The sequence below is a fragment of the Halichoerus grypus genome, chromosome 5, assembly GCF_964656455.1.
Source record: "Halichoerus grypus chromosome 5, mHalGry1.hap1.1, whole genome shotgun sequence".
NCBI lineage: Eukaryota > Metazoa > Chordata > Mammalia > Carnivora > Phocidae > Halichoerus > Halichoerus grypus.
In genome coordinates, this window is record NC_135716.1 from 97,055,694 (window position 1) to 97,110,872 (window position 55,179).

Genomic DNA, 55,179 nt, shown 5'->3' on the forward strand with positions numbered 1-55,179 from the left:
AACAAATAAAAAGGAAGAACAAACATCACATAGAAAAATATACAGCCTTGAAAGCAATAAAGAAAAACATATCTAAACAACTTTAAGATACCATTCTGGCACTATTAAACTAGTAAAAACAAATAAAAATGATAAATCTCATGTTAACAAAACTGTGGGGCAGTATGTACTTACATGTTGCTGGCGATGATATGTTTGGGTAATTCCTTAAACAATCAAATGATATGTACCAAAAGCTATAAAAATTTTCATTCAGTCCAGTCATATCTTCCGGACTATTTATTCCATTTTAGGAAACTTACCCACAAGGAAGTAAATAAAACATTGAGACTCTTGTCATTACTATGCCCTCGGAGTGACCTGCCCACACAAGCAAAGTGCCTAGAAGCAAAGCTTGCAGAATCAGGACGGGCTGGATCGTGTCAGAGCATCAGGAATTTAGAGCCAAGAGTCACTAAAGCAAGTGAGATTTTACTCAGACTCATTTTTTGGTTTTTGACTTTAATTCGGAAGGAGGAAGAAGGAAGGCCTAAGGCCTTCAAGACGTTCACGCTGGAGATGCTGGGCTGCCTTGGGCAGGTTGCACGTTCCAGAGCCTTGGGGCCAGACAGGCCTCCAGGCAGCTCGCTCCCCTTACCCCTCGGAGTCAGCCTCTGGGCACTGGCTGGAGAACAGAAGGCTGGTCCCAATTATGGTCCAAATGGGATCACTGGGAATTAGACACAATGCCTCACAGACCCTGTGTGGCAGACAGATCCAGGAACACACCCAGGGATTTAGGAAGTGCATAGTGCTTTTTTTTCCTTCTTCTTCTTCTTCTCCTAGTGAGACCTGCCCATTGGTTAAGAATGGGTAGTGTTAAAATTAAATCCTGATGCTCCTGCATTTTCCCTAGGACAATGACAAATCTGGCTGCTTGGGGCAGTGGATGGGCAGAAAAAGGGAAAGACTGAGTGAAGGAGTCTGGAGGGGAAGGAGAAATGTCTCCAGGGCATTTTTTTAAAGAAGCTTTGCTGTGTACTATGCTGTGTGACCTCCTCCACTATGTCCCCAAGAGAATTTTGCTAAAGACTGACTCATCTTTTAAGGCTTTTTGAAGTCAGATTTAGATTTCTTTGGAATGCTGTACAGTGATGATCCTAGGGCAGAAGCAATCCGCAGATACGGGATTATTTATGCACATAATCACTTACGAAGCCTCTACTGGACGTGAGGCACTGTATGAGGAGCCAAAAACATGGAGGTAGACAAGGTACAGTCCTTGCTCTCAAGTCACTCACAGTGTCCTGGAAAGACAGGCACGTATAAAATTAAAAGGTAAATTGTCAGTATTAACGATAAATGTGGTAATCTGAATAATGCTCCCTAAAAATATGCAAATCCTCCTCCCTGAGAATGTTACCTGATCCAGGTGAACCTAAATGGAATCACAGGTGTCCTTACAAGAAAAAGGCAGGTGGAAATGTGACCCCAAAAGAGAAGACGGTGATGTGAGGGGAGAAGCAGAGGCTGGAGGGATGCGCTTTGAATGCGGAGCCACAGGGCCAGGAATGTGGGTGGCCTCTGGAAGCCGAAAAAGGCCAGGAAAGAGCTTCTCCCTTCCGAGGCTCCAGAAGGAACCAGCCCTGATCAAGACACCTTGATTTTAGCCCGGTGAAACTGGAAACTGATTTCTGACTAATGCTTTCCAAAACGGTATGAAAATTAGTTTGAGCTGTTCTAAGCCGTTAAGTTTGTGGTAATTGGGTACAACAGCAATAGGAAATGAGTACACCAGTGTTCAGTGCAGTAAGGCGCACAGAACGGAACGGATGCCCTATTGCCCTGTTGACACAGTGCATCCAGGCGTCCGAAGGGAATTCAGAGAGGAGAGGAGTTGGTCATTGACTCTTCCAAATGGAGAAGGGCCATTCACCCAGCACTCTGAGGTGTGCAGAGATGAGGCATCGTCCGAAGCCCACACATGTGCATTCTCCAAGCACACATTTATTATCTGCTCTGAGCGAGGTCCTATGTTGAGTTCGATGGGGATCTAAGGATGAATACAGCAGAGTTCTTGTCCTCAAGGAGTTTCAGGTCAAGCAGGGGAAAACCTGGCATGAAAGCCCTGGGGTGTCCTTACATTGGACCAGTTCCTTCAATTCTTTGGGTTCTTTTCTTTCTGGGTAAATAATAAAAAGAGCTGCTTCACCAGATGTTGTGAGGACCAAGTAATAAAATATGTGCAAAGCTGTTTTGTAACCTATGAATCATATTATAGGGCTGAATACCAGTCTCTCCATAAACGCTTCTAAGTCTGCAGATTTCCCTGCTTCCACCACCTTCACCTTAGAGAGGCTCCCGGCTCCTCCGTAAGGCGTTCAGAGTTGAACCCAGGTTGTGGGACTGCAATTAGGGCTCACCTCACGATCCATGCTGTTTCAACAACAACAGAGTTAGGCATTGGGCTTCATTCATCTTTTTTTTTTTTTTAAATACTGCTCAGGTGAGGGGAGCCTGGGTGGCTCAGTCGTTAAGCATCTGCCTTCGGCTCAGGTCATCGAGCCCCGCATCTGGCTCCCTGCTCAGTGGGAAGCCTGCCTCTCCCTCCCCCACTCCCCCTGCTTGTGTTCCCTCTCTCACTGTGTCTCTCTCTGTCAAATAAATAAATAAAATCTTTAAAATAAATAAATAAATAAATACTGCTCAAGTGAAACCATTTTTTTTTAATGAGAAAGTTGCTTATTGTCAAATATGTGGAAGGATGAAGAGAATAGTTTCTGGGAAAGATGATCTGTGACTGTAAGCCAGAAGATCAAATGCTGAGTAAAGTATGCTCCGTTTGGCCCTCTGCTGATATTCCCCTATCAGATGACATTGTGCTGAAAAATTGGTGGTTGAGTGTTTGCAGTAGAACAAAAGTCCCAGCTCAGGGTTTGGCTCCTGGCGAAAACTAAAGAGGAAAATCATCGGTTTCGAAGTTACATGTGTTCTCACTTTCTGTTTTGTTCCTTTCGGCTCCACAGAGGTGAACGGAGTGTCTCCTCCGCCCGCCGTGTGCTACGCGGTGGGCAGGCTCTGGGGATGGAGTTCAAACCTGGTGAGGCGATGTGTCAGACGTGGTTCCTCTATCTCAGTGTTGGAACTTTTAACTCAAAGGGTTATAATTTTTCAGGAAGACTCTAGAGCCCATTTCAAATCTTTCTTCCTCTGTGTATCTTCACTGATCCTTAGCTGGAACAACTCTGTCTCTGTGTCTCTTTCTGCCTCTGTCTCTTTATGTGTCTCTGTCTCTCCCTCCCTTCCCCATCCCCCCTTCCTCGAAGGATGACCTTTACTCTATATCTCCCAGGACACTTCATAGTTCAAATATTTTGCTCCACAATCCCTACATTAGAATGTGCTAGAAACACAAATATTTTGACAACCAAGCAACAGCTTCTGAAATACTTTTGTATCCCCCAAATAATACAAACAGTGAACACTTGCATAGTGCTATTTTTCCAGGGCAGTTTAGAGATAGGCACTATTATCATCCCTACTTTACAGATGAGGAAACTGAGGCACCGGGCTATTCGATGACTTGCCCGGGTCTCGTTGGTCAGAGCTTGTGGACCAATTTCCAGCTCAGAAAATGCGGTCTCCACAGTCACCCATCCTGTGTCTTCCACTCCTCCCTGGCCTTGTCTGAAAGCTTTGCACATCTGTGTCACCATGGACAGAAATGCTGTTATGGTCTCATCCCTTTGAATGCTCCACGGTGCCTATCTTGTACATAGCAGATGTTCAGTAAGTAATTGTGGATTAGATGAATCGGCTCAGGAAAATATAGAGGCTAAAAGAATAAAAGAATATCTGTAAAAGTTATAATGATGTGGGAAACATTTCACGATTATAATATTAAGTATAAAATTGATATAAAACTGAATATACATTATGATATTAACTATATAAAAATATAAACATAGTACTAGTCCTATACTGGAAGGAAATACAAAAGAATGTTGGCAGCAGTTGTCACAGAATGGTGTGGCTAAGAGTGACTTTTTTATTTTCTTATGTGTACTTTTTGTCTTTTCCCATTTATGTATCATCGGCTTATGCGAACTTCATAAACAGAAAAATGAAAGTTTTCAAATATATCATCCACTTAGAGGAAAGCAAGAACAGCATGACTGGAAGTTTGCCCTGGTGATCTGTGGGCTCCCTGGGGGGTTGAGGGGAATTTGGGTTGTGGTGTGGATTTCACAGCCTCTGTGTGTGTGTGTGTGTGTGTTTCACAATCTGATGGTATACACTTGAGAACATGGTGTAAATGGTTACTTATGAATGAGAAAGTGAAAGATCTCTCCCTTTAATATAGTTCAAATGGCTCATAGGCTTTGGAGGAAACTGGTCCCAGAAAAGACGAGAGTGTCAGGGCTGGAAAAGGGCCAATAGAGATCCTAAAATCGAATCTCCTCCTCTTATACATCAATATCCAATGCCTACTTTGTTCAGGGAATTGATCTGGGTTAATTTAGATCGGAAGGAGAAGATTGAAATCATACATGGAATTCTCACTTCTTGCTCTGTCTGGGTCAACCCTGCAGCCTGGTCCTGCTGTCCTGGCCGAGGGCCGCTCAGGCTCACCTCCGGCGGTGGGCTGCTGTACGGGTCCAGCCTTGCTCCATGCGCCTGTGGCTGTCCCCACTTATCTCTGTTGCTGGGGGCATTGTGTCTCTGTGGCTGTGTGTGAAAGGTCTTATAGTGAGTAATTTGGAGGAGGGCCCAGGGCGGTGGGACTGGGCTCTCTGAAAACCCAGGCCCACCGGCCCAGCTGGCTAAGTTGAAGGGTCTGCTCGGTTGGCCTTCCTAATGAGACGTTCTCTACTCTTTCTAGGCCCGTGCACACCAGGCCCGTGCTGTCTGTGACCAAAATGACCATTCAGAGACATCAAACAACCAGTCACCAACCAGCAACTGACCAGTAATTTGTTCAATTGGTCAGACTGCTTTGGTTTGTTTAGATCTCGCCTCAGAAGGTAACATTTTGTGGTCTGGAGGATGGCTTCAGGAAGATCACAACTTCACACACAGAAGTAGAAGTTTTACAAAATATTTTGAATTATTTTTACCGATTATAAAAGCAATATGAACATTTTATTAAAAATTAGAAAATGCAGAAAAAAGAGAGACAAGAAATCCCCCATAATCCTAGCCTTTAGTAATAGCCTCTATTACCATAATTGTTTTTCTTGTTATTAGTGGTTCCTCCTAATCTTTTCCCTCTGTACAGATATATAGCATACTGTATGTATTTTTTATTCCTGCTTCTTTCCCTTAAAATGATCTGATAAGCTTTCCCCATATCACTCAGTATTCTTTGAAAACTATGATTGCTAAGGACTGCATAAAATTCCATGGTTAAGGGGCGCCTGGGTGGCTCAGTCAGTTAAGCGGCTGCCTTCGGCTCAGGTCATGATCCCAGGGTCCTGGGATCGAGCCCCACATCGGGCTCCCTGCTCCGCGGGAAGCCTGCTTCTCCCTCTGCCACTCCCCCTGCTTGTGTTCCCTCTCTCGCTGTGTCTCTCTCTGTCAAATAAATAAAATCTTTAAAAAAAAAAAAAAAATTCCATGGTTAACAACGAACCATCATTATGTAACTATTCTCCTGGTATCAGGCATTGAAGCTGTTTCTATGTTTTAGAAATAAAAATGTCATGAGAAAAAAAAGGAGACAATCAGCCCTGGGTACCTCCTGACCAAAGTACACACCAGCACCTATGAAAGATGTTTGTCAAAAAAAGTGAATGTGAATCTGATAAAGTCTCTAGATCTAACCTCCAATTTATAAGAAACGAGTGACAGAGAAACAAATCAGTGACACGATGACACCACATTCAGGAAAATCTGGATTCTGGGAAACTCTACAGGACCAATGAACCAGAGTTTTCAGGAAGGAAACTGCCGGGGGCGGAGGGGGGGGCGTTGGGGGGGAAGAAATGAGGAAAGGGGAATCTATGACTGAAAGAGGCTTCAGTGTACGAATGATATTTGGGTTCATACGCAAACAAACTCCAAAAAAATATTTATGAGACAGAAAATTGAAACACTTAGATATTTGATAATATTAAGGAATTATTAATTTTTCAGAAGTGTAAGAGTCTTTGTGGTTATGTTTTTTTTTTTTTTTTTTTTAAGATTTTATTTATTTATTTGACAGAGAGAGACACAGGGAGAGAGGGAACACAAGCAGGGGGAGTGGGAGAGGGAGAAGCAGGCTTCCCGCCAAGCAGGGAGCCCGATGTAGGGCTCGATCCCAGGACCCCGAGACCATGACCAAGCCGAAGGCAGGCGCTTAACTACTGAGCCACCCAGGCACCCCTTTGGTTATGTTTTAAAAACAAATCCTTACCTTTTAAAGATGCATGCTAAATATTTTACATTTGAAAGGATATATTTGGGATTTGCTTCAAAATAATGGGAAGGGGGCAGGAGATAGTGAGTGGGGGTATAGGTGGGTCAAGATTGGCCATAGTTGTTGAAGCTGAGTGATGGGTGCGTGAAGGTTCACGTTACTATCTCTTTACTTTGCCGTATGTTTGATATTTTCTAGAATTAAAAGTTAGAAAAGGGAACAAAGGAATAGGAAACCAGCATCTCTGATGGCCAAGTGCTGAGCTGAGCTTTGGAGGAAAGAGCCTCGCACTTGAATATGACAGACCTCATTTTAGTCCCACCTTTCACATGCTGACTGTGTGTCCTTGGACTTTTACTTAACCTCTCTGAGCCCCAGAGCCCTCACTTTTAAAACTGATATTATAGGGGCGCCTGGGTGGCTCAGTTGGTTAAGCGACTGCCTTTGGCTCAGGTCATGATCCTGGAGCCCCGGGATCGAGTCCCGGGATCGAGTCCCGCATCGGGCTCCCTGTTCGGCAGGGAGTCTGCTTCTCCCTCTGACCCTCCCCCTCTCATGCTCTCTCTCTCTCTCATTCTCTCTCTCAAATAAATAAATAAAATCTTAAAAAAAAAAAACTGATATTATAAAGTCTGCCTTATAAGGTTGTTGTGAGGAGGAAACATGATCTTATCTGGGAAAGTGCTTTGAAAACTAAGTAACATTAGTATTTTATCTCAAGGGATGAGTAGAGCATGAGGTCCAGGAGAATCTGCCCCTTTCCCCTCCTCGGGGAGTTAAGGCTCCCCAATTTTTCATTGACAGCTGAGAGTGAGCCTTTCATAAAAAAACACTCAGATACACCATTTTAATTCCCTTGTTGTTTCTTTTATTATATATTCTTGAATTATTTTCCTTTTGTTTTTTGGGGGGGTTTTGAATTTTTTTGTTTTGTTTTTGTTTTGTTTTTGTTGTGTGTGTTTTGAATTATTTTCTTAGTGGCTGTCCTGGGGATTACCATTAGCATTTTAGAACAATCTGGCTTAGATTACACCAATTTAAATTTGTAAATACTGAGAAAAATGCTTAATTTTTCTCAAGCATTGTGATGTGAACAGTGAATTGAGTATACTATTTATATTAAAATATTGTTCTGAAAATTTTCAAAAATCTGCAAAAGCAAAGATTAGAGAAAAACCAACTCCCGTGCATCTGTCATCTTACCTTGAAAATTGTCAACTCATAAATGATTTGGGTTCTATTCCCATAGAATGACTCTGAAGCAGATTCCTGAGAGTGCACAGTGGGTTTTTAAAAAGATTTTATTTATTTATTTATTTATTTATTTATTTATTTATTGAGCAAGTTGGGGGAGGGACCTAGGGAGAGGGAGAGAATTTCAAGCAGACTCTGTGCTGAGCGCAGATACCCATGCCGGGCTGGATCTCATGACCCTGAGATCATGACCTGAACCAAAACCAAGAGTGGGGCGCTTAACCGACTGAGCCACCTGGGCACCCCCTGAGAGTGCATGATATTATCTGTAAACATTTTCATATCTCTTAAAGACCCAACATGGATGTACTACAGAGATTGAAAGAGACTTCACGTACATGGGGCGCCTGGGTGGCTCAGTCGGTTGAGCGTCCCACACTTGATTTCAGCTCAGGTCATGATCGCAGGGTCGTGAAATCGAGCCCCGTGTTGAGAGTCTCTCTCTCCCTCTCCCTTTGCCCCTCCCCCCACTGGTGCTCTCTCACTCTCTCTCTCAAATAATAAATAAATAAAATCTTTAAAAAAAGGGGACTTCACGGGGCATCTGGGTGGCTCAGTCTTAAGCGTTTGCCTTTGGCTCAGGTCATGATCCCAGGGTCCTGGGATCGAGCCCCACATTGGGCTCCCTGCTCAGCGGGGAGCCTGCTTCTCCCTCACCCACTCCCCTTGCTTGGGTTCTGCTCTCGCTGTGTCTCTCTCTGTCAAATAAATAAAACCTTTAAAAAAAAGGGGGGGGGACTTCACATACAGAAGTTGCAAATTACGGATCTTATAAAGATCTTGAATCAAATGAAATGGCAAACCAGGAAACAAACAAATGAGGCAATTAGGGAAATACACTAATTTAATTTTGATAGTACACCAGAACTTTGCTCCTATATTGCTCCATACTCCCCCTCCTTAATGCTGTTATTTTCACAAATGACATCTTTACACATTTTTTTGCCCATTGACATAGACTTATAATTATTGCTTTATGCAGTTTTCTTTTAAATCAGGTAAGAAAAAAATACACTGTCTTTTGTATTTACCTACATATTTACCTTTACACACTCTTTATTTCTTCATGTGGATTCAGGTTACTATGTAGTATATTTTCTTTTTTTTTTTTAAGATTTAATTCTTCATTAGAAAGAGAGAGAGTGTATATGGGTGAGGGGGAGAGGCAGAGGGAGAAGGAGAAGCAGACTGCCCGCTGAGCGGGGACCCTGACGCAGGGCTGTGATCCCAGGACTCCAGGATCATGACCTGAGCTGAAGGCAGACACTTAACCAACTGAGCCACCCAGGCACCCCACTATGTAGTATATTTTCATTTCAGCCCAAGAACTCCCTTGGTATTTCTCATGGGTCACATCTGCTCAGTGACAAACTCTCAGTTCTTATTTATCTGGAAAAGTCTTAATTTCGCCTTCATTTTTGAAGGCTGCATATAGAATTCTTGCTGGATTTAGAATTCTTGGAATTCTTGGTAGAGAGGTATTTTTCCTGTCAGCACACTGTGCACATCATCTCACTGTGCTCTAGCCTCCATGGTTTCTGATGAAAACTCAGCTGTTACCCTTATTGAGGGGTCCTTGTACTGTGTAAGTCATTTCTCTCCTGCTGCTTCCCAAGGTCTCCTTGTCTTCTGAAAGTTTGATTATGATGATTCTAGGTGTGGGTGTCTTTGAGTATTCCTACTTGGAGTTCATTGAGCTTCTTGAATGTGTAGTTTAATGTTTTTTATCAAATTTGGAAAGTGTCGAACTATTTCTTCAAATATTCTTTCTACTGCTTTGTCTTCCCTCTCCCTTTTTAAAAAAGATTTTATTTACTTGTTTGAAAGAGAGAGAGAGAGCATGAGCAGGGTGGGGGTGCAGAGGGAGAGGGAGAACCAGACTCCCTGCTAAGCTGGGAGCCCCACACAGAACTCAATCCCAGGACCCCAAGATCATGACCTGAGTGAAGTCAAATGCTTGACTGACTGAGTCACCCAGGCACCCCATTATGCATGGGACTCCTATTATGCATATGTTGGTGTGGCTTGTTGTTGTTCCCTTGGTCTCTGAGACTTCATTGGTTTTTCTTCATTCTTTCTGTTATTCAGGCAGGATAATCTCAATGGGTTTATCTTCGAATTCACTGATTTTTAAGATTTAATTCTTCATTAGAAAGAGAGAGAGAGTGTATATGGGTGAGGGGGAGAGGCAGAGGGAGAAGGAGAAGCAGACTGCCCACTGAGCGGGGACCCTGACGCAGGGCTGTGATCCCAGGACTCCAAGATCATGACCTGAGCTGAAGGTCTCTGGCTGTTCAAGCCTACTGTTGAGTCTCTCTGGTGAAATTTTCCTTTCAGTTATTGTACTTTTCAACTCCAGACTTTCTATTTGGATCCTTTTTTATAATTTCTATATCTTTGTTGATATTCTCTCTTTGGTAAGATATTAGTCTCATATTTTCCTTTAGCTCTTTATTTTTTTTAGGAATTTATTTTTAAGTAATTTCTATACCCAATGTGGGGTTCAAACTCACAAACCAAGAGTTGCATGCTCCACCAACTGAACCAGCCAGACGCTCCTTCCTTTAATTCTTTAGACCTGGATTCCTGTAGTCTTTGAACACACTTAAAATACTTGATTTAATGTCTTTGCCTAGTAAGTCTAATGTCTGTGCTTCCCCAGGGACAATTTCTATTGATTGCTTTTTTTTCCCCTTCAGGTATGAACCAACTTTCTTGCATCTTTACACACCTTGTAATTTGCTGTTGTTGTTGTTAGAACCAGATTTTCAAAAGAATATAATGCAACAATTCTGGAAATCAGATTTCTACTCCCTCCCCAGGGTTTGTTGTTTTTGCTGCTATAGTAAAATACTCCAGACATAACATAGGCCTTGGGCCAAATTCTCTTCAAGACTAAAGCTGTTCTTTGGGAGAGTAGAGAGAGCTTCTTGCATGTAGGCATGGAGCTCGTTTCAGGAAAACCAACGTGGATTGAGTGTCCACAGAGCACTCTGATAACGATGCCTCTTTGAGGCTCCCCCAAATATCACAGGCAGAGGGAGGGTTATGTCCTTAGCCTTTTCCCTGTATCCCCAGAATGACTAGAGTGTGTCAAACCTGCAGATGTCACACTCAGTGATCCTGATTCAACCTTGCTCATGCAATCCCAGCCTATGACAACCTCCTCTGGAGATCTGGCTGGTTGTATGGTGAGCATATTTCCAGTCTCTTCTCCCAAGAAGGTCATGATCAGGCAAAATAAGAATAATATCAAAGCCTGTTGCCAGCTAAAGTGATCAGTGCCCAGATGTCACCTGGGCCAATAATTAGCCAGGGGCCTGGGAGATGCCCAAGGGCTGGGCAGGGAGAAAACACAAGGGTCACAAAGGATCCAGCCAAAGGAAGTCAGTGGAGAGGTTGCCAATCAAGAAGGGCCTTTCCCCCCCAAAAAAGGGGGGGTGCCTGGGTGGCTCAGTCTTTAAGTGTCTGCCTTCAGCTCAGGTCATGGTCTCAGGGTCCGGGGATCGAGCCCCACATCAGGCTCCTTGCTCAGCGGGAAGCCTGCTTCTCCCTCTCCCACTCCCCCTGCTTGTGTTCCTGCTCTTGCTATCTCTCTCTGTTGAATAAATAAATAAAATCTTAAAAAAAAAAAAAGAAGTTCCTTTCCCAGAGTCCCAGGTGGTGGGCACAGCACCCTGGAAGGCCCCTCCTCCTTTCCTGGTAGATGTAGGGTTAGCAGCAAGGCCAGATACGAATCTGAGTAGGAATCTGTCATAGGTACCCCTGCCCAGCGCCAGACTAAACAATCCTTCTGAGGGGAAGAAGAGGGAGGATGCTAAGGCCCTGGGGATGCTCAAAGCCTGCCAGACTGGCATGAAGTCCCCATTTGTTGTGACAGATGTAACAAGCATCTGTTAAATGCCTACTAGAGCGTGATCTGACAAGACAGACAAGACTTTGAAAATAGCCAGGTTGGGGTTCCAAGCTAGGCTCTGCCACTTACCACCTGCTGTGACCCTGGCCAAGTTTTAAGTGTCACTAAACCTTAGTTTCTACATCTATAAAAGAGCAGATTATCACCCACTCATGGGGCTATTGTAGGATGGAATGACATTGCATTTTTAGAGAGTGCCTCACTCACACCAGGCAATTAATCAATGAAAGTTGTTCATATTGTTGGCGGAGTTGGATAAGGAAGAGGACTAGACCACGCCACATGGCTTGAAATCCTTCTATGGCTTCCTCTGCCTTGATTTTCCTGTAGGCCTGCACGGCCCTGCATCCTTGGTCAGGTCCTCTGTTATAAGCTCTCCCAGAGCCTGTATCTTCCTACCTCTGTTTTGGTCTTATGGTTCGATACTTATCTGTGTGACTGACTAATACCTGTCTCCCTCACAGACTCTTTGGCTCACCATTTTGTGCTCAGTGTCTAGCAATACACAGGGAAAGGAATGAGTGACTGAGGATGAGGCTCTGGCCTCCACAGACCTCACTGGGTGCACACACTCAAAGGGACCAGATAGCAGAGTGGCTGGGAGCAGGCATCCAGGACCTCGGAGCAGTGCTGGGACCCGGGGGCCGGAGCGGCTGGAGCCCAGCGTGGGGCTCTCACCCAGTTCTCCTCCAGGAGTTGTTTGGACAACTCCCTGACCCAGCCTCCTCCACGCCCCCCATCTGTAACATCTCCTGCCCCACTGCCCCCCAGTCCCAGAGCTGCAGCAGTGTAGACTCCAGACAGGATCATGGGGGTCAACTTGTGGGCCTTCCTGTGGTCTCAGACCAGGGACGGCCATGGCAGCCACAGCCCCTGCAGGCTTCGGAGTGGGCCTCTCTGTGGGTCAGTCACTTTGTCATGGGGCTTTCCCAGCCAGCATGGTCCATCTTATTCCCTCAGCAGTCCCAGCATCCAGGCCAGCAGAGCCTGGTCATCCCCCCTTCCCAGAAACTGAAGTGGGAGACCAGGGGGCAAATGGGCTGCTCTGGCAGAGGGGGGCTTTACTGGAGTAGGGGAAAGTGGCCTCTTTCCCCTTGGCTGCCCAGCAACTGACCTGGGCACTGCCCATGCCTTAATCACTTTAGCACCTTGTTCAAGGGGTCATCAGATGCCCAGCCAGACCCCGCCCCCCCCCCCCCCCCAGCCCTTTCCTTACCAGGGCCCGCAGTCTGCACGAGGTTAACCTCAGGCTTCTTCCTGGTCGTCTCTGATTCACTTTCCTGTCTCTGGCCGGATAATGGTTTGGGGTTTGGCCAGGCCCTTCTGCTGGCATACTTGAAGACAGAGTTCCTGACCCTGCCTCCGACGGGCACCCACTGCCTCCCAGGGCTACTTTCCCCTGGGTCTCCTACCTGCCTCCTGCCTCAGCTCAGAAATCCTGAGCTACCAGACATCTGAAGCCTCACCCAGTCAGGAAACACCCAGCTCTGCCACCTTCAGCTGAGATGAATCAGGTGGTGGCAGCCTCCCCGCTCCCTGGTGCCTGCCCAGAAGGGAGCTGTGTTTAGCCTGGGCCCCTGGGACCACTTGGCAAGGGCAGCAGCAGAGCCTGCTTTATTTGGGGGCAGCCCTTTGGAGTCCACATGGTCCTTTCCGGTGTGTCCCCTCAGACCAGGTGGACCTGCCTTGTATCCTGAAACCAGTTCTAAGGATGAGGAGAAACCTGAGGTTCGGGGAGGATACATACTCGCCGAAGTCCACACTGCTGGGCAGTAAGAGATCCAAGCCAACTACCTACGTTCTCTTGCTCTGAATCCAAAGTAACTATTGTTCTGTAGATACGACACTCCTCAAGCAGCCACTTGCAACCTGGGGAACCCAGGAAAGGCCTGCTGAGATTCTCTGGCCTTTCTCTCTGGATGCCTCCTGGGGCTTCTGGAAAGGCAGGTGAGGGGCAGGGGTGTTTTTTCTTGTTTGGTTGGTTTTTTCATCAATCCTTGAAGTATCCGTTCCATCCATAGCCCAGTGATTAATTAGGGTTCTAACCTAACCTCATCTCCATCAGAAGCCAGGGAGAACCTTCCACTGAATGTCCCTCTTCTGCTTGGCTAATGAATGAGTATAGTTATTCAATATACATTCTACGGGTTAATACCGAGTAATACCTAGAAAAGGACACCCACAAACTCTGGTCAAAATTTGCATTGTTATGCCTTCGTTTGCTCATTCAGTATTAACCTCTTGACACGCATTTATTCAACACTTACTGTATGCCAGGTACTCTTAGGCACTGGGATGCAAGGAGGGTTGCAGAACAGTTCCTGCTACAGCTCATGGCCCAGTGGGACAGACAGACAAATTAACAGGCTCTCAGTCTGTGGGAGCACAGAGGAAGAAGGCACTAGGCCTGCGTGGGCCTCAGGGACCTGTGTCAGGCTGGGAAGGCTTCTCAGAGGAGGTGACTTTTAAGGTGGACCTCGAAGGAAAAACTATGAATAAGTTTCTTCAAAAATCTTTTCTGAGGGGCTTTTCATGAAAGATGGGAAATGTTCAAGGGAAATGATGAGGAAATAGGATGGTAGTGGGGGGTTTAAGGGTACAAAGAGGGATGACAGAGGTACCTGGGACTTAATCCCTGGCCAAGTTTGTTTAGGGCCAGTCCTGGCCCTATAACCTTGGTCCCCTAAGTGCAAGGACCCAAACTTTTTAGTCAGCATGGTCCAATAAGATTTCTGCGATGGTGCGAATGTTCTGTTTCTGTGCCCTCCAACATGGTAGCCACATGTGTGGCTAGTGAGCCTTTGAAATGTTGCTAGCGTGACTGAAGAACTGGATGTTTACTTTTATTTCGTTTTAATTCATTTAGACTTAAATAGTCACCACGTCAGACAACACATCTCTACTGCTTCTCGCCCTAGATCACATTTGAATCACTTAAGGTGTCTTTTAAAATTTCTAATGCCTGGTGCCTGAGCCTTCCCCCTGAGATTCTCATTTTGTTGATCTAAGGTGGGGCTTGGGTATCCGTATTTTTTCAAACAACTTAAGTGATTCTCAGGTAAGCCAGGGTTGAGAACCACTGATCTGAAACTTTGTCCACCACACTCTCATGGGTGGGGAAGCCCTTGTTTCACTGGGCTACTTAGGGCAGGTATTTGGGCTGTGCTGGGCCTTCAGTCTCCCTGGCCTTCCCGAACACCCATCTGCCCCTCCAGGCCACAATGCCAAGTGGGAGGATCAGGGCTGAAGACCTGCTGACTCTCCCCCTGTCAGCCTCACCCAGTCCCCAGCAGAGGCAGCACTGATCCACCTGAGCCCTGCTCCCACGCAGCCACCTGCCCCCAGACAGCAGGGGACAGCAGGGGACCGCTGGGGACCACAGGGGTCCGTGTCAAGGAGCCTGGTCCTTGCCAGCCTGGGGCCCTTGGACAGAGCCCAACCAGCCATTTTCCCAGGCTGGGCGAGGCTGGGCTGGAGCAGGGGCCACTGGCCAGGCCTGAGGTTTGGCTGGCTTCTGTCTACTTCCCCATTAAACAGATATGCCAATGAATGTGTTTGGGACAGCAATGATGCAGGTTTTGGTAACCAGCCTGGAGAGAACCTTCCTTCCCCATGTGTCCTGGAAAAAGCTTTCTGAGCTGGGGCTCCCCCAGCAGCTGCTGCCCGCCCACCCCCATTTTTGCCCCCCACACCCCAAAAGCACTTTTCCCATGACTCACACGTGGCAGCTTGTGCACTTCTTTTATTATTAAATATATAAGCAGCTTCCTATTTTTTAAATAGATATTTAAATGACTTTATATAAAATAATTCACCACTTCCAAGTATAAAAACAAAATCTCACAGTGTGTGAGCCAACGTTCCCTCTCAGCTCCCTCAACGAAGGGATTGCTGTGCAGGTAGCCAGGGGAGCCTCCCAGAGGTCTGCGGGCGCTCCCACACCTGTGTCACCAAGCGCCCACAAAGAGCTTCTGCAATGGGTTGGATTTGCTTTCTTGACTTTTAAAATACTGTATGTTTGGGGTGGGGGAGGAATGCCTTCTTTCTGTGGGGTATTTTTTCCCCCTTTCACTTTTAAATACATATTTTCTAGCATCAAATATAGAGTCTGTGACTAGAAGGAGCCCCACAGGACAAGTTCCCCGCTGCCTTTCCTTCAGCTGAGAGCAGCAGGGCAGGGGCGGGGGGGGGGGCGGGAGACCCCCACTTTTGAGGGCAGGAAGAAAAGTTCATGGCCCAGCCCAGCGGCCAGGAAGGGGGGAATCTCTCGGTGGGGGGCCCAGGGCAGCAGGAGAGGAGGGTCATGGCAGCACAAAAGGACCAAGGCGGGGCGATCAACGGCCTGAAGCCTACTGTCAGCTCTCAGAGCAGTGGCAACGGGCTGGCCCAGGAAGTTGAGGCCCTCAAGGCAGACTTGCAGGCAAATGCCTGGTCCCTCTCCCACCCTGGCTGGCCTGGTCAGAGAGATAGTGGAGGGGCAAGCGCTGGGGGGATCGCTGCCTCCCCAGGCGGGGGAAGAGAAAGGGTGGGAAGAGGATGGGAGCTGGGAGGGGTGCTGTGAGGCTAGCACAGGCTTGCTGCTGTGAGGGGGCCGGGGCCTGGTATGGGGAAGGAGACCAGGCTGCGGGGTCGGGGTGCAGACGCCCTCTCCCACCCGCCGCGGCCTACCCATAATTGCGAAGACCCAGTTCCAGTGGGAGCTCGCCCTGCAGCCTCCCTCTGGGTCTGCCTCTACCCTCCCCGCCCTCCCTCCCGCTAGTCACTTCCCTCTTGGGAATGTCAAAGTGCAAGATGCAGAAACCTGCGAACAACGCGATGCAGCCTAAAGACCAGCTCCGGCTGGCGGCCCAGGTGCTTCTCCCACCCCATCCGCCCTGGGGAGTCGAAGCCTGGGTCAGCAGAAGGTCAGGGCTTAGGGGCTCCCTCAGTCGACAGGCAAGGCCAGCTCGGGCCCCCGGCGCAGGGCGCTGGCGAGAGGCTGGAGGGGCGGGACGGTGCACAGACGTTCGCTCACGGGGATGGACGTGGCGGGCTGTTCAGCAGGCAGGTTCAGTATTCACAGTGCAATGGCTTCCTTCAGGAGGGGAGCCTCTGCGCGGTCTCCCGGAGAAGCGCTGGCAGAGCTGGAGGGAAGGTGGGGCAGACGCCAGAGCTGGCTCTCCCGCTTGGCATCGGAGCCAAGCCAGACAGGTCCCGAGGGCAGGGCTGGCCTCCCCTCTCCGCCTGGCCACCAGCAGAGGGCACTTGGGCAAGCGGAGAGGGTGTAGGCCCCCTCCGGGCTGTCAGCAGGGACCTGGCAGGCCCCGGAGACCTTCTCTTCCCGGCTTCTGGGCTGCACACCTTTACGGGAAATCCAGCCGGGACGCTGGCCCGCCCTGCCGATCTCATGTTTCTCTCTCCAGACACAAGTCCCTGCTTGTCGGTGTTGGGATCCCTTGGCACCAGGCGGTCCTCTGGGCACAAGGGCTCTTCCATTCCTCAGTGCCCTTCCTGCTCTCCCACATCCTGCAGGCATCCGGGTCCCTGGCCCAGGTGTGGCTTGGAGGGGAGTGGGAGGAGGACACAGCCCCTGAGGCGCAGAGGGTCCTCAGCCGGGCTTCCCAGCCTTCCTCCAGTGGATGGGAGCCTCCAGGGCCCATGATAAATATCAGCAGCGTGGGATGGGGGTGGGGCATCCTCCAGCCCTCTCCTAGTCAGTCCAGAGTCTGAGGGTCAAGGGCAGGGGGACCCCAGCCTCGCTGCTCTGCTCTAGTCCTGGCAGGCAGGAGCCCTTGTGGTAGGCAGGTCACATTCCCAAGAGAACGGCTGGGGAGGGGTGGTGGTGGACGCTCCCATCACGTCTCCTCCTGTGGAGAGACTGTCCTGTGTGCCCAGCTGTAGGGAAGAGAAAGAAGGACCGGTCAGCTGAGTGGGAGTGGACAGAGGGGTCACTGAGGACATGGGTGGGGGAGGCATAGCGTTCCTGTGGGCTGGTGGTGGTGCTGCACAGGACTTCCTCCCGTCCTGTCCCTCGCCTTCCCAGCCACCCCAGACACCACAAGGAACCAGGCGGCTTTTCCTGGCAGCGGCCCAAGCCTCTGGCCAGACTGGCCTCACCTCCTACCTCCTCCTGGGGAACTAGGGACCACAGGGGGAGGTAAAGGGGCCTGGGAGAGGCCTAAGCAGGCCTGGGAGAGGGGGTCGGCCACTGCTCGAGTGGCGGAGTCTGACAGGGAGGGAAGGGGGCACTTGAGTGTCCTTAGACCCCTCCTCAGGTAAGAACGTCTCACTGGCCTGGGGCCAATGAGCCAAGGGTGATTCCTGCAAACTCTAGCAAAGAAGAATTTCTTATTCCCACCCCTACACCATTCATCACAGAGGGTCATCACACATGATACTCTGGACAGCAGGTCATAGGTAATGAAGAGGAAGAACCAGAGGCAGTTCCGGAACAAGGAAACTTCCATCCTGCCACCTGGCGTGCTAACCGCTAAGCAGCCCAGCCTCCTTCCCGGTGGGCCAAGGGACTTGCCTCCCTGCATCATCCATGGGAGTCAGGGCCCTGCTCTCTCCAACCCCACCCCCATCCTAGTCCTTTGCCCAGCATCCTCGGAACGCTTTGTTCCCAGAGCAGAAATCCCCTGGACTCCATCCAACAGTTTGACTTTGGATCCTGTGTGGAGCTTCCCTCCCTGACCATCCATAGGCCCTACTGGCAAAGTCCATGATGGACGAGGAGGGCAGATGGGACCACAGCTTTGGCTCCCAGCCCATTCCCATGCTCCAGAGAGGGAAGAAGGGAGAACCATAAACTGGACATGAGCCATGCTGGGTACAGCTGGGCCACAGGCCCTGCTGGGGCCAGGAGGGAAGAAGGACCAAGTGGGCGAGTTCCACCGCCCCTATGTCCTCATTCCTTGTAGTGGAGGGCTGGGGTCTGTGTTTTCTTTCTGAGAGTCCCTCCATCAGTCTCTCTGCCTTTGTGTTTTTCCTCTCTCTTGTCAGAGTGGTAGATAGTCTAGGGGCTGGCCCTGAATCTCCTGAGGCTCCTGGGGCCTGGGCTGGACCTACTGATCCAAGCAGGGTCCGGCTGTGACCCCTGCCCTGGGTTCCCTCTCTAAGTGAAATCTTGAGGGGAGGAAGAGGAAAGGTGGTCAGGACCTGAGAACAGGCAGGCAGGGAAAGCAGAGGAGGAGCGGAGAGGAGATGGGGCAGAGGGCCAAGACCAAGGGGGGAAGGTCGGCAACCAGTCAGAGGGTGGTGCAGTCCTGAGCCACGAAGGACCCAGGGACCTCGGTCCCTCCTCTGCTTTACCAGTCCTGAGGGGGTCTGGGTCACCCTCACAGCCCTGCCTGTGTCCCATCTGATCCGCTCACCCATCTTAGCCCACCCCACCAACAATGGGGAACCCAGGGTTCCAGGTGTGTTGCTTCATGCTCTTTTCTAAATAGGCTCCCCTGATTCTGAGTGCTTGTTAGGTCCCCTTTCTGTCAAGGAGTGGCCCAGACCTGTCACTGTACACGTGGGAAGGTCCTAAGGCGCTCACTTGCTTTTGGCACGGGGTGTGACTGGAAGCTCGAATGGGTTACCCCAGCTAGTCGGCCAGCCAGCCAGTCAGCAAGTCAGGCCATTAGATAACTAGCTAGTCAGTTAGCCAGTCAGCTCACCACCAATCAAACAGCCAGTTAAGCAGTTACCAGCTAGTCGGTTGGTCAGTCAGAGTCACCTAGCCAGCTGGTCAGCCAGTCAGTCAGAGTCGATTAGTTAGCTGGCTAATGGGGTCACCCAGAAAGCTGGTCGGTTAGAGACAGCCGGCCAGGCTCAAGTGGTCAGTCAACTCTTAAGCCAATCAGGCCACATTTACTGAGTTTTTGGCAAGTATGGAGAAGCCCTCTCTGTATGAGAACATGGGATAGAAAAAAAATGCCCAAAAAAGTGGAAGACACAGTCCCTGCCCTCAAGGGGCTTACAGCCTTCTTAGGGATGTGGAATGTACATATACACATAGAAGAAGGTTTGAAAATGGATAAAAACAACATCCAAATAAGTGCAAATGATATAGTATTAACCAAATACAAAAGGGCTGAGGGGTAGGAACTGAAGAGCAAGCAGGGGGTGGTGGAATCAATCTGGAAGAACCAGAGGTGGGGGGGGCTGCCTGGAATCGGGGAGCCAGGGCTGAGGAACGATAAGAGTTACATCTTTATCAACAACGTGGGTGAGAACAATAGAAGGCACTCCTCAACGTGCAGGGAACACACTTGGGAGGGCTAGGAAGACAGAATGAGGATTTAAAACAATTTCCACTGGCTCAGGGGATGGACAGAAACCAACAGGGTGGTTTTAACAAGGACACATATAAACTCCTGCACCCAGGTTAAAAAACGAAGTTGTCCACGTATGGGAGAGAAGGCCTGGCTTGACAGAGGTTTATGGGAAATGGAATTCGGGGTTTTAATAGACCACAAGCTCGACGTATGACAGTATGATGCAGCTGTTAAAAAAACAAACAAAGAAACAAAAACCCCACTAATGCAATCTGGATCTGCACAAATAGAAGAATATGGTCCAGATAAAGGAAGGTAACAGTCCCACTGTACTTTGAGCTGGTAGACAACATCTGGAGCACTGTGTCCAAGGCTGCGTGCCCCATTTTCAGAGGGACATTGACAAATGAGTGTGTCCAAAGGAGGGCGACCAGGATGGTGAGGGGTCTGAAAACCATACCATATAAGGACTGTTTGAAGGACTTGGCCACACTTAGTTTAGAGAATTCTTAAAGGGGATATGGATAACTGACTTGAGACACTGGAGGGCTCTCATGAGAAAAGGAGGGAGGATCATCGTGGAGGGGGCAGGGAAGCTCCCTGGAGGAAGGACCTCCTCACAGCGCTCCTGAGAGATGACAGGGAGCTTGCCTGGGACTGGGAGTACGGGCTCAGCAGCTGGCTGATGCCCTGTCGGGAATGCAGAAAGGGGAGACCCCTATAGAGTGGGACGCTGGCCAAAGGACCTCCAAGAGCCTTTCCAAGACTAAGGTTCTATGGATCCATGGATCTAAAACCAGGGACGTAGAAATGATCTTGGCTGGGGAGAAGGGTCAGATTGGGTGCAGACCAATAGAAAGCTGGCAAGAGGTGGGTGTTAGGGCCAGCTGCTGGAGGAGACTGGGAGCCCAGCTGAGAAAGGTTTGGGCTTGGAGTGGTTGGTGATGCAAATTCCCCAGGAGGGTGAAGACTACGCAAGATTTTGGTTGCTCTGGAATGGAAGGTGGCAGCAAGACTAGAAACCAAATACAGAAATAATAACCTGATGCATGGGTAATAGTGCCTGGCCTCAGACTGAGGTGACGGGGGGGTGGGGGGGTGGGAAACGGGGTGGGGGGAGACCTGAGGATCCCGAAAGGAGACAGTAGGCAGGATCTGGTGATGGATGGAAAAGGGAGTAGGAGGGGAGGAAGTCAAGTGTGGGCCGGCCTCCGGGGAGTTGGTAGTATCACCAAGGTCACGTGGTTAGAAAAGCGGGTAGCTCATTTGAAGGGGCGGAGAGAGATCCAAATCAGTCTTACCTTAGAAGCCCCTCTACACTGGCAGTTCCACCTGTCTGTCCTCATCCCGGGTCAGCGGGCTGCAGGCAGAGCATAGGGCTGGCGTAAGACTGCAGCAGAGGCTGAGCAGTGAGGGAACCCCTTAAGTTTGTCCCCCAACCCTCCCATGCATGTGCTCCAGCCCTCTCAGATTCAGAAGACCCAGAACTGCCTAACCCTAGGAAGAAATCAGGAAAAATCCCAGATATCTAGGAAAGAAGAAACGCCCTTTCTCCTCTCCGCCTCCCATCCTGTTCTGAGCTCCACTTCCTCAGAGCAAATGAAAGAAAATCTCCCCCAGATCTAGAAGGGAGACAGACGCCAAGACAGCCATATCCGCCCCCGCCCCCCATGCCGTCCAGAGCATCCCCACCCCCTGGAAACTCTCACCTGCCCTCTGGTTGCTCCATGGGAGAATCCACTGTCTGAGGCTCTCGATGGCTCTGGGGACAGACAGTAAAGAGCAGGTTCACTGAGGAGCTAGGGAACGGTGTGGGGACTGTGGCCTCACCCCCAGGCAGGGCTGGCCAGGGGAGTAGATGAGAGAGTTATCAAAGTCTCCCCCAGCCACCCAGACGTGGGGATGAGCCGCTGGGCCAGGAGAGCACCCTGAGGCCTCCCTGCTGGGGACGCCCCCTCTCCTCTCCCCATGCAGTCCCCATGCAGGCTGACCCCTATGGGCCCAGGCTCCGCAGAACTCCCAGTGAATGCCCTGCCCTGACATCCGACACAGCAGCACTCTCCTCGGCCAGCTCCCCTCACCTGTGGGTTCTCTTCCCACTCTCAGCCCAAGAATATTCTCTCCCGCTCCCTTCCCGTTCACCCTATAAGCCTGGGTCTCCCCCCTTTTTGAAGAAACTCTCCCTTTCAACCTCCTATCTTCTGTGTTCACTTGGGCCCCCGCCTTGGCATCGGAAGAACCCAGGCAGTGCCCAATAATCCTCCGACCTGCTTGACCCGCTCCTGCACCCAGGCTGTGCCCCTGGCCCCATGGGCTGCCCTCCTTCTCTCGGGGGCTCTCCTTACCCGCCGTCTCCGCCTGTAGAACAGGAGACCACCGACGGCCAGCAGGACCAGGATGATGCCGGGCACCAGCAGGCGGAAGGTAAACCCGGGGAGCTGAGGGTCAGGGGGTCCCTCCTGCTGCCTCTCATGGCCTGTGTCAGTCAAAGGAACGGAGTTAAAAGGGGCCGGGGCCCCAGCCGCCCCCTCACTTGCTCGTCTTCCTTCCAGCTCTGTGGGGCTCCTTCGATCCCTGGTGCTCCTTCTGCCCTCCAACTCCCCGAGGGGCAGCACATAGCCCCACGAGTGCCTTCTGGGAAGCCTTGGCTGTGCAGAGAGGGCCGAGGGACTGCTGAGGCCTCGCGGGGGCCGCGCCAGGGTCCTGGCAGAGCTCGGCTCCTGGTGGTCTCTGGGCGGGGCAGATGGACGGTCTGTCTTCTCAAGGGTGTGACTCTGGGCCTGGCCAGCGGGTCGCGCAGGGCCCACCGTGGGCAGGGCTGCGCCAGGCGTGTCGTCCGGCTGCTGGCCGCTGGCTGAGTAGGGCAGTGGAGAAGGTGCTGACAGGCGGTCACTGGGCCTGGCGGTCGTCTCGGCCTGGACTCTGCCTCCTCCCAGCTCTGCCCCTTGGGGTATGGGACCCTCACTAGCCTCTCCGGAGGCCTCTTCTAGGGTCCAGTTGGTGCCCAACGCAGAGTCAAGAACGTCCTCCATCCCAGGGACGGGGCCCCCGACAGAGGGCCGGGGCTGACGTGAATCTCCGCCGGGGCCGGCCTCCACACCCGGGGGCTCCGGAGATTCAAAGCTTGGGCAGGTGCTCCTGGGTGGTCGCTGCTTGGCACTTCCCGGGTCCAGGTCCACGGGGCGGGGGGGCTGCTCACTGGGCAAGAGGGAGCTGCCCTCTGTCCCCTCAGAGTCAGCCCAGGTCAAGCCGGCCATAGGGGCCATGGAGGGGGCAGGGGGCTGCTGAGGGGAGACAGAGGCCAGGTCACTGCTAGGGGTGGCTTTGGGGTACAGGCAGTTGCAATCAGGCTTGGTCACCACATCTGAAAGAACCACAGAGAGAGGGAGAGAGAAAGACGGGGAGGAGATAGAGTCACCAGCCTCCGGCACAGCTTTCCCGGGGGAGGGAGGGGTGGAGAAAGGGATATGGGTCCGGGGGTCCCTCACCCCCTAATTCAGCGCTGGGGCTGAGGAGAGGACAGGATCGGAGCCAGGCAGAGAGCAAAGAGTGGGGTTTAGAGGCACAGGCCGGGGGCCGGGGGCAGGGAAGACCAGGGGACAGCCTTTCCTGGAGTTCCAGCTGGCAAGGTGCCAAGCCGGGGTTGAGCAGCAGCTAGCCAGGAGGTGGAGCGGTGGCCTCCCGGACTAACACAAGTCACCCTCAAGTCCCATAGACAGCAGCGAGGTGGTTTCATGCATAGCCAGGGGCCACACAGCCACAACCACGGGCAGGGACAAGCTGGGGCTGGAACGTGGCCAAGACTTGAGGCCTTGGGACTGAAGCAACGAGACTGGACTGGGCCATTGGCAGGTCGCAGGGCCTCAGCCCCTGCCTCGGGGAGCAAGGTTGAATGTAGGAGGGCACACGTGGCATGGGACGCGGAGACGAGGACACGCAGGGCACGCATGTGTGCGGCTGGGCCTGCACGGGAAGCTTTTGAATGATGCTCAGACTTCAAATCCAGCCTTTTCCCTTGAGGGGACACTTAAGGCATCCTGGGGACTTCTGGAGCCAGGGTATCCTGGTGGTTCACAGCAGGGCTCCTGGCGCAAGGGCCCTGGCTCCCAGATGGAGCCTCGCTCTCTCCATGGAAGCCCCTGAACGTTCAGCCAGCCTGCAGAGCCGGTGGGGAAAGCCTCCATGCCTACAGGGCTCCCCGAGAGGGGCCCCTTTCCCCTTCCCTAATCTCACAGCCACCAGCAGGAGCCTTCTTGATGCCTCCACATGCAGACATATTTGGTGTGCATGCACACACATGTCAGAAAAGACATGTGCCCAGGACCACCCAGAGGTACATGAAGCCACATATGTACACGAGAAAAGCACATCTGCACACACAGGAGCACGAGTAGCAGCCAGGCTGCCTCCCCAGGGTCCCTCCGGCCTCCCTCTGGCCCCACGTCTCACCTCCCAATCCCTGCTCTCTTCCCTACACCCTCCCCTTGTCCTGCACTCGCTGGCCCTTTCGGTGCTTACCTTGGCTGGAGCACTTAGCAAAGCTGTTGTTGCAGTTCTTGCTGAAAACGTTCCAGTCCTTTTTCAGGAGATTCTTTGTTTCATTAAAGACATTCTTGATCTTTTCCAGCAACTGCAGGGGTGTCTCATAGAAAGTTCGGACACAGGCCTGGAAAGAGAGCAGGGGGGCCCCCCTCGGTGAGGAGGAGCATTGGTCCATGTCTCTAGCTTGTTTGCCAAACTCCCTTGGCCTTTCTCACATCCGTCTTCTTTTTCTCTTTCATTTTCTCCCTCCCCTCTCCCCTGGTCTGTGGTGGAATCAGTCCTGAGATCTTGAGATACGCCATTTATTTGCAGATCTATTTAACACATATCTGTGTGCCAGGCAATTACCTGGGAATCACGGAACGAACACCAGAGACATGGTCGCTGGCCGAGCTGGACACTGAGTCCGGCAAGGCATTGGCCTTAAACACGCTGTTACGAGCGCAGTGAGTCACATGGAGAAGTGCGGAATGATCTGAGAACGTATAACAACGGGGAACTAAATGAGGGCTCATGGGGAATTTCCCCATGGAACCAATGGAAAGATGAGCAAGAGTCAACCAGGAAAGGAGGTGGGGTTGGAGAGAGCTGTCTGGGTGGTGGGAACAGACTGTGCAAAGGTTCTGAGGCAGGAAAGAGCCTGAAATGTCAAAAGACTGAAAGACAGCTAGAGAGGCGACAGTAGTGCCATCTAGGAAGAAGGTGACAAGAGAGGCAACTGAGAGAGGTCAGCAAGGGCCAGGTCCTGCAGGCCCTTGTAGGCCATGTCGAAAACTGTTAACTTGATCCACAGAGCAAAGACAAAACATCTGAGGGGTTGTTAGGGAGGTGGGTGGTGGCACGATAAGACTCAAGTCTTAGAAGGATCATCCTGCGGTGGTGGGGAGCAGGCCACGGGGCCTTGGGTCCTTCTCTGGCATTGGTAGGCCTTGGAAGGAGAGCTGAAGCTACCCCCAGGCCTGCCTGTTGAGCTGTTCTTTTCTCTTCTGCTCGTAGGACCCAGGCTCCCCACACTCACTGGAGCTCTGAGAAGCTTCACACACTCCTGGTGGCCTACTTGCTGATGACTTCCAAATACCGAGCTTTTCCTGACACTGGGCTGCATAGGGAAGGACTGTAAGCTTTACTAGGCTGTGAGGTCCTCGAACCCATCTCTGAATGCCCACTGCCTGTGCAGAGTAGGCCCTGGAGAAATGTTGACCCGATGGATGAATGAACGAACGTAGGCGTGAGAAGACCTGCGCTCAGCTGCACCACTCACCAGCTAGGTGACACTGGCCAAGTGGACCACCCACTTTGGGTTCCTTTCCTCTTCTGTAAAGTCAGAACCACCATCCCTTCCAGCCTCCCCACCAGGGCTGTTGTCAGAAAGAGGGACGCTGGCGCTCTCTTGCCTTTCTTCATAAACCTCCGTCTCCTTCGTGCCTCACCTCATACTTCAAAGAGAAGACCGCAACCAGCAGACAGAAGGTCCCACTGCCCACCTCTGACACAGAGGCGGCGCCTTCTCTCCTCAGGGGCTCTGAACCCCTCAGCAGACCGGCTCCTCTAGCCTCGAGGCTCCCTCCCTCCTCGAGTCCACCCTGCTGCTTCCACGCTGGAGCTAGGCTGGTGAAAATGCAGATTCCCAGGCCCACCCACAGACCCAGCGAATCAGACTTTCTCGGGGTGTATCCTGGGAATCTGGAATTTAAACAAGCTCCCCAAGGGATACGTGTGAACCTGAACAGTGGAACACCTCAGCTTTAATACCCCTCGGTAAAAATGGTTCCTCCCGCAATCCCACACTCCCTCTGGCGACCTTTCCCTTTTTCTGGGCCCTTGTGGAGCCGAGCTCCACTTCTCCGTTCACCCCCATCAGCACGCACCTCGGGCAGCAGCTGCGTGCTGCCAGGCCCATCGGACACTCTTCCACCCTCGTCTTGCTTACGTTTTGGGGGAGGGGGTGAGACAGTTAACAAAACATATGAGTAAAATATGGGCGAATGTAGGGTGGCAATGACCAGGCAAGGGAAGACCTCAACCCCGGTTGATAAAGGTGACTACTCTTTCCATCTTGAGACACTCTTCTCCATGGGCCCAGCGAAATCAGTCCCCTCGTTTTCCTCCTGCCCCTCAGGCTGCTCCTTCCCAGTGTCCTCATCAGGTCCCTGTGTCTGACTGGCTTCCGAGGGCTGGGCTCCCGGGGCCCTGTCCTACCATGCCCTGCCTTCACACGGGACGTCCTTGCTGCTTCCTCTTACGTGCGCGTCTCGCCGGCCCAACTCAAGACCTGTGTGTCCAGCTGTTTGCTCTGCATTTCCGCTCGGATTTTTCACAACATGGGGTTCATGTACCCCAAACTGAGCTCCTGCTCTTCCCCCGAGCCTGCTCTGCCTGCTGATCTTGCCCATTTCAGAAGTTCGGCAGCTCATGGGATCTCCTATGTGCTCCAGACAAAAGCATCCTGGAGACCTCCCTTCCCTCGGCTGCTCACCCCCACGGCCCCACCAAATCCTGTGGGTCCTTCCTCCAAACTGGTCCTGGGAGCAGAGCCACTTGGTCCACTCGCAGCACCCTAGTCCAAGCCTCTAGTAACTCTGGCCCCAACTTGCGCCCCCTGCTGGCCTCCCAACCTCCATTCCTGCCCCCTGCAGTCCACTCTCCGCAGGGCTACCAAACCCGCCTCACAGTTAAGTCCGACTGGGTCACTCGCCTGTTCACCAGGGCGTCCCTCACACTTCAGACAACATCCCACGTCTTTAAGGCCCCCCACGGGCCCCCCTGGGTCCTGCTTCCTCCCCTCTCTCTGTCTCTTCCACGCCTTGGCCCTGGTGACCACCTTTTGGGCTCCTGAATGTGCACACAGCCCACCTCAGGGCTTTGTGTGTAGCCTTCCCTGTTCTGGAATTCTCTGACCAGCCTCACTGCTTCCTAACTCTTACTCCTCTTTGGACCTCAAATGAATATTCTCTTACTCAGGAGCCTTCTCCTTCCCTTCTTCCCTACCCCCCCTTTTTAAGTGAGAGTGCCCTTTGTCTCTCAGAGCCCCAGGGAGCCCCCCTTCACGGCTCCCTCCCTCACCTCCTTCAGGTCTTCCCTTGCCTGGTCATTGCCACCCTACATTTGCCCATATTTTACTCATATGTTTTGTTAACTGTCTCACCCCCTCCCCCAAAACGTAAGAGCCTTGCCTGTGAAGGTTTTTGTCTGGTTGGATCCCAGCTGTTTCCTGGCGCCCAGACCAGTACCTGGCTCCCAATAGGCACTCAGGAACTACTTGTTGAATGAACGAATAGCCCTCACGCTCCGTAATGCTATTTATTTGTGTCATTCTTTGTTTAATGGTGGCCAGCCTCCCCTTACCAGAAGCCCCGCAAAGGTGGGAACCATGCGCTTCTTGCTCACGATGACATCGTCAAGGCCTAGCACTGTCCCCTGCCTGGCAAGTCCTTAGCAGAGGTGCGTGGGGTGAATCCGTGAATGAGAGCGTGAGTGCACAATGACAATGACACGGGGAGGCGGGGCACGGGAACACACCTCTGTGCATATGGGCAGGCATGGGACCACCAAAGACACCCTCTGCTCTCACTCCGTGCTCCCAGCTCCAGAACACTCCTACCTTGTCCTGCTCTTCATAGTCCTTGGTGAAACAGCTCTTAAGCCTCAGAGACAGTTCCTGGAGCTTCACGATGACATTGGCGTTGGGAGTATTGTCTTTGAAGCGCATGGTGTCCTCCATTATGTCTTGCACCAGGAGAAATGCCTTCTTAAGGTAACACACGGGATCTTTCTGAAAAATGAGAACCTGGAGTTTACGGTCTGGCTGAGGTGGTCTGGGAACCCAGGCTCTGTGACAAGTGCCCTCATCCCTGGCAGATGGAGGGCTGCAGCCTGCCCTACGCCTGCCCCTGAGGGGGCTTGCCCCTGAGGGGAGGGCCGTGCCCCTCCAGTAAGAAGGGGGGGCGCTGACCTCAGCTGCTCTTTCATGCTCTCTCTCTGGGATCTGGAACTGCTGGGAATTGGGGTAGAGGGAAAGACATGGGGTTCTGATCAGAGACATCCTCAGATTTCTGGAAGATGAGGCTTTAATTAGAATGGGGGCTCATGGGTAGGGTGGGTTCTGGGGGAATGCTCTCTGTCTCTGTCTCTCTTTTAGCTTGCTTTCACAAAAAGTCCTTTACCACGCGGCTCCTTCTAATCCTCCAGGCCACAGGGGAACTAAAGACCACCCGAGGGTCCAAAGAATAACCTCAGTGTTTTGTCTCCCTGAGAGATGGCAGCTGCCTCAAGGGAGACTCTGCTTTAGCTATTCCTAGTACCCAGTCCTATCATTTCCTAGTGAAGGAAACTTGCTACGCTTGTTAAGGTGTGAGTGAGTGAGTGAAATACTGAAGCTATTCTTTGGGCCATGAGGTGGTCTCCAGTTCTAACAGACGTGTGTATGGGTCAGGTGTGTAGAAGCGCAGAGATGGAAGCAACTTCCGGGCACATCACAGTGATTTTTGTATGAGGCACAAAGATGAACAGATGTGGAATAAGGGGTGGGGTGGGGGCAGTTGAAAAGGCATCACAGGCACAGGAAGAGCTTGTGCAAAGGCTGGGAGGCCGGAAGGGGCAGACAACCGGGTGGGAGGGTGGTGGTGGTGGGCAGGACTGTGCCGTGTAAACCCCAAGCTGACCAACCTGGGCTTTCTCCTGCAGTGAGGGGGGCCCTGACAGGTTTGGGAGAGAAATGAAGGTAATAGGTTGGAGTTCCGAGAGCTCCCCCTACTGGCGGGATGATGGGTGCATTAGAAGCAGAGAGGTCTCTTAAGGAGGCTCTTGAAACTGTCCAAGCAACTGATTGGGAGAGGCTGGGGCAGAACCCAGAGCTGCTGGGAGGCAGAACCAGCAGCCCTTGGTGGCTGGCTGGGCGTGGGATAGGAGGAAGAAGGAAAGGGCTGGACCGACTCCCTGGCTGCTTCTCTGTCTGTTGGATGGACTGTCATCCTTCAGCAAAGCATGTGACCCAGAAGTCATACGGGTTTGCCCTGGGCCTTAGAGCCAGCCTGCCTGGGTTCAAATCAGGCCTCCACCACTTAGTAGCTATGCTCCCTTAACCTCCCTGAGGACCATAAGCAAGATTAGCATATCACATAGCTCTACCCTCAGGATGAAATTTGAAAGTGCCTGGCGCATAGTAAGACCTTGATAGGTGCCGGGGCAGGAGAAGGGAGCAGCAGGGGACTCGAGGACCCTGCTCAGCCCTGGACCCTGGCACCCCAGGACTGAGCACCAGCGATCCTCCCACCCTCACCCTGCCCAGTTACAGGATTTCTCCTCCCTTCATGCTCCCACATATACCCACCTTGGGAAGCACATAGAGGGCCAGCACATGGGCCTTGGAAATAACCATAACTCACCAACTGCTCCTGGTCTACAAACTCAAAGGCAATCTGGCAGGAAGTCTCCATCTGACTATCAATCTGTAAGAGAGAGCAGGCCAGTGGCAGCCGGGTGTCTGCAGCTCAGCTGAGCTCACCTAAGAATGAAGACTAGAGTTTCTGGGTGGATCAGGTTTGATCCTCCTCTACCTCCCCACCAACCATACCAGGAAAGACAGAGCCAAGGGAAAGACTTGTGCCTCCCACATGCCCAGGGTGGGCTGTAGAAGAACAAGAAGTCTCCTCCTTCCACCTCCCACTCCATGAAATCTGACAAAGAGCCGTTAGTTATAAGGAAGAACTCTCTAAGAGGATATAGGGCATAATCTTCCATGACAAGTAGTGAGCTCCCTATCGTGGCAGGAATTCAAGCATAAGCTAGACAAGCTCTGGGGATTCAGGATCTATAGGGGCTGGGGCTAGATGTCCTTAAAGCCCTCCCTGGCCCCCAGAGCATTTTAAGCCTCGGAGAATGCTGTGGCTCTTGGTCTAGCTGGGACAGCTGCAGCAGCTACATGCAAGAGTAGAGGTAAGAGAGGCAGCAGGCCCAGCCTACAGGCCCTAAGCTCAGGGCCCTGGAGCCGGCCTTAGCCAGTGGTGCTCCACCCTGCCTGGCTGGCCAGAGGGATGGTAAATTCTCTTCTGAGCAGGACCGCGGCCACGATGGTAACCTGATTCTGCCTGGCAGAACCACATTTGGAATTGTTGACCTCTCTGGCAGCCCAATTAGAATAAGGCACGGGTTCCTTCATGGCGGCCTTGGTGAGCAGTCCTTCCCAGCCCCAGGGCTCAGGCAAGAGCCAGGAAAGGGAGGGTGGAGGGCTGGGAGTGAGGCAGGAGCCTCCCATCCAGATCTGGCGGTGGCCCTGGTGCCCCAGGAGTTAGAGGCAACATCTGGACACAGCAGGCAGGCTGGGCTGGCTCCCTGGAGGCAGCATCTCACTGAGGGAGAGCAGGCCTCACCAGCCTCCTCCGAGTCCACGGTTGACCTTCCAAGCAACCATTAACCCAGGCAACCTGCTGGAAGCCCTCCCTGTCCACTGGCTGCGGCGGAGTCCCAGAGGGCTTCGGGGTCGGGTGTGGGTCAGAGGTCCTGAGCCCGAGAAGGTCAAGGAGGAGAGCATCAGTGGAGCCATGAATCATGGCCTGCACAGCCGTATTTCTCTGCCCGCAGCCCTTGCCTTTGACCCTGTTCCCTGGCTCCTGCCTCAGTTTCCCCAGTGGGGAGAAGGTAGATAGGCACGGCCGCACACTCACCAGCTGCTGGAGGAACTGCAGGTGTCCGTTCCCGATCATGTGGCTACAGTGTTCTGACACTTCCCCGGTAATACTCCCGCTCGCCAGGAGCCAGACCAGCAGTAGCAGGGGCTGCAGCCATGTCTGTGACAGAGAGGGCGTCATTACTGCCAGCTCTCCGTCTCCCTAGGAAGCCCCACGCCCTGCCAGGAGGGGAGAAACAACAACCTCATACCTACAGTGCTCCAGGCCCTGCCCCTTGCCATGGGATGCAGCGTTCCCCAAATCCAGCTTTCTCAGGATTTCCTAACTGGCATGCACAGTCTTCCTCTCCCTTGATAACTACCCACATGTCATCTCCTCCAAGAAGCCTTCCCAGATTAACGAGGCCAAGCCCGACTACGCTCTGAACTTTTCATGAGGACCTGGGAAGTGTTCCTACCAGTCTCAATTTCACTTACACAGGAAACTCCTTGAATGCAGGACTTGCATCTGCTCATTGTTGTGTCCCTACAACATCAAACACGAGCCAGACATCTTGTGCGCTGCCCGCTCCTCTCAAGTTCATGTTCATGCACCCACTTCCAGACTCCAAGCCAGAGATATTTTCCCTGGGCCCAGCCCTTCCTCCCACCTGATTCCACACAGGTCTGGCTCTGCTACTGGAAAAACCAAGCCCCCAAACTCAGTTTCACTGGGAACTTATCCCATGCTGGAGATCTTTTGGAGCTCTGGGTGTGTGTGTCAAAAGGAGCCCAATGGCTTAATCAGAGGCGGGAGTGTCAGCTCTAGGCCATCCCAGCCTATCGGAGCCCCATCAGGCTCTGCATCCAGCCAGCCAGGTCTTATCATGACCGGGAAGTTTTCTGAGATCTCTCCCTCCTTCAGCTCCCACCTGGCCTGGGAGCTGTTCATCCTCAGAGCGATGGGACTGGCCCCTGACACCCCACCATTCCCCTTCTTTCCTCTCCCCCTCCTCTTCACCGAGGTCCCCTCAACCCTCTCCCTGGCCCAGGTCTCCCCTTCTCCAGCCAGGGGCAGAGGGACTCTTGAGCCTTCTTTCCTCCAGCTCAAGGTTGCCTCCTGGCAGCTGATGTCCCCAGATTCAGGGAATGCTGTCAGGGTGGGGTGAGAGCTGGCCCTTTCCTGGGCTCTGGGCTCTGCCTCAGTAATCCAGATGATGAGACAAATACTGCAAATAAACAGCACATTGGAAAAACAAGGAGGCTATGAAACAGCCTACAGCCTACGACAACATGCTGATTTACATATAACTACAAGCCCCAATGTCCGTTAGCTCCTACCAGGGAGGAGAGTCCCTGGCTGTACTACCAGGGAGGGCACAAGGAGAAGAGGCCTCGGTGAGGCCTTGATAAATGGGGAGAAGTTGATGGCAGAGAGAGGGAAGGGGAGGCCTGGAGGGAGGAGGCACGGGGTGGCCCAATGCCATTCAGTGAGGAGATCTGGTGAGGGTCCTGGCCTGATCCGGGGGAGGGAGAGTGGAAAAGAGGGAGGACACTCATGGGGGGACTTCGGACTCTGCTGGGCAGTTGAAGAGGTAGCCCTGGGTAGGAACGGCTGCCCAGGTCCTCCCGAACCTTCAGTTTCAGGACCCATTGGAAACGGGGCCAGGCAGAAGGTGTGTCTCTGTCCCAGGCCGGCTGCCCCTGAGGCTCTGAGCCCCCAGTTTTGGACAGTATGGAGGAAAGAGCCCTGCAAAAAGGGATACTCAAGAAGACAACCTTGCCCCAGGCTCTTCAGGATATTGATGTCTGAGGACAGCTTCACCCCAAGGGCTGCCTGGCTTTCAGAGCTATTTCAGGCACTGGTGTGGAGAAAGTGTGGCCACCACGTGGGAAGCTGACTTTGAAGGTGGATCCCCACCCCTGCCCCTGGGGTCCCAGTTTTGCCTCAGAGAAGGAACTGGGTGGGCACCCAAGGGTTAACACTCTGGTTCAGCTCGCATGTGGCTGGGCTGGCTCTTCTTCCCCTCCATTCTTCCTCCCACCCGCCCGGCCTCAGCCTCTGGGACAGCCACGAAGGCCCCTCTGCGGCAGGCCCACAGACATCCCTCAGTCCCACCGTCCAGCCTCACCTGTCCCTTCCTCCTCATCAACAAGGGCCCTGGAGCGGCCTCGGCGGGACCAGTGGGACCCGACCTCCCGCTGCTCCTGTCTAAACCAGCCCCCTGCTCTCTCCACCTTTGCTTTCTTCATGGTATCCCTCCAACCCTTATCTTTGTCTTGTTGCCTATCAGCTCACCCTCCACCATTTCCCCTCCCAGCCCCGCCTCCTCTCTCTCAGTTGGGCTCTCCCCCCCCCCCCCCCCCGTGGATCCATCTGCTCTTCCCCTTCCTTCTCAACCCCACCTGCAATCCCCTTCATGCCCCTCCAAATATCTGTCTGCTTCTCTCCCAGCCAGGTTTCTCCTCCCATTCTCCTCTAGGGCTCCTCGGAAGTAAACCTACTGGGAGACCACCCTACTATTCATTGACAGGGCCGCCCTGCGCTTTCTAGGAGCTGCCCCAGCTAGTGCTGGCTGTTGGGTCCAGACCCCCCCCCCCCCATGCAGGCCTGAGCAGCCCCTGGCGCACCTAGGGTTCTGCACCACCAAACCCTCCTTCCACCTTCCTCTGCCGCTGCTAAGCCCAGGATCTCCCCAGCTGACTGAACCAGATTTTGCAATAAAAAGATTCAGAACTAGTCCCAGGCAGCTCTGGAGTCCCGTCCCCTGCAAAACAGCCTCGATCCAGCCACCCAAGCCCCCAGTAGCTCAGGCCGGCCGCTGGAACAAGTAGAGGCTTGCCTGACTCCTTCCTTCTGCCAGCAGGTTCCTGGGCACAGGCCCTGGCATTCTGTAAGCTGGATGACCCCTGAACTTCCCCCACCCAGAAGCGTCCACTCCCCAGCAGGGCCTGGAAGCACGTGTGTGGCCCACGGGGAAGGCGCCACACTCAGCGCACAGCCACTGCGCCTGGCTCTTGGCGGAGTCGGGGCAGAGGAGAGAGGCAGGGGCTCACACGGAACTGGTACAGAGCCTCTGCCCGGGGCTGCGAACCCCTCTCTCCCGCCAGCGGGCGGCTCAGTGTGCGCCTCCGCGCAATGGGGGTGAGCAGCCTCCCCTTTCCAGGAAAGTACCGCAGCCCCGGGAGCAGCTGCAGGGCGCCACCGGGCTCAGCCGGGGCGCGCCCGGGACCTCGGGCAGCCGGCGTGCAAAGATGGGAAGGACACCGGAGCCCGCGGTCTCCGCGGGGGAGCGTCGCCGGCCGGCGCGCCCGGGCAGTCGGTTCCGAGGAGCCGCGCCGCGGCGCCTGCTCCCGCCGCAGCCCTGCCGGCCCCCCGCCGCCCCGCGGCCGCCGCTTACCGTGGGAGGGCAGCGCCCGGCGGCGCCCCGCGAGGTCATACGGGCAGCTGGGTCCCGGCCGGGCGCGTCGGCCGCCCTCGCTCGCTCGCTCGCTGGCCGCCGCAGAGCCCGCGCCCCGGCCGAGGGCCGCGCTGCCGTCCCGGGGGTGCGGAGAGCGGGCGGCGGCGCCGAGAGCACCCAGGCAACTTTCACTTTCCACCAGTCGGGCTCCACTGGCCAGCTCCTCGGCACAGCCTTTTAAGCGGACTTGTGGGGCATGTGGTTTATGGGAAATCACCTTGGACAGGCGCCAAACACACAGACGCACATACACACACACACACACACACACGCACACACACGCACCCGCGCGCGCGCACCCGCGCGCGCGCACTGCCACAGAACCCAGACACAGACACACTCCAGAGCCCCACCGATCCGCCTCCCCTCCCCCGCCCCGGGGCTGGTCTTCCCCGTAGTCCTCCCGGGCGCCCTGCTTTCTGTGCTCAGCACCGGAGCCCGCAGCGGAGTAACGCGGGCTGCACCGCCTCCCGCCCTTCCGCGTCCCGCTTCGCACCGAGCCTTTCCTTTTCTTTCCTTCCGCGCTCTCCAGGCAGATCCGGTGCTCTCGCTCGCTCTCTCTCTCTTTCTAATATTCCTTTCGAGGGACTTTCCCTCCAGGCCTGAAAATTCCCAAATCTGAGCAGGAAATGGGCTGAGAGCAGGGGCAAACAGTGGAGCCGGGGGCCTCCCCGGGCGGCGCGCGCTGCAGCACCTGGTGGCGCTGGAGTCGGCGGTTTGCGGCAGCCCCCTTCTTCCCAGGCGGCCCGCCCAGCCTCGGCTCTCTCAGTCCGGGGGCAGGGTACAGGCGGGGAGGCCAGCTACCTGGCCCGGAGCGGAGGGACTGTGTGCCGTGGCACAGAGCCAGGACGCTCTGCTCTGTGCCGGGAGACACTCTGGGCACTTGAACTGCGGGTGATGTAAATGCTGGCTGATAACCCGAGCGCTCCTGCCTGACCTCCCAAATCTAGGGTGATTGGCACCTGGGCCCTAGATTTCCATTGATGCTTTTGGAAATGCATTTCCAGAGATGCTGAATCACACTTTGTCTCTCCATGAGAGCGAATCTAAATGAAGCCTAATAGGATGAGCCTATCAATTATAATGCCAGCCTCAGGCTTTCTTTCTTTTTTGAATTCATTATGATTCAATGTTTCAGTCCCTCTAGGAGGCCACCCACCCTCACCCCCTGGGAAATACGGGATATGTGGCCTGGTCCCAAAGGGGCATCTTTTGTCGCTTGCTCCAACCCCAAGCAATAATTTTACATCCTCATGCCCTTGCTCACACTGGTCCTTCTGCTTGGAATGTTCCTCTCCCCCTTTGTCTTTATGGCAAACTCCTCATCCTTCAAGCCTGAAATAATACCACATCCTCTGCCAGCAAAGCCTTCTTTGACTCCCCAGGCAGACCAATGGTTCCTATTTCTGTATTCCCACCGGACTTGGCTCTTTCCTTCATGGTGGCCCTGATAAGTTGTTATTCATTCATTCTCCACCTTATTCCAAGAAGTATCTACGGGGGTACTGATCGTTTTATTGGGCCCCCACTCTCACTGAGGCTTCCTTCAGCCTGGTCCTTTGCTCACTTACCTCAGAACAACAGTGCCTAACACATCATAGGTACCCAGTTTACTGTGATTGAGTCAAATGAGGCCATTAGAGAACAATGCATTCATTCGACAGATATGCACTATGCGCTCCTGTGTGCTGGCCCCCGGGGGGTATGATGATGGACACGCCCACATGTCCCTGCTTTCATGGGCTTGGGAGCAGTCAGAGCTAAGGAGTGTGGGCCTGTGATGGGTCCTCAGAGCCTTGAGGAGGGAAGGTAAGAGACAGAGCCCAGTCAGAGGAAGGAGGTTAAGGATTTACTTCCCCTAGGCGTGCTTTGTCAAGTGTCCCTGTACAAAGAAAAACCCCCATACAACACAATAGTGCTTAGGACTGATAAGGGGTTAGAGGAAGTAATGTGAGGAGATGAACCTCTTGGCTTGTTGAAAGGAAGTCAAATTTTACCTGCTCCCTCCTTTACCACCCAACCCTGCCTCGGGCTCTCTGGAAGGCATCTGTCCTCCCCGGGGACACGAAGCTTGGGTCCCTGTTCTCCCTCAACTGAAATCCAGGTTTGAACCCTGACTCTGCCACTTAGACATTAATTTCCTTTTCCTGCCAAAGTGGTGAGGATTGAATGGACGGCACGCGCAAGTGTTTCCGTGGGGCCTGAAGGGAGTGAGTCCTGTTATTGTAGTTGCTCTTGTTATTATCATTGTCTGTCCACTCCCAGGGGCCGTAAGCAATGACACAGCAGTGGCACCCTGGACTTGGGAGTCCCAGTGCCAGGCTTCAGTCCCAGCTCTGCCACTCACTTGCGGTGTAACTTTAGACAAAGCCCTGAATTCGTCTGAGCCCTTCTTTCCTCGTTTGTGCAATGACCATGGCAAGCCCTTTCCCCAAGGAACAGCTGTGAGGTCAAATGGGCGACATATGGAGGTCTCTAGGGCAGCCGACAGCACAGAACAAATGCGTAGTTATGAAAGAACATTTTGGAATCTTGGGCTGTGGGATGCTGGGAAGCTGCAGGGGGCCGGGCAGGGCCCTGGATCCCCAGGACGCCACAGCGGGACTCCCAGCTGTCTCGTGTCTGTTACCTGAAAAGGAGGGGCTGTGAATCTGCTTGACTCCGGATGTGCTTTACCACCTGACACGGGGAAATCGAGTCTGGAAGAGCTTATGGGGTGCCTGATGGGCTCCCCTGGGCTGCATCTCTCTGTGCTCTTTCCTGCACTGGGCCAATACTCTTGCCGTGTGCCTGGGAGACCTCGGGCAGGCAGGGCGTCGTTGGATCTCAGGCCTAATCCAGCAGGATGTTTCCATGTGCACACAGCTACTTAGCTGTTCACACCAGTGTAGGCCTGCCTGTGCCCAGCCACGGCAGGGAGTGCTGGAACCACAGAACTAGAAGCACATCCATCCCATATTGCCCTAAATGAGCAAATGAAGGCCCAGACAGGCAAAGGCACCTCCTCCAGACTAATGCATGAATCGGTGCAGTCCGGGGTGGGGGCTTCAGGAGTGAGGCCTGGAGGGAGCCACCTCTGGGTCCCCTGTGCTCTCCCTGGTCAGATTTGCTGCCGTTCTCCACACTGACTTCCGGGGGAGTCATGTCCGGAGCTGGGTCACTGGGGAGGCATAGAGGAATTTGGAACAATCCAAGATTTCAGTCTCGATGATTTCCTAATGTAGCATCATCAAGAGGGCAGCACTCAGCTGACCCTGAAGGAGGGCAGAAGGGAGTACAAGAGGGACCCAGCTTTCCAGAGGGATGAACCAAGGGTGGGAGGAGAGAGGCTGAAAAGAGAAATGGAGGTGGATGGCAGGAAGTGGGAGGAAAGCCTCATTTGCTGGGCGTTGACATGTCATTTCCTTGAAATTACTTGACAGGCAACATCCCCTTGAGATCCTTTCCAGGGAGTTGACTTCTATCACAAAGGGCTCCCTTGCTGGTTCTTTCTTCTGTCCCTTTCTTCTCCCCCCCTTCTCCCTCCCCTCCTCCTTCCTCCTTCCTTCCTTCTTTCTTCCCCCCACCTTTCTTTCTCTTCTTCTCTCTTTCTCCTTCTCTTCTCTCCTCCCTCCTTCCTTCCTCCTCTCTCTCCTTCTTTCTTTCTTCTATCAAAGTGGTCCCATGACTCTTCGGGAAGTGGACGGGGCAGGGGTGGGGTGGGGGGTGGATAGCAGCAGCCTTGGAAGCTGAGGCCACAGAGGGAACACTGCTTTCCTGCCCGCCCTGCTCCTCACAAGGAGCAATGGGCCCTCTCAGGTTGCTCTCATGAACTCCTCAGAGCTGATCTATGGAATCTAGAAATAAAACAATTACCCACAGGGAGTCTGGGCTTCCCAAGTGCCACTCCCTACCCCCTAGAGTCACAACCCCTCAGCAGAGGAAATGTCTAGAATGAAATTTTGTTCCAATCCTCATTGGAAAAAGAGAATCACAAGGAGGATGAGGTGTCTGCTGGTGTCCAAACAGCACACAGGCCCACTTCCTATCTTTGGTCCTGTGTGACTTCAGAGCAAATGAGGCAGAGAATTACTTGGAAACAGGAAGTAAAAACCTACGCTCTCCGTATTCATCTGTTAATGCAATAAGCATGTTCGCTGTTGAGTGCTTGTTGCATGCTGGGTCTTGTGCTCATCCAGGCCAGCTGAATTACATGCCCCCTCCTCCTGGACTGCCAGGGACAGTCCAACACGCGGCTGGGCGAGTAATGATGGGGAAAGGTCCCAGGTGCCCCAAGGGCCCGAGTGGCTTGGCTTCTGGAAGTCACTGCAGGGAGCCAGAAACCTGGAGAGTGAAGAGCCTGAGGGTCGGAAGAGTTCAGGTCCCAGATACCACTGGCCACGGACCCCTTTCTTCGACTCCATATGATTTAAGGGGGTTGCTCGCCTGGGTTCTCTGTCTTGGTTTGCCTGAGGCAGACTCGGAAATCCAAGAGGAGCCTTCCTCCCTGGGGGGCCGGGCTGGGCGGGATGGGGCCGCCCTGAAGAAGGGGCGTGCGAGCAGGAGGGAAGGCCTTTCCAGGGTTGCCCTGTGTAAGGGAAGGAGAGGCACAGTGACTCTCACTCCAGCCTGCAACACTCCTCTCTGCGGCTGCCCCAAACCCCAGGCCAGAGGCCCGGCCCAGCCGTAGGCCCTCCAGCCAGGTGGCAAGGCTCCCTGTTGGCAGGTGCTGTGCACTTTTCCCCAGGGAGGAGGAAGACTCAGAGTAGCTGTCACCGGGGGAGCGGTGGAGGGTGACGAGCAGATCAGTCCTGCAGCCAGACCGCTTGGCTTGAAACTCGGCTCTGCCTCCTGCTAGCTCCATGGCCCTGCGTAGGCTACTTAACCTTTCTCAGCCTCAGTTTCCTCATCTGTAAAATGGGAGATAATAATGGCCTCTTCCTCAGAGGCTTCTATAGAGTTGTTATCATGTGTAAAATGCTTAGAACATTGCCTGGAATGCAGGAGGTGCTCTATAGGGGGGAGAATCCTTAGGCCGAGAGGGCAGTGCTTCTGTGGACCGGTCGGCGCTACCCCATGCTCAATTAGAAGAGGACTCCAGAGTGGCTGTGTTAATGCCTCCTCAGCAGAGCCCGGGGCCAGGGAACAAGGGGGTGGGGTAGGGAGGCTCGAGGCCAAGGCTGCTTCCACCTCAGGGAGGCCCCTCTCCTGCTGTGCCAACGTTCCTCTGGACCCTGTGGTGGCCAGAGCCCTGCTCGGAGGCCAGGAGGGTGCAGGGCACGGGCTTAACCCTGGAGCCTAGAGGGATGGATGGGCCTATGCAGCCGCCGGGTCCGGAGCTCTCTGAGTTGCTGACAGGAGCAGGAATGCAGTGTTCCTTGGGAGCCTCTTCCCTCTCCTAACCACAATTGGCCCATGTAACCGCAACCACCAATGGTCCATTCATTGGAAAGCCTCCTGCTCCTTGTCGGGAGCCCGGCGCAGCTCCCTCCCCCGCCCTCACATTCCTGCTCCCAGCTGAGCTCCTGGCCCTAGAGCAGCCCAGCCATCAGGCCTGGAGGCCCTTACTTTCTCTCCTCCCCTGGACAGGCATCTGCAGCAGAGTCCAGGCAGGGCCAAGGTGTGGCATGAAGGCTCTTTGGGGCTGTTAGGTGAGAATTTTCTTCCCAGAATGAAATCCTCTTCCTTGAATTCTAGTGCTGGGCAGGGCCCAAACTCGTTGATCCAGTCCTCTGTTCAGTGTAGCAGAAGGAACATAGGATTTGGGGGCAGCTCAAGTCCTACATATCTAATTTACCACCAGGGACTTTTTGGCAAGTTGCTAGAACCCCCTGAGCCTCTGTTTGCTCATCTCTTAAATGGGCATCACTGTGACCTCCCATGATATAGCAATAGGATCCAATTAGACATTTCCTGGGGAATACTCTGTACCCTTGGAATACTCCAGCAGATGTTGGCTATCATTACTAAGGACTTTGGGTCTGAAACCAGAGAAGCCACATTCAGATCCCAGATCTGCTACTCCCCAGCTGGGAGATCAGGGGCAACGTAGAAACCTCTTTGGAGCCTCAGTTTCTCTCCCTGATAAGTAGAAATAATGCTACCTGCCTTAGAGAGTTTGTGAAAAGTCAATAGAGGAAAAAAGGCAGACCCCGGTCGCAGGGACAGGGTTGCATGAAATGTTAGTTACAATTTTTCATAGGAGTAGTAGTGATGATATGGCCGGAGGAACTTGCCACGGAAAGTAACCCAGGCTCGCAAGCGTCTTCTGTCCCACTCAGCTGCAGCTCCCCATGCTGTAATCACTCAATAAATATTTGCTGATTGATTGAGGATGACTGATCCTGGACTCCGGTGCTGACATCCCTCGAAAAGCTGGAAACTCTAAACCTCCCGGCGCCAGGCCCTGGGCTGCTCTACAGGGGATGGGACCATCTTGCCTGGAGCCCCCCTCCACCCCTCCACCCCTGCCTTAAGTCAGATTCTTGCTTCCCTGAAATCGCACGAAACACTATTTCATGAAATTGTATTTTCACTTACGCAAGAACACTGTCATGCCAAAAGCTATTTTATTGTGAAGAAGCAAAAAACCATAGAAAATATATTTTTAGAACACAACAATAAAAATCATATTCCAGTTCTTCCTTGGGTGTTAAAAATAAGACCATGGACTCTACGCTTGATTTTTTTAAGCCAACTTCAAAGAGGGATCTTCTTAGAGTTGAGTTTTGGGGGGATCCTCAATTGTGGGCTCATGTCATCCTGGATACTGTGTCTTTAGGGAGTTTCCCCCCCTTTCTGCCAGCGGGAGCCAGGACCAGAGAAAAATTAGACAGGTTCTCTGAGATCACTAGCATTTCTTCAGACATTAATTAACTCATTCATTTAATGAACATCTAGGGAGCACCTACCAACTATCTGGGCCCTTGGCACTGAGGCTAAAATCATCAAATAAGACTTGTCCCTACCCTCAAAGAGCTTGTAAACACACTGTTCCTACACAGAGCAGCAGTGCCCCACAGTGTTAGGGGCAGGTGTGGGTGGGAAGAGAGCCAGGAAGGTTTCTAGGAGGAGGAGAACTTTGAGCTGCATTGAGAGCAAAAGTGCACCAGTTGCAGAAATGGGGAAAGGATATTCCAGAGGGAAGAGCATGCACAAAGGTCAAGAAAGGTGAGCAACGGTGCAGTGGGTTTTGGGCAGTATAATTATTCTGGAATGACTGGGGCTAAGGAGGAAGAATGCAGTGGGAGAGAGGCAGACCGGCTTGTAGGTCACATGTGACATTTGACTTTACCTTGAGGAGCCACTGGGGAAGCTGGGGTGGATGACAGGATCAGATCCATCCATTCGATGCATGTTTTCTGAGCTTAGGGCGCTGTTCTTACTTCTGAGGGGCCCAGGAAGAGGCCCACATTATACTGTGCAGACATCCTCAGGAAATGCAGCCTCTAATCAGGAAGCCAAGGGATTTGGGGGTGTTAGGGATTAATCACATTTATTATCAGCTAAAGGGCAGGAGCCCAGGAGCTAAGCAGATAGAGAGCTGAGGCCACTGAAGGAGCCAAGGTCCTAGGGGCAGGCAGGAGAAAGATCAAGGACGCAAGGAAAGGTTTAAAGGGTCAGAAGAAGGGATGTTTCACCTTCAAGGTTAAAGATGTGGCTTTGGCAGAAGGAAAGGGGCTCAGGAGATTAAATGCTGCGGAGAGAGAAGTTCAAGTGACCAGTGGTGGGTCCAGGTGGGGAGGGAAAGAGGAGGGTCAGAAGTTCACTGCCTCATTCAACAAGGCAAATGATTATTGAGTGTTACCAGGGGACTGCTGTGGGCTGTGGTTACTGCCTCCAGGAGCTCCTGGTCTCTTTCTGCCCAGCCTGCTGCCCACCCCACCCCTCCCAAGTCCTCTTGTTGAAATCACCTTTCTGAAGTCGTCTGAAATGTCCCCTCAGGGAACCTTCTCATTTGCTGTCAATGGGAATGCTTTCTCCCTCCGCTGGGCCCCATGCTGCTTTGGTCTCTGTCTCTCCCTTTTGTGTGTATATCTCCCATCCTTCCTCCAACTAAACGTGAGAGTCTTAAGGATGGAGACAGCTTTCTATCTTTTGCAGCACCCAAATATACTAGGTGCTCAATAGAAGTTTGTTGAATGGATGAATTAAGGAATGAACGAACGAATGGACTTCAAGAACACAGGTCACTCTTCATCTGGAAAAGACCACCCCCCTTGCCAGCCCCCTGCCCCCTGTCCTGCCCTCCCCCTCCCCCCCCTTAGCTGAGCTCCTCCCTTCAATGCCCGCTGCTTGTCCCAGGGCTGGCAGCTGGGTCACATGCTTGTCACAGACCCTTCACACTAGGGTGAGGTCAGGGCTCTGGCAGGATGCCCAGCTGCTGGGTTTGAACTCACTCTGTCAGTGAGCCCAGGTGTGAGCAGAACCTGGTGGGCTCTTGCAGGCTCACCAAATGCCCCTGAGACTTGCTGACCAGGATGCTGGAGCAGCCCTCAGGCCTTCCTCCCTCACGGTCTCTCCTTTCTCTGCTCCAGCCCTCACGTCCCTGGGGGGCCATCCGGTCAGTGGGCACCCTCAGCTACCACGGGCGGCTAGTGTTGCAGAGGCTCCAAGCACCACCCATCCCCCACCCCCACCTTGCCTGATGACAGGCTTTCCTCGGGTTGGTCCCAGTGTTTGGCTTCAGCCTCGGCTTTCATTATCCACCTGCAGGCCCCACAAAAATTGGATAGCCATCCAATCTATGAATCTTTTTTTTTTAAGTTTTATTTATTTCAGTAATCTCTACACCCAACGTGGGGCTCAATCTCATGACCCCGAGATCAAGAGTCGCATGCTCCTTTGACTGAGCCAGCCTTGTGCCCCCACTCCATGAATCTTTATTCAATGTTTATCCTGGCCTGGCTGAAGGTTAGTTGCTGGAATTTCCAAAATAAAAGACAGTCCACTCTCAAGTAGCTTACAGTCCAGCAAGGCTGGAGGAGGGAAGGCAAGGAAGCAACCAGCTCCAGTGCCCCGCCCCATCCCTTAGTTAGGGCCAAAGGCGGGAAGCCCAGGTTGCCATGGGAGCGCTAGGAGGAGGGGGTCAGGAAGGCTAATAGAGAGGGGAAGGACATGCCCAAGGGAGGAAGAGAGGGGAGAGGAAGGGAAGGGTGTTCCAGCCAGCAGGAGCAGTGAGTGCAGAGGGGCAGAGGGGAGACTGGTTTGGCGTGGCTGGGTGTGGGCAACATGGGGTTTGATGGTCAGGTGGGCAGGGGCCCACAGGACTGTCACTATGCACCCATGCCCACCTGTGGAAAGGAACCCCTCCTTCAAGAACATTCGACACTCTTCCAAGGATTCCTGTTTCCTCAGCCCACCTGGTTTCTTCCTTTTTAGCCCCCAATGGCATTGCATATCCCTCTGAGGGCCCTTTTTACATTCTAGTTTATTTTAGCCTTATATGTGTACCTGCCCTACCTCTTCTCCCCGACTGGGAACTCCTCTAGAGCAAGAACACATCATTTTAATACTCTGCGCAAATATTTAGAGAGGACCTGCTCTGGGCCAGGTTTAGGGTCCTGGGAATGCAGCAGAGACCTCCACAGACAAACTGAATAGAACTACCCAAGTCCCCACCCAGAGCACCTCTGTCCCTTTCTCAGGCTCACCGGTGAGTCCATCAGGAGGTTGCTTGATGAGCAAGGAGCGCATCCAAACGAAGGGCAGTCATCTGATGCCACTTGCTGTGTGACTTTTGGCAAACCCTGTAGCCTCTCTGATAGGGATAAAAGTAACTCCTCCCTCAGGGACTTGTCAGGAGCAAGCACACCAACAAATGTGAAAGAGCTAGGTGAACTTTAAAGCAGACTCCAAAGGCCCGAAGTTTGGGAGTAGAGTACTTTTCCACTGTTCCTGGCCAAAGTGCACCTTCCAAGAGATGCTCTGTGCAGATCAGGCAGTCCTGCCTGGACAAAGCCCACCAGCTCAGCTTGGCTCACTCCTCTCTGGTTTGCCCCCTCCTTCCTTTTTCCTTTCTTTTCTTTTCTTTCCTTTTTCTTCTCTTCTCTTCTTTCTTTCTTTCTTTCTTTCCTTCTTTCTTTCTTTCTTTCTTTCTTTCTTTCTTTCTTTTCTTTCTTTCTTTCTCTTTCTTTCTTTCTTTCTCTTTCTTTCTTTCTTTCTTTCTTTCTTTCTTTCTTTCTTTCTTCTTCTTCTTCTTCTTTTTTTTTTGCATTTCTTATCAGCAAGGAGAAGCTTCCAGCTCTGCTAGGAGGCTTCCTCCTGTGTAAGGCTGTGATTCCTAATGCTGCAGAGCACCCTCTCATTCTAGAAGATTTGCTTCTTGGTTTCTTTAACTTCTGGGTTGAATGGTATCCAAGTTTCAACATCAGAAGAATGGGAAGTTCTCAAATATGTTCACATGGTGGAGCCTCTAGAAACCAAAGCCCTTTTTGTGGAACTTAAAAAAAAAAAAAAAAGTAGTATGTGCCACCTAAAATCATCCTTAACTGTGTTAAACCAGAGACCATGGGATCTTTGGTTCTTCTGGAGACAAGCAGTAGCAGCAGCCACAGGTTTAAGGTTTAAGAAGAATGTCAGAATCTCAAGTCCTAAGTGGAGAACATTCTACACTCAGCCTTCGGATGGGTCTTTATGTTTAGGGGTGGGACTCCTGGTCCAGGGAACAGAATTTGAGAACTCTGGGTCTCAGAGTCAGGCCAGACCTTAAAAGAAATGGCCCAGTGTCCTAAGGGCTCTGCTGGCCTCCCAGCTGCCCTAGCTTTCCTTACTTTCCATTTTCCTTTCCTTTCTTATATGCTGAACCCCATGATGCCCAAGACTATTCTGATCTTCCTTCTCTTCTCGTCTCTTTCTAGAAAGGTAATGGCGCATGGCCATTACTTAAGAATATGTGCCTCAGGGCAAGACTGTCTGGATTCAAATCCAACCTCTGTACTCACTGTGTCAGCTGGGACAAGCTCTCTGTGCCTCAGTTGCCCTATTTGTAAAACGGCAATAATAATAATCCTGACCTCAGTAGTACTGGTGAGGATTGAATGAGTTAACACGAGGGCCAGCAGGCGCTTTCTGTAAAGGGCCAGCTAGGAAATATTTCTGGTTTGCTGGCCATACTGTTTGGGTCACAACTATTCAACTCGGCCACTGTATCTCAAAGTCAGCCCTAGACAACACATGCATGATTGGCCAAGCGGGGCAATGAAACTTTATTTATAAAAGTAGGCAGAGAGCCAACTTTGCCCTGAAGCCTGTAGTTTGCTGACCCCGAGTTAATGCATGAAGAAAGTGTTCGTCGTACAGTAAACACTCAGTAAGTGTAGCAATTTTTTAAAAGATTTTTTTATTTGAGAGAGAGAGAGAGAGTGTGTGTGTGTGTGTGTGAGCAGGGGGAGGGGCAGAGGGATAGGGAGAGAGAGAATCCCAAGCAGGCTCCATGCTCAGTGGGGCCCCGCACGGGGCTTGATCTCAGGACCCTGAGATCACGACCTGAGTGGAAATCATGAGTCAGATGCTTAAGTGACTGAGTCACCCAGATGCCCCAGTGTTAGCAATTATTATTTGTTCACGAATGAATTAAATCTTTGAGTACCTACTCTGTGCCCGTCACTGGTCTAGGTGCTGGGGATACAGCCCTGAGCAACACAGACCAGGTCCCTGAGCTGGTGGAGTCACATTAGGGACTTGCGGGGGGGCACGGAAGAAATGAGGAAAGAAATCAGGGAGAACAGCAGGTGGTGGTCAGGGCTATGGTGAGAATGGAGTAGGGGCAGGGAGAGTGATGTCAGGGTAACCTCCGTGAGAGGTGCACTGAGGGTGGCCTCCCAGAGCGTGTGACATTTAAGCCGAGACCCCTGTGACAAGGAGCCCGCTGCGTGGCCACTGGGAGAAGAGAATCCCAGGCTGGGGACACAATAGGTCTGGCTCCCGCTTCTGCCCCGTAGCCCAGTTCTGAGCCGGCAGCAGGGTCTGCGGGACTAAGGACCAGGAGGAGGGAGAGGAGGAGGAAGGGCAGGACAGAAAGGAAACTCTGGGTGCCTTCTGATCTACAGCTCCGCTGCTGCAATGGCTGTAGAAGGCACGTGTCTCCTCATCCTCTTGGTCCTCAGCCCCTCTCCCTAGGATATATCCCTTTGCTCAGCATCCCACCCATCTGCCCAGCTCCTCTCTCCCCTTCTCTCCTCCCGCCGCCTGACTCAGAGCCCTCCGGTGGGTGCCCTGGTCCGGCACCCACTTCTGCTCTTCACATCTGCCCCTGGGGTCCCAGGCCTGCCGCAGCCAGCTCCCCACTCCCCGCAGCCAGTTCCCCACTCCCTGCAGCCAGAGGTGCTCCCTTCCTGCCATCTGGCAGGTGAGCTGGAGGGAGGGTCGGATTCCCCTTCCTTCTGCGCATGGGAAGTTGGGCCTCCAGGCACAGGGAATGGGGAGAGCTTCCCTGGAACCACTCCCAGAGGCAGACCTTGGAACTGGAAGAAAACTTGGGAGTCCTGCCCTCCAGTGCACGGTTCCCTAACGTTTTGTTGGTTGAGAAAATGTCTGTGTACCTATGGATCCTGGACTCTGTTCCACGTCCCCTGTCTTCCTTTCCTTCACACCCAAATTTGCAGCTTCTCTCTCTCTCTCTTTTTAAAAACCTCTTTATTGAGGTATAATTGATATAGAAAAGAACGGTACATATTTAATGCATACAAGGTGATGAGTTTGGACGTATGGGTATGCCTGTGAAACCATCATCACAATTAGGGTAGAGGACATACCCACCACTTCCAAAAGTTTCTTTGTGTCCCTTTGTGTTTTGTTTTGCTTTGTTTTATTTTTGTGGCAAGAACACTTACCATGAGATCTACCCTCTTAATAAAACTTTAAGGGCACCACATAGCATCGTTCACTGGGGACACCATGGCCTTCTCTTACTAAACGTTATGGCTCACACAGAATTCCGCGGCATGGCCGAGTCCAGGAACGAGGCTTTGTGACATCACTCTTCTGGAGACAACACGTTCTAAACTCCAACAACTTTTGGAGTTGGAGCCAGCCTGCCCCAGTGACAACTATAGTAGGCTGGCTCTTGCCCTCCTCTATGTCAGAGGGATGGGTTTCCTGACCTGGTCCCAGTTCCAGGTTACACCCTTCTGGGGGCCTGGAGCCTTCTGTCCCCTCCTTCAGTGCTCACTTCCTTAAGAAGCCTCGCCAGACATTGTCCCCGACTCTCTGCCCTCGGTTCTAGCATCTCCCTCAGAGGGCGTGCCTCAGAACCAGCCCTGGCCGGTGTGCCCCCCTCACCCTGACAGGCCTGGGAGGGCCAGAAGGGTGCCTCCTCTCTCCTTCATGGCCTTCACTACCTCCCCGGCTGGCTGGAAGACGGTTTCTAGAACTGCCTGACTCACCCACAACTGGTGTTGTCAGGCTGGCTGTCATGTGGCGCGGTGGGTCCCAAGCGGGTAGAAGGGCAGCACGGGTTGGGGTGGGTGGGTGTACTCCCAGCCCATTTGGGGGCCTCCCTCCCCACTCCGTGTTGTCCTGTGTTGCTGTCTTGGTGCCCAGGAGGCTGGCTGGGGAAGGGAAAGTCTGACCCCTCTTCCTGTCAACAATGACTTTCTGCTCAGAGCTGACCCCTCTGGGGTGAGTCACCGGGAAGGGCAACCAGCCTCTGCCAATGGAAAGGAAGTATCAGTGTGTGAGCTTTCCTTCCGCAGCCCAAGACTGCCAGGGGCCTGCGGCTAGATGACGGCCTTCCATCGGAGAGAAGGGCTCACAACACCCCGCTGGGGCCCCCCAAAATGGGGGTGGTCTCTAGTCCATCTGGTGTTCTTAAACATGGCTTTGGCCATGTCAAGCTCCCTTACAATCTTTGGAGGCTCTTCACTTCCTCTAGAATAAAATCCAAATACCTTAGGTTGGCCCCAACTTCCCTTTTTGACCTCATCGCCCTTCATTTCCCTCATGCCCTTGGCTCCAATCAGGGTGGCCTCCCTCACTCCTGAATGTGAGAGCACCCACAGCCACCTCCACTCCTTTGCCTTTGGCATGCCCCTTGGGGGCTCCAATGTCTTTTCCTTTCCAGATGTGCCCATACTTTAAACCCCATTTGCACTCTCACATCATCCATCCTTTCAAAAAATATTCGTTGAATGCCTTTATGTGTCAAGCCCTGGGCCAAGGGCTGAGGTTTCTACCACCAACAAGCTAGACAAGGTAGCATTCAGGTTTGTGGAGGGTACAGAGACATACACAGGCATTTGCAATGTAGCAAGGGGGGCTCAGGGTGCTAGGGAAACACCCGGGAGGAGCACCTGGCCCCACCTCGAGAAGATCACGGAGGACTTGCTGGAGGAGGTGACACTGCTGGTTTCTTAAGGAGTAAGGAGGAGTCAGGTAGGCAAGGGAACCAGGGAAAGAAGGGGGCAGCAAGGATGTTGGGACCAGCAGAAGAGGAAAGTAGGAAGGCCCGAGGCAAGCGATGGTACATTCTAGGAACTGAATGTTGGTCATAAAGTCTGGAGTCTAGGGTGCAAGGGGCATGGTGGGAGAAGAGGCTGAGAGCTTCCCAGTGGCTCTGTACTATTTGGACTTCATCCTCAGAGCCATGAGAAGCCGATGCAAGGGTTATTATTATTATAGCAGAGGCTCACACTGAGCAGACTTGCACCTTAGAGGGTCCAGAATTACTACAGCGAAGGCTGCAGATTGGAGGAGGGAAGGGAGCTGAGGCACAGAGGGAGTGTCCAGAGCTCCTCCCAGCTAACAGGACTTGATGATTGCCTAGCTGGGGGTGGTGGGGGAGCAGTCAGCATGGCTGCCAGGTTTCTGATGAAGCAGTGGGGAATTTGGCTGCGAGGAGCAGTCTGTGGGTAAGAGGATGATGAGTGCAATCTTGAATGTGTTCAGTTTGGGCTCTCCGAGGGGCAGTCAAGGGCAAGCAGGTGCCCCCCCCGCTCCGGGGGTGGACAAAGCTAGATCTCTGGACAGAGAGAGGTCCGTGTGGAGGGATTGACTTGGAGGCCCTGGGTGTATATGGTCATTGAACTGGGAGACGATGAGATGCCCCTCTTCCATGAAGCCTGCCCTCGCCCTCCAGCTTACTGTACCCAGCCCTAGTCTTCCCTTGACATCGTACATGCTGCCTTGTAGGATTAGTTGTCCTCTAAGTATGTCCCATCTTCCTGATCAGAGAGTTCTCAGAGGTCAGCCAATTAGGAGACCCTTGCAAAGTCCTCATAGCAGGGGTGAGAGCCTGACCCAGAGAGAGAGGGGACAGATACAAGAAATATTTTAAAAGGGGTTTTAGTGAGGCTCATGATTGGCTGGGTGTGTGGGTGAGGGAGAAAGAGGAGTCCTAACTAATCCCAGTTCACTGGCCTGGGGGTTAGTTTAGAGGACAGGAAGAGGGACAGGCTTCAGGAGGAGGAAAACAGGTTCCGCTTTGGACCCATTGATTTTGTAGTGATGCCTGAGGAAGGAACCTCTAGCTGGAGAAGTCCAGAAGGTCACAGGACCCTGGAGTCTGAGGCTAGGAGGAGTCTGGAGTTATACATGAAGCAGCCTCATCCACCACCCCTCTCCCTGCTCCAGCCACATTGGCCTTCTTTACAAGCTCATTTCTCACCTCAGGGCCTTTGCACTTGCTTTTTCCTCAGCCCCAAACACTCTTTCCTTCCACATTCACATGGCTTGTGCATACACATAAGTCGGATCCCTCTGGAGTAGCCCCTTACCCCATCACTTGCTCTCTGCTTATTCTGCTTCAGTTTTCACCACAGCATGGATCACTCTCCAACCTTCTGTTGTGACTCGTTTATGTGTTTTTCTGTCTCTACACCTGGAATTTAACTTCTTTGAGGGCATGGGTTTGGTCCGTCTGGTTCACCTCAAAGGCACCTGAGGGGTGTTCAGTGCAGGCAGCTGGTGAACACAGGTGACAGAATAGCTCAGCAGGGAGGGGACCGCTGTGCCAGCAGCAGTGGCCGAAGGGTGTGGAGTGGACACGGAGTGGGAGAAGGGCTGGGGCAGAGGCTGACACCTCAGGCAGGGGAGAGGAGCCCCAGGTAGTGTGTGCAGGGCCAAGATGCCCAGGGAGTGCAGAGTCCCAGCAGGAGGAGGGGACCCAGAGAGCTCTAGGCTGGCAAAGCCCCTGGGAGCAGGCTAGTGGAGTGCGGGCGCCGGACCCCGGACACAGTGAGGAATGAGCTGGGAGGCTGGAAGAGAAGAAGAGCTGCTAGACACTATTCCAGCTCCCCGATGGAACCTGGGGGTGGGGACGGAGGTACGGGGGCGTCAGTGGTGATGAATGATGATCATAGCCTCCGGCCGGCTCTCCTGGCCCCACTTTGGCAGTGAACTCCCCATGCAGAGTAATTTCAAAAGCGTAAATCAGATCATGTCACTCCCCTGCTCAAAAACATTACTTAGAACAAAACCCAAACTCCCTAATGTGATAAACAAGGCCCTCTGGGCGCTGGCCCTGCCTTCTCCTCTGACCTCATCCCCCCCCACGCTGGCCCTGCTCACTCCACTCCAGCCACGCGGGCTCCAGCCTGCTCCTTGGGCCAAGACCCTCCCTGCCTCCAGGCATTGGCACTGCTGTTCCCCCTGCCTGGAATGCTCTCCCCAGATTGTCACCTGGCCTCTCCCGCCTTGCAGTCAGGTGTCTGTCCAAATGTCACTTCCTCCGAGAGGCTTTTCTTGAGCATCCTAAGAGGGAGCTATCCCATCTTCTGCTGCCTTATCCTGCTTTATTTGTCTGCATGGCCGAACATTGTATCTACTATACATTAAATATGTAGTTATTTGTCAGTTTCTTACTCACCTTCCCTACTGAAGTGTAAGGTCCAGGAGGACACGGATTTTTGTCTGTTTTCTTCACTGCTACACCTTTTTTTTTTTTTAAGATTGTACTTATTTGTTTGAGAGAAAGAGTGAAAGAGCACAAGCAGGAGGAGTGGCAAAGAGAGAAGGAGAAGCAGGCTCCCTACTGAGCAAGGAGCAGGACCCTGGGATCATGATCTGAGCTGAAGCCAGACACTTAACCAACTGAGCCAGCCAAGCGCACCTCACTGCTACATCCTTAGCACATAGAAGAGTGCCTAGCACATAGTAGGCATAGATAAATACTGTGTGGGGTGGATGTCTGAATAAATGAATAACTGAATATCTAAAGCAAATTTGCAAAGAGTCCTTACATGCAGTGGCTCTTCAGCACAGCTTTGCAGAGGTCATATTCTCCTTGTACAGAGAAACAAGCCCAGGCTCAGAGCAGTTGAGTGGCTTTCCCAGATGGAGCCAGAGCCCAGGGAGGTGAGCGCAGCAGGTGAGCACAGACCAGACCCTAGGCTCTTCTCACGGGACCCTGTGGACCTTCTATGGAGAGAACTAGCCTAGCCTCCCTTGCTTTCTCCCGGTTTAGGTGGGGCGATGAGAGGAAGACTGTGAGGGGAATAAAGAAGGGCCAGGGAGAAGTGCTGGGAGGGGAGGAGAAGGAACCCAGGAGGAGCCAGGAAGGGCAAGGAATGCCTGGGAGGGGTTGGGGTGTGGGAACCGTGGGAACCATGGAACCGGGCTGGGTTCCAAGCCCTGAGGGACACCTTGGATCCCCAAAGCCCAAGTCTACCTCCAGGGGATAAACAGGGATTTGCCTCAGGAAGGGATGCCCCTGCTACTGAAGTGCTGACCTGGTAGCACTTTCTTCCCTCCACCCCTCCCCTCAGAGCTGCTGGGAATTCCCCACTTCCTGGTAGGAACCATAGAACCCTGGGGGGAATTTCCTCAGCCCCGGAATGTGGGACACCTTCCAGCTTTTATCAGAACTTCTTCACGCTCTGCATAACAACTTCTCCTGGCTCCCTGCAGATAAATTTGGAGAGGGTGGGTTGAAAGGAAAGGACAGAGTCTCCTGGGGACCTCTGAACCTGCTCGAGGAGCAACCCTTTCCCCTCACATCTCCCCGCACTTAAGGAATGGGTCCCCTCCATCCGGCTGTCCTCTCCTTAAGGTGACTCAATGGCTCAGGCCACAACTGCAAAGGCGCACCTCTAAAACCAAGACGGGGCCCAATCCCAGCTGGGGGAGGAGGCTTCTGCTGGTGCATCTCAGTGCTCCAGTCCATTTTCCCAGTGAGTCACTCTGGCCGGCTCCCCGTAGTTCCTGACCCTGCCTCTGCTTGCTGGAAGCTTCCCTTCCCTGTGTCCGGGGCCACATGCAGGAGAGAGTGGCTATAGGGTGGACTGGGGGGTGGCGTCAGTTAGCCAGCCTCAGGGGCCCCCCAGGACAAGCTGTGACCCGCTGGTGCCTGGGTCTAGACAGCAGTCACATGAATTGTGAGCACTCGTCTGGTCTGAGACACCTCCCAGGCCAACTGTTTACTCACAGGTCCCCAGAGCACTTGCTGCTTCTGAGCAAGTCTTTCTCTCAATTCATTGCAGCAAATGTTGACCCTGCCAGACCTCATGCAAGGCATTGGAGGGAAGAGGAATGAAAGAATGAAGAAGACACAGCTCCTGCCTTCAGGGAGCCTGAGGTTCATACTAACAGAACAGATTACCTAGGGGGCTTTTATGACACACCAGGCTCTGGGCGGGGGCGTGGGGACACAGATGAATAAAACATCTTTCTGAACTCAAGCAACGTAGGTTCTGCCTGGGGAGACAGGTGTACGCGGTAACTCCACTACATGTGGTGGTCTCTTGCCCATCTCAGCATGTGCCCCAAGGCTCTGTCATTGCCTTTCAGCTAGCCATCACCCCCACCAGGACATGAGCACCTTGAACGCAGGGGCTGGTGTTCTCTCTTCGTATCCTCAGAGTCTCACACAACAAAACATATTTGCAAGGTAAGTTACACAAAGGACTTCTAAACAGCTGATTGTATCACAAGACTGAAAATACATGCTAAATAGAGATCTTGGCAATTTCCTGCCATTGTTGTAGAGGAGGGAGTTAATTCTGAATGTGAGGATCAGATAAGGTGTGATCAGCTAAGCCCTACAGGATGGAGGAGGAGAATGAACGGGAAGAAGGAGATCCTAGGCTGAGGCGACAGCAGGTACAAAGCCCCAGAGTCAGGAAGAAATATGGCCTATTACAGCAAATGTAAACTGGCCTAGAGGGACTGGTACACGGTGCATGGAGGGAGGAGCAGAAGATGTGGAGGCAAGGTCATGGGGCAAGGTCAAGAGGAATCATGAAGACCATGGTAAGGAGTTTGATCTTTGGTCTGTGGACACAGAGATCCTCTGGGAAATATTAAGAACAGGAGTCATGGAGACTAAGCAGTGTTTTGGGAAGATTATACTGATGACTGTGAAGGGTCTATGTGGTGAAAGTATTGCTAGGAGTGTCTTCTCTTTGGCCTTGGCCTCTTGAAGAGGGGGAGAAGCTGGGGAAAGTCGGGATGGGGGATGTGCAGAGAAATCACTTGGGAAGCCAATGTAATGTTGGGAGATGGATGACAATGATATGAATCAGAACAGGGGTACTGGCAATAGAAGAGGCAGAATGAGTGACCAATTCGATAGAGAAAGTCAGACTGAATTTTCTAGCCAGAGTGTCCAAAAGAACACAAGAGAAGGCATAGGCTCTTGGGGTTGGGGGAGGAAGATGAGGCATGCTAGTCTGGGTTGTTACCAGTACTGGCCCCTTGGGTTCCTTAAGTAACATTGAGAAGAGAAGGACTCCTAGAAGATTCTCTTAGTCCTGCTGCCCTATTGCCAACAGGCTGTATGCCTTCAGCCTAGGAGGACACGGAGGAATCCATTTTGTTCAAAGCTCACACAAAATCTCCCAGTCCCCTCCTAGTTTTAGCCGCCGCCACGTCCCCTCTTCCCACCCACCACCATAGCAACCCACGTGGTCTGACAAACAGGGATGCGTTGCCAAGAAGCAAGATTTGTGGAGGACCCAAGAAGCAAGATGTGTGCTGTCACTGTGGATGATGTCAGCTTCCATGATGTGACCCAGCCCATACCCTAGCCTCTTAGTAGCTCGGCTTCTCTATCTCTGACAACCTTCTGTCCCACTGTGTCATGGCCACCCACTTCCATAACCACTCCCCAGACTTAGTCACTACCCAGAACTCCCCCACCTCTGAAATTACTAACTCTGACATCCTTCTATCCTCTCCTCGTATTCACTCAATCATTAGCCTGCACCTGTCTTCTGTGTCCATCCGAAGCACCTGTCCACGGCCCCCCCTTCCTCCCTGTCCTTCCTCTTTCTTCACCCTCATCTCTCATGGCTTAGATTGTGTGACTCAGAATTTCATTCTTCCTTCCCTTGTATGTAAATTCCCCTTGGTTGCACCACTGGCAAAAACCCAACTGTAGGTCAATGAGCTCTGTTTTTCCTCTGAACGGTACCTATGTCGGGGGTGATTTCTGCTGGGGAAGACCACACCAACAAGCTGACTGGATCCACATCACTGGTGGTCACCAAGCCCAACCAGGTCCTCAGCACTGCCAGCTGTGTTTTCCCTGGTCAACACCTATTCAACTCATTATACAACCACCTTTTAAAACCTTATCCCCCTTCAACCCTTCTACATGTTTACCTCCATCTTCATTCTCAGTGGATGATATCACCTCTTCCTTCAAAGACAAAATAGGAACCTCGAGGCAGGAAATCTTTCGACATCGGGCTATCTGTTCTAGCAACCCGCCTGTACATTCCGTGTGCCTCCTGGTGTGATGGAAGGTGTACATCCTTCTGTTTAATCTTGCCTCTTATTTTCTGGATCTCAACTCTTCCTTTCTGCCATCTCAGGGATCCTGCCTCTTCTCCTCTTCTCCCTCATCTTCAGCATCTCCCTCT

The 55,179-nt window shown here is 52.7% G+C and overlaps 1 protein-coding gene across 3 annotated transcripts; it reads right to left on the reverse strand.

The window, feature by feature from the left end:
- Positions 1-15,273: 15,273 nt before the first annotated feature.
- Positions 15,274-34,654, reverse strand: CSF1 (colony stimulating factor 1). Of its 3 annotated transcripts, none has more exons than XM_036076435.2 (9): positions 34,343-34,651; positions 31,000-31,122; positions 29,722-29,784; positions 27,939-28,109; positions 24,314-24,461; positions 22,141-23,159; positions 21,505-21,557; positions 21,097-21,155; positions 15,274-17,423 (listed from the first exon to the last, which is right to left on the reverse strand). In XM_036076435.2, the coding sequence occupies exons 1-8, from the start codon at positions 34,379-34,381 to the stop codon at positions 21,110-21,112; spliced, it is 1,662 nt and encodes a 553-aa protein (XP_035932328.1). In that variant the 5' UTR covers positions 34,382-34,651; the 3' UTR covers positions 15,274-17,423; positions 21,097-21,109. The 3 variants fall into 3 exon arrangements, with proteins under 3 accessions (XP_035932328.1, XP_035932329.1, XP_077928757.1); XM_036076436.2 differs by having other exon boundaries at positions 22,141-22,271; positions 34,343-34,648; XM_078072631.1 differs by lacking the exon at positions 29,722-29,784 and having other exon boundaries at positions 34,343-34,654.
- Positions 34,655-55,179: the final 20,525 nt, after the last annotated feature.

Bases quoted from the DNA above. Each gene is read 5' to 3' on its own strand.
- CSF1 (XM_036076435.2), bottom strand. From the start codon at position 34,381: ATGACCTCGCGGGGCGCCGCCGGGCGCTGCCCTCCCACG. The intron at 28,110-29,721 runs GTGAGTTATGGT...CTCATTTTTCAG, and splicing joins TTGTAGACCAGGAGCAGTTG to AAAGATCCCGTGTGTTACCT. The intron at 23,160-24,313 runs GTAAGCACCGAA...TGGTTCTTTCAG, and splicing joins TGCTAAGTGCTCCAGCCAAG to ATGTGGTGACCAAGCCTGAT.